Below are 72089 nucleotides of genomic sequence, written 5' to 3'. Positions count from 1 at the left end.
AAATCATCTTTAATAGAATAAGCAATACCACCAGGCAAACCTTGTTCCTTCCCTGGACTTCTGCTTTAAAGTTCTAATAAATTGTTCTCAAGCTTAAAACAAACAAATAAAACTGTTCCAAGGGTGGTAATTGTCAGGATCTAAAACAAAGCCAACCAACACACAAAACAAACAAAACAAAACAAACAAACTGCTACATGGAACCGGATAACAATAACAAACACCAGGGGTTGACATTATGGCTCAGTGGGTAGAGTTGCCTTCATAGCTGACAGCGTGGGTTTGGTTCCTAGAACCGCATGATAAAAGACAAAAACCAAATGCTCCAAGTTGACTGCTGATACAATTCTTCCACATATGTAGGGTTGTACATTCGTGTCCACATTTGCATGTGTACATGTATAATGACAACACACACACACAAGCACACACACAGAAATGTGAAAACTGATATAAAACTTTGCCAGTGATCACATTTTTAAATATACACAATCCCAGGCTACTTCCTAGAGCTGCTGAGTCAGAGTCCTCGAACAGTGACACATTCATACGATCATGGCAGAGGTTACGACTGGTCATTCTCAGTTGTAGCATCATGACTGTTAGCATTTCTTCTAGACCCCTCCCCACAGAGACTGGGCAAGAGCTAGGTGTGCCTGACTCAGGATAAGAGGGACTGTTTGCCCTTCTTATTCTCTTCTCTGGCTCTCTGGCTCTTTTACTCTCTTCCCACTCTGTCCCTTCCTTCAGCATTCCCCTCCCCCTCTCTTTCCTGTGCTCATGGCTGGCCTCTACTCTTCTACTCACTCACCCCCCCCCCAGTGCCTTTCTCTGTCTCTACTCCCTCAAATCCCCTCCCCCCACCTGGAACCATGCTGAGCCTCCACCAAACATATTCCTGATATTCCTGGCTTCTCATCCCTCTGTGGTAGATCCTGTCAAAATGGCTCCTGTTCAGCAAGTGCCGGAAATGCTCCCTGCTCTTTGGAAAGGACAGACTTTATGTTTCCATCAGTGGACAACAAGCAGAAGGTTATGCCCCACAGTCTTCTTTTACCACCCAGCTTCCTGCTTATAGGATTCCCCAAAAATAAAATTGAAGGAAGAGGAGACAAAGAAATTGTGATCAAGTCTGACAGACCGCATTAAAGAAAGAGACACTGGAACAAACCATATTGCTTCAGAATAGTGCTTTATCTCCACAAGTTGCAGGCCCCACTTGGCCCACCATGGGGGGCAGTCAGGGGTGTTGGTGTTAATTACACAATTGGAACACACCATTGGGTTAGCAGTTAGATGCTCTAACTACTCACGCAATCGGTCAGTGGCCAGGATACGCCTTCACACTCATAGACTGGACATATTTCTAGACAGTCCAGCCTATGAAATAAAATTGTTGTCTTATAAACTCAAAACTTTTAAGCAGACTCTGACCCTCAGAAAATCAAACATTTTTATGCATTGGATATATGTGCCCTGGTCTGTATAATTTAGTGGAGGAAGAATGTATAAAATGGAGTGAATGCTACATTTTGTGATCTTCCGTGCTGTGAAGTCACATCCCTGGTTTCTAGCTTCGGAGGAGAAGCTTAAGTGGAAATGAAAGGGAGATGATTTTCCTTTTTACTATGAAGTTCAAGTATTTTTTTTTTTATGTGAAGAAACAAAGAAACTGGATTTGTCTCTAGAGAGATTCTTTTTTCTTCTCCATTTTCTATTTAATTACCTAATATTTTAATGGAGATGCTCTTAGAAGCCAGGAAGTGAAACAAGATAAGAAAGATGTACCAAGGCTCTTGAGGTTCAAATGACCTGAGGCACTGATCAAAAAATGAGACCCATTATTGTCCTAAGAGACTGGAACAAGGCTTCTTAATTAGGTTAGAGCAGAAGAAATAAACTTTGCACTGCCATGCACACTCAGTATTATGATATGAAATCTCTTTCTAAAATGAACATATCATGAATCATGTCTAGTTATATAATTTCAAAACCCTACCATAAATAGAAAACAGTCAATAATCATTCCAAAAATAATTCAAAATCTATCAGGGGAGAGATATGTCCTCTATTTCTTTTGTTTTGTTCCCAGTGAGTTTTGCTAGTGAAATGTCTGTATTCGGCCTCTAAAAGAGTTCAATGTGCATTATATTTTGGAAGGATGAGAATACATCTCAAACAATGACCTCTAAAATATTTTATTTATTTTCTTACAATACCATCTTGTTTCAAGATCCATGCCTATTGAATAAATGTAGACGACATCTAGTGGGATCCAGTCACTCTGAGGTATTGTGTTACTCCCTAGTTACTTAGGTGTCTCTCTCTCTCTCTCTCACACACACACACACACACACACACTTAATAAAATGTGTGTGTTTGTATTTGTGTGTGTAATAGATAGATACAGTAATATATAATAATATATTTTATATATCAAACAAATATATACTAAATCTGTAGGTATGAAAAGTAATTCTGTTTGATGGGAACTATTCACCAATATGATTAATACCACAGCTGCAGAGACTCTGAATTGTGAGGAAGCCCAGGGCTGAAGCCAGTAAGAGTGCCTTGGTCCCTGAGTGCTCTTTCACAAACTTATCTTCAGCTTGATGTAGAGGTCTATTTCCCAAGCCAGCAAATTCCTTTTCTCTATTTTCCCCCTCTGGTTCTTATATACAGATATTTATCTTTTTTGCCCCCATCTCAGCTGCCTACTGTTGGTTCCTTTGCTCCTTTTGCAACTAGAGACACCAGCTTTAGAACAGTCTGCTTTACAGCTAAGATTCATTTAAACCTCAGCCACAGTTGGTTTTCTAAAACTTCACAAGACCCCATTGCTTGTGGACTGAGAATTGACCTTACAGACACAAATAATGACTCTAATAATAATCTGGTTGCTAAGGAATAATGGGTCTTGAAATCTTATCATGTTCATGGTCATAAGGACCAAGTCATATAGGCATCCTGTGAGGAGAAAGCAGATAAATAGCCTAACTAGTTGATTACCATGTTCTCACTTAGAGTAGACCTGTGTCCCAAGACTAAGAGTGATAGAAAATCTAATCTTACCAAGTTCTGTTGTCAGACTGTCAACCTTTAACAGAAACCTTTGAAATAGTCTTTTCATTAATGCGTATTTTATTTTTAATATTAATTTACTTTTAAAATAATTTAAAATTTTACTTTCATTTTAAATAACTATTTATTGAAGGAACTGTTTGTGCTGGGTACCTTTAAATAAGGGCCTATTTCATTTCGTCATATATTATGCCTAACTGTAACCATAAAGATAACTTAGACCAAAGCGCATTAAGTCAAATGTCACTGAGAAGCAAAATAAGGCTTTCTGACATCCACACATTATAGATAGAAATTCAGAGGCAAAAGCTGCAGTGGGTCTTTCAACAGCACTGTGTCTTCACTATACACAGAAGGGCATCACTGCTTCATGCTTTGGAGTTACTATGTCATGGACAGAGATGCTCAAATACATTCCCATGTTCTGTTGCCGAGGCTGTGTTTGAACATGGGAGAGAATTTGCCAAATTAAGCAGAAAAATTAAAGCCCATTTTCTATTACAAAAACTTGGCTAACTTTAAATTGTATGTTTTAGAAATTAAGATGTGTACACCATTCCTACCCTCTCTCTTGCATCCTACCCTGTCCCTGTCTATGGTTTCCCTCCCAGATTTACCATTCCCTCTTACTCAAATATTATTCTCTGAGTCTTTCTCTCTCTCTTTCTCTCTCTCTCTCTCTCTCTCTCTCTCTCTCTCTCTCTCTCTCTCTCTCTCTCTCTCTCTCTCTCTCTCTCTCTGTCTCTCTCCCTCCCCCCTCCCTCCTTTCCTTTCTCCCTCTCTCCCTCCTTCCCCCTCCCTCCCTCTCTCTCTCTCCCTCCCTCCCTCCCTTCCTCTCTCCCCCTCTCTCTCTCATACACACACACACACACACACACACACACACACACACACACACACACATACACACACTGTAATTTTCTCAGTCCTAGTAGAACATCAGTTTTACTCACTCCCTTTAATGATGAGGACAGGCACACTGGCTCATTGGCACATTCTTGGGAGGATGCATTGCTGAGCAGAAGTTCTGAAGACAAGAAATCGCTGTGGCTTTTCCTTGAGTAAAGGACAATGGTATTCCCCTTAATCCAAAGCTGTTACCCCTTTAGGAAAGAGCTCAGTGCTCTGAATGGAAGACAGTCATACAGATGTGAGTGATGCAGAGACACTCTGGGGAGCCTGCAGTGAAACCACCATTTGTTGGATTACAGGATGCTAAACTCTCTGAACACTTTGGTTTTCCTGGCTTCCTAAAAATGACATTAGCAAATGCAGCCTTTAGTATTTCTTACCAGGTAACAACTGTAATAATGTGTTTTGGAGTGTTCAGAAGCACACTGCAGTGAGCCAAAAATTCTTGATGTCTGAAAGCATGTGAGACTTTAATTAAATGACCAGATAAAAAGTAAACTATTTTCAAGATCTTGTGTGTGTGTGTGTGTGTGTGTGTGTGTGTGTGTTGTTGTTGTTGTTGTTGTTGTTGTTGTTTTCTGAATTTCCAGCTGAAGGGTCACAATACTGAATTTTGTTCTGGAATGGGAATTGACTGAGCTCCTGGTTCTTAGATAAAGGCGTGGAGTCAGCTCCCATGACTGTCTGTGAGGCAGATGGGGCCCCCCTGCATACCAAGCAACTGTGCTTCAGAAAGCAAAACAGAATGCCAGGTGCAGAATGTATTGCAAAAGTGCAGATGTGCCTTCAAGAGTGTCCACTGTTTACAATAACCAAGGATGGAGGTCTCATCACTGACTGTACACTCTTCCCGGCGATCCCTGTTCTCCTGCTGCTCTCTAAGAGTACCACCGCACAGGCACAAGCAGCCCCTGTGGATGACCTCTGCCCTTTCCCAGGGTGAAACTTGGTGGTGCTCTCACTGGGTCAAGATGTGTGCTCATTACTAAGCTCTGCGGCAGTGTTTCTATAGCCTGACCACCCCCTGGCCATATTGCCCACCTTCTCCTTCAATATATTCTCAGAAAAAGAACTATTTCCATCTGCTTCTTCTATTCAGGTTCCAGGCCTCATCATCTCTCTCCAGTGGTACGGAATCAGCTCCCAGGTGTGTCTGAGTCACCGAGAATGAGAGTCCATTGGGGAAGAGACTGGGCTGAAGGGAGAGGCCTCTGCAGGCCTGCCTGTGTCTTAGAGAGGTCTCAGATTTTACATGTGGGTTCATTTGATTGTTGCCATACCTGATTCATTGTTGGAAACTGAGGCCAAGGTAGGCTAGTGGTTTTTAAGACTTTCTGGGAGATTGGGGGTGGGGTGTTTTTATCCCAGCACTCAGAAGGAAAGACAGGAGGATCTCTGTGAGTCAGAGGCTGCCCAAGGCTACATCGCAAGACCCAGACTCAAACAAAGCAAAACAAAAGCCAAACTAAATCAAAAAATTTTAACACAGATTGTCCAATCCTGTCTCTCCACACATCACCTTTTACCCTATTCAACTAATCTTTAAGAAATATGGCCCTGATTATTCCATACTCCAGCACCTATCTCTTGACTAATAAATAAAGCACAAATGACCTCTCTGGATGTGGCTTCAGGAGGACCACTCAACCTTGTCGCAGGTCCTCAACTGATGTGTTTCTCTCCAGCAAAATCCCAGGTTTTACCCTCTCCTTGAGTACGTCTTCGGGTATCAGTTTGTCTTACTCTCTCTTCTTATTCTTCTCACGAGTGTATCTGACCACAGTTCACAGATGAGCACAAAGATTTTCTTCATCATAAAATTCTTTTATAACCATTTTACTATATATTAAACTCATTGAAACTTATTAAACTTCTGACACTTGCCTTCATTCAGTATATGTTCAAATTTAAAATCAATACCTATAATCTCCAAGACAGGGGCATCCAAAATCCCAGGCCACATAAGAAGACCGACCTAAAAACAACAACAGAGTCATAGTAATTACACCCATAAGATGCAGTATTAGGTACCATTTTATAAAGAATTCAAGAAGCAGACCTATTAAGACAAAAGCATCAAAGGGGAGAGAGCTCTTTAAAAATAAACCAAGTGAAAATAAATAAATTTAAATCTGACTTAAAAGCTACAAAATAGATATGAATGTTACGCTATGAAATTAAGTTTCCACAAAACAAATTATTAGACTTACAACAAGAAATATGAGGCTCAAATATTTTCATCAACATGCTCTGTAGTGATGGCTGAGGTAGGGGAAAATAAATACTGCCTTTTTACAATTAAAACATTCTATAAATAACTGTATTTATATATAATGTTCAGGGTGGCTCAGAACATGGACCAGATTCATCTCTGTAGGCTCTTGGGAAAGCTGTTCGCCAGACCAATAGTGCTGCACACAAGTCTCATCTTGGAGGTTGCTGTCTAGACTGAATCAGCAAGTTACTAAAAGGAGGAACATGCACACAGACAACCTCTGTCGCCTTGAGAGAGAGCAAAGAACAAAGAAATGGTCCTAGGGAAACGAGTTCTCAGTAGAAGGCTTCAGAAGAGGAGGAGGCTCAGGCAGAAATGATCAGGAACACGCGCAGGAAGGGAGAAGGCACTGCTTGCCTTCCAACACACCTGACTGAGCCTTGAGCCTTCTCTATGTAGAGAAACCTGCGATGTTTTCCTCTTAATCTAGCAGACAGTAAATTTCTCCTTGTTCTCCCAGTCTATACAATTCTCTTACTTTTCACCCTGCTCTGCTTTACCTTCCTTTGCTTCTCGTTTGGTTCTTTCTCTCTGCTTGTGTTATCTTACTGTTGACGAGGAGAAGGAAGAGAGTGGAGGGAAGGAAGAAAATAAATAAAGAGGAAAAAGAGAAAAAGAAAATAACAAATCCTGAGCCAGATTCTATTAATAGAAGGTAAAGGCGTCTGTCTTATAAGCCAAGAAAACACAACAGTCCCATTTACAGACTGGAATACAAAACTCATTTCTAAGACGTTCATGGCATTTCAGTTTTATTGAGTGTTCACAAACCAGAGATTGTAGCACAATTTTTAATTTTTTGTAAGTGATTGAACATAGGGCCTTTGTACATGCTAAGTAACCTCTCTGTCACTGAGACAAATCCAAAACTCAAAATGCAAGTTTTTATGTATATAACTCTCACATTCCACTATCTCTTTAAATGTCATTATTATTGTGTGACTATGCATGTGCATGATATGTGGGGTGGGGACAGGGAGTTTATATGTGCAGGTTGGAAGATAACTTTGTGGAGTTGGTTTCTCCTTCCTCCTTTGTCTGGGTTTCAGGAATGAAATTCAGCTCTCTATGTTTATCTGGCAAGTGCCATATCCAACAAGCCTCTTGCTGGTCCTTCAGATCCCAATATCTTAAAGAAGAACAGTGAGTATCGTGAAAAATAAAATAAGTGTATCTTCTTTGCTTCCATAGAGAATTCTTCCAGTGTATCACTTAACCCTGTTAATTTCAAACTCTGCTTCATAATTGAAAGAAACAATTAATACAAGTAACATTGCAAATCGGGTTTAATAGAAAACAGTTCTCGACAAAGAACAGGAAGCTTTTGCACTTAAATTTTAAAAAAAGTTATATGCTCGAGAGTCGCTTTGTGTCCTCGGGCTGTCTACAGTATTCCCTCGGGGAGAGCTGGCCCCTTTCCCATCCACCAGCACCCTCTTTGCGTGCCCCATTTGTCAAGTCATTTGTCAGCACACAGCCCCATCCAACAGGCCTGGAGTCTGTCAGGTTCTCATCTGGAGAGTAACACAGAGCGGTCTATAGCCACAGTTGTAACCACACAATGCACAGGAACCTCACAATGCACCCAACCTCAGGAACCTGCCACTGCTGAACGGTGCTCACCCAGCACCCCGCCTCTGAGTAGCTGCAGAGCTGAATCTACAGCACCATTTATAACACAGTGACAGGGACTTCGGGATGCAGAATGGACACCTGGCTCTGAGCGCCTCCAGGACTCCCCTTTTTTCATTTTTACACCAGACAAGATCTGAGCCAGATGGTCCTAAGGTCGTTTCCAGGTCAAAATCTCTATTGTGACTTACCCTCTTCACTGCAAAGATTCAGTGATTCAACAAGTATGATATCTTTGGGGTCAGTTATCCTAAACAAGAGAAAGCTTTGGAGTCTTACTTAGCTTAGAAATTCTTGGAGGCGGATATTATTTAAGAACAACAAGAAAAAGCTGTCTGGGCAGCAGGAAAGGGAGTTGACATCCACTGAGAATGCATTGTTTAGATGCAGTAAGTAAATTCCCAGAGGCAGGGCCTCCCATACTTGCTGCACGCTGAGAGGACAGCTCTGAGTGTTCTAACCAGAGCTCCCTGCTGGCTTTCAGGCACGGAGGCTGTAACTGACACATGAGGATCTTGCCCGTTCTCCCTAGAATAGATTTTAGTCTACCAACATTATTCCCATCTTATTAGATGAGAAAGCTGAACCTGAACCTCAAACACTGGGAAACTTCTCTAAAATCCTCATCACTTACAGATGTGGACCGTTTTTTAAATTGCAGTGTCTCAAATAATAAGGTTTATTTTACATGATATTCTAATACATAGTCTGGTCCCAAGACTACCTACATGAGAATCCTCCAGGGGACATGGCTGTGTTCATTCCTAGACTTCAAGCCATATTTTGGTAACACCCCTCTTGTGTGTGTGTGTGTGTGTGTGTGTGTGTTTGTGTGTGTGTGTGTGTGTGTGTGTGTGTGTGTGTGTGTGTGTTATGGGTGGAATAGGGAACAACAATCTAATTATTTTTTAAAAAAGGGTAGATTGCTGTATATATTCTAATTTGAGGTTTAACTGAACAGCACTTTGCCTGTCTAAGTAAATCTTATGAGCACTTGGTATAATCCCAAGATAATATAGAAAAAGATTATAAAACATGCAGACACTAAGAACATTGTAACACTTAGATAAAATGACTAGCCTATTCACTTTCAACACCAAACCTTCTGTGTAGAGGGTCTTGAGAGCAAAAAGGATCAGGTAGAAAGGACTTTGAATTGATTGAAGAGACCTTGAAATATATATATATCCACCATAGCTGACCTGACAAAGGAACTAGCTTACACAATGCCCTGTAAGTTGACCAGGTCTAAGTGAAAGCTGATAAATGCTTGTTCTCTGCCTCCTATGGTCAAACCAAATTCCCAAATAGTTCCCATTAATAAGCCACAGGGTAGAATAATCTACCTGTTATGGATCCCATTTTGCACACTGAAGGAACAATGTAGATGAGTTAGCATACCTGAAAATGATAGTCTCCTATTTGTGGATGGTCTGAGTGGCTGACATTTATCGACTCCATGTTCTCCGTGTTCTGAGAGTTTGGTTCGTGTTATTTGTGTGACTTTTCACTGCAGAATAGTGAGAAGAACATCATTCTGTGCCCTCGTGATGTAGATGCTGAAACTGAGACCCTGAGAAGTTAGTAAAGGACCATGCGTCTCCTCCCATCCTGCCCGAAATTCTAAAAAGGTTCCACACGCTTAGCTTTTCTATTTTGGGGTTTTGATAATGACAAGCCTATCTCTATGTTCAAGTGTCATTTTAAAGACAAACTTGGGTCTAAGTTAAAGCCTGATGTTAGAATTGATGTAATGGCTCACGCACACAGAACAGTGACATGGAAATACCAAATTGCTTTTAAGTATCTGGTTGTCATATTCACATAAGGATACAGTCCACTCTAATCCAGTGATGATTTCTAAATTACATAATACAAATCTTAAACACTGATGTCACTTGGGAAAATTAAATCAACGGAGTGAAACATGAGATGTAAGCATATCATTTCTCCCTGGTTGCTTCAACCCCCACCTGACATTTGCCTGATATTTTTTATAATAAATTACTTATGAACTTAAGCCAGCCTTCCTACTTAGTGAAATGTCCCCTTACCGCATTTCTGCTGACACTAGAGATGACTTCCAGCTAACACACTCATTTCCTTTGTTGTTGTTCTACTGTCTTTTTATTGGTCCTAACTGATAAATGGAACTTGTATGGACTCGTGGCACAGGATGTCATGCTAAACTAATCAATTATACTTGTAGTATTCCCTTGCCTTTCAAAACTCTGTTTCAATATAATTATCCTAAAAAAATACACTCATGTTATTTAATAGAATGCATCTAAATTTAACTTATCTTATAAAACTCTCTACCAGAATCAGTACATGGCTCACTACTTTCTTTTTAAAAAAATAAGTGAATAAATAAATACCTGTAATCTGGTTATTTTTATAAGTTACAGTTGTATAAAAGATCCTGCCCCAAATGCTGCTAAAGAAGATGGAAAATATCCTTAAAAAAATCTACCATTGCTTTGCCTCGGAGAAATAACACATTGTGATATAAATGTTTATAAGGTTGGCATAGCAAAACAGTGTTACAATGTCCGTTTGCATGATTCAGTAACTAATGAATATAGAAGAAGGGCAGAGGGTGTCTGAGCTTAAAGTGGAACTGGGAAAGCTGTCTGACCTAGTCAAGCTTTCATGTAGCTTGTGAACTGAAACAAACCAAGTCTCAAGTAATTTCTTAAATCTGAAATAACTCTATGAACTATCTAAATTTGTGTCCCAACTCGTCAATCCAAAACGACTAGTATATAGGACAGGTGTTCCTTCCAGTGTGAACTTATATTGGCTGACACCCAATGTGTTAACGGGCATTAACATTCATATGTAAAGCAGTCCTCAGAGTCAAGGTCCCAGAAAGGGCTTTGGGAATGAAAAGACTAGCAATTGGAGAGACATTCAGTCTTTGGCTTTTCTTCTTCTATTTCTTCTTCTTCTTCTATTTCTTCTTCTTCTTCTATTTCTTCTTCATCATCTCCTCCTCCTCCTCCTCCTTCTTTGGTTGTTTTGTCCTAGTCTGATTAGTTTTTTTTTTTTTTTTTGGGGGGGGGGGTTAGGTTGGTTGGTTGGTTAGTTTGTTGTTTGTTGTTTGTCTGTCTGATTTTATTATTCCTTGGATGCTTGTTTTTTTTTTTTTTTTCCCCCTGAGGAGAGACAGAAAGGGCCTGGATCCAGATGGGAGCAGAAGAGACTGGGAGCAATAGCAGGGAATTACAGAAGCTGCAATCAGAATATATGGTGTGAAAAACATCCATTTCCAACAAAAGAAAAGAATACAATTTGCTTTGGGAAAACAATTAAAAATAAACAAAATAAAAACCAAAATGGCCCCTTGGACACTAGGGCAAAATTTCCATCCATAACTATAAAGAATTTTGTCAAAACATGAATTATCCCTCAATGAGAAAAATAATATTTAGTCTCCAAATAATAAACAACCCCAATGAAAAGGGAAGAACCTATAATTCAAAATACATCAAAAAATGGTGTGGATAGAGAGACAAAAGACAAAGTTTACTTTTACTCAAGAGTAGTTAGGATTGGGCCAAGTAATGCATTCTACCATTCCCGCTTTGTACTTTTTACCTCATTTTATTTTTAAACTATGGCCTTGAAGATCTACTTCATCTGGAGGCCAGAGCTGCAAGGATGAAGAGAAGAGAGCTCTGCCTATTAAGTCTCCTCCTCTGTTGCAGCAAGGCCTTAAGCATAGCCCTAACTTTGCACACTGTTGCTCCCTGGTGTCACACTGGGTGCTGTGAGATGCAGACACAGTGTGTGTAAATTTTCCAAGGCACTGATTTAGGTTGCTGTGACATCAGTTAGCATTAGGAACTAGACAATGTTTCTTCTTGAAATGTTTGACTTAGCTTAATAAACAAACTAAAGGTACAAGAATTTCTCTTCTTCCCACCCTCGTCTCTCCCATTGCTTCCACTTAATGTTTGGTTTCTAAATGACAATCCAGTCTTCGATATTCCCCTTTCCATATGCCAATTGAAAAGTAAAATGTGTTGTAACATTGCCTCAAGCTTAAATTAAAGTTGATTATCTATATAGTGAAAATAATTTCAGACTTTCCGCTCTGCTAGATAACCAAGTACACAGTCAATCAACTAGTTTGTGCATCACTGGGAAATCAAATATACAGAAAAGGGGAAAAAAAATAAAGAAACGGGAATGATTGAATTGTGACTGAATGACTCACTGGACAATAGCAGCCCTTGAAAGAGAATATCAAACAAGACTCCTTTCTGAAGGAGTTTCTTACTCTGCGCCATTGCTACAAAATCCTTCACAGACTGCATAGTGTGTAAATAATTACATTGACTTCTCATAGGTTCGGTCCATGTCTGGTCAGGACTCAGTCTACTCCTGTGCACCTAATCCGCTAAGGAGAACACTTCACTCCATAGTCATTTTCCCAAAGCCCAATCTCTTATTACTATCATATCAGCATTGAGCTCTGAAGAACACAAATAATATTCAAAATACTCTATTCTGCTCATCACCTGAAATTACTTGTTGTCTCTTTGTGTTGCTACCAAAATATGTTTTGTTGGGCAAAATATGGATAGAATAAACTATCTTTTTTAATACTAGTGAGCCTTGTAAGAATATAGCATTTCAAAATAATCTGTCATAATTTAAACTTTAGAAGTAATCCTAAAATTCATTCATTCTAAAACATGACTATTTTCAATCTTGCTAACTATTTGAGGTAGAAGATATAATTTAATTCCAGGAGCCATAGTTTCTTTATCTGCAAAATTAAATTATTATCATGTATTATTCTTATTATTTTCTACTCCCTTGGTCAAAAATATCTTACATATATTTAGCATATATTAAGTTTCCAATAGACATTAAACTCTTAAAATTATTATATATAAACAAAATATTAGTCAGTTTAATTAAGCATTGGATAAGGTTTATATAGAGGTATCATATTTTCATTTAAAAAGTGGCTCTCAGAACTTAAAATTTATCTCTGGCCAACTATCTCCAATTTCACCAAACAATAGCTTTTTACAATATAAGAATGTGCAGTTTGTACTAGAGTTATGAATCTATAGGTATAATTTAACCATTTCTCAGATTTTCATTGTTTTTATCTTATAGTATATTGCATGGTGTTATATAATAAACTCTATTACAGAACAAAAAAGATGTTCTTTTCATATCCTTGACAATGCTGATATTTTCTTGTCTTAGTATCCCACTAAAGAAAAACTCTTCCCCACCCCTCTTCTCTCTCTCTCTCTCTCTCTCTCTCTCTCTCTCTCTCTCTTTCTCCTCCCTCCCTCTTTCTTTCTCTCTCTCTCTCCCCCCCATTCATTGTCAAATAACTGGAACTGCCAATCAGAGCAGGACCAAGCTTTACTATCACCCTTTTTGTTCCCCTATTATCTAACACTTTTAAAAAATTATATCTTTATATCTAATAAAAGACTAAGTAATAAAATGCCTCAACATATATTTGCTTAAGACACAAAATATTGTTATATGCAGCTTCCTCTGCCTTTCCATAGACAACAAAAATAGGTAGAATGATATAGAAAATAATCTATTGACAGGAAGACATGAGCCCAACAAATGAAAATCCATAATGGCTTGAAAATTTTATATTACAAATACAGTATTTATAAGGCCCTGAGTCTCACAAAAGCCAGTCCATGAGGGGAAGCAATGACTTAACATGTAAGAATCAACTGTGCAGAGCCAACACTGTGTCAACCTGTTGGGCAGGGTTGGAGGTACAAAATGATCCCCTAAGTCATTGCCGTGTTGTCTAACACAGTGTAGCCCAGTCATGCAGTCGATACTAAGCCTTACTCACAGCAAGTTCTGGGTCTGTTCTCCAGATGAATGGACAAATCAATGAACTGTATTGTGTAGTGTATGTATACAGAAACAGCAGGATAAATGGTGGGGTGTGCGCTTTGTTTGGGAGAAGAATGACAATCTTTCTGAACCTCTATTTCTTCCTTAGAAAAATAGTTATCAAAATAAAAAGGCAATCTTTCCTACTCCAAAGTGCCTTGTGATTTTTCATAGGAGATCTCTGAAGTACACAAACATATACATCATTTTTATTTTACTTCCTAAAAGAAACACACAACTATTTGGCCCAATTTTCTCCCACTAAATCTTGTTCATTTTCCCAGATGCAGGATGAAGTTAGAATCAGAATGGAAAAGGGTGTCTCGGGCACTGAGACACAGGAAGAAGCAAGCAAGTTTCCTCCCTCCTTCTCTGGAAGGACTGGAGCTCTCTGGAACAGGTGTGGAGTAAGGAGTCAGTGTTTCCTCCTGTAGGTCAAACACTGGATGTTTCACATGGAACAAGGTGTGATGGAACAGTTACCACCCCGAGCTGAAGTATAGTCATCACAGGGTCAAAGTGCAAGGAGCACACAGGTGTTAGTCAGGGCTGGTTGAACCTTCACATGCCCTCATAGCTGGGCTGACCCGCGCTAAACACATGGTCCTTTTCTGGAAGCTGAAGGATTTTCAGGGGTGGACAGACATGAAGCAGAACCAGAGCTTCCTAGGTTAAATATTCATTACATGTGGGTGGTATTTTATAAACATATCCAGGACTTGCTATTGAAATGCAGATGTGTATTTTCTGTCATGAGGGAGATCTTCTTTAAAAAAAAAAAAAAAAAAAAAAAACAAAAGGCAACAGGAAGAAAAAAAGAAAGAAAACAGACAATACTCAGAGCTGGAAATTGCCCCCTGGGCCAAGGGCAGATGTGAAGCCAGACCACAAGCATGCAGGGAAGACACGAAGAAGAGAGGGGAACAAGGAAGAAAAGGACAAAAAAAGAGGTATAAAAAGCCAGCAAGCTCATCCCAGGAGAGCTCATTAAAAAGTCACAGCTGAGCCCAGCTTTTTAGCATCCAGGAAAAAAAAAAATGTCTGAAGCTGTAATGGGCAGAGCAGTCAACAGTGGTGGATTGGGAGGCTCTGACCAATAGAAGCAAAAGTGACAGAGCAGAGCTTCACTGTGCCTGGGAAGAGAAGAGTCACCTGTAAGTGACGCAATCCTGAAGAAGCTAAGTCAGCAGCAGAACAGCAGCATCACTAGGGACACAACAGAAGAGAAATGGCCGACAGAGGCAACACACAGGAGAGTCTTCCTACAACTACATGGTGGTGGCAGATGAAAGTGAAGACTTACTAGCAATGTGTCTGGGGAAAAAATGGAAAGAGAAAAAAATGAATAACACTGCCATCCGACATCATTTCTCTGCTCCAAGGCTTTCTGAAATCTGAATAAAAGCCATAGCCAGGTCAGCTTATGAATCCAGAAACATTAGGCATCATTGCTGTTTCTTGAACATTCAATATATAAAGGCAAAAAGTCAAAACAGTTGGGTGGATGAAGATATAGATAGATAGATGGATGGAAAGATAGATAGATAGATAGATAGATAGATAGATAGATAGATAGATAGATAGATAGATAGACAGTATAATAGATGGATAGATAGAGCAATAGTTAGATGATAGAGGAATGATTGGAATGAAATCGAAATGCATATTGTTTCCTTATAGACACAGTGTTAATATGACAGTGTGTTTATAAGTATCACAGAATTAAATATTTTATGTATGAATTCTATTTAAATCAAACAGCAGTTAAAAACAAATTTACTCTTTGAAGTTGATTTATTCAGCTAAACATTACCCATAAACACTTACTAGGCTTTAGGCCAGGTTGAATCCTGACCATAGAGCACTGAGCAAATATGGACACAGTATCCACTTTGTCATTAGATCAGAACATCCCTGCCTATGCCCGATGTGCTGAGGTCCTTTTTCCTCACTGAGGTGGGCAATGAAAAGCATTCTGTGTGGCTTTTCTCTGAGTAAAGTCACCATCAGTTTATATTAGAGAGAGAGAACTGTGCTAGCTGCTAACAGACAGATAGGAGGGCACATGGAAAAACTGGACAAGTTTGAAGACAGCCATCTAAGATGCCTTTATTAACATGGCCCAAGGACAGAGAAATGGTCACTAGAGTTGTATTGAGGAATAAATATGCCAACAACAACAATAATAATAGGACCAGGTATTTGCTAAGCTGACAAGATTTATCAGCAGCTGGAGCATGGGACAAAGGAGGAAAGAAAGTAGAAAATGGAGAGAAATATTTAGTAGAAAATTCTACATAATAGGAAATAATTTCTTAGTTTAAATGAACAAATTGTTCTAAGAAGCAGAGAAAGTCAAAGAGAGAGTAAGCTTACTCAGCCTCTCTTCGTACAGTAACAGAAAAGGCAAACTAGAAGGGCCATAGCTTCCCAGCCCCTGATGTCAAGGGTGGGGCAGGAACTACTCACTCCGGACTCATTGGTGCTAAGGCAGAGCCATCTTCTTCCTGCAGAAATTCAAAGAGAAAAGCCACAGCTCTCAGACCAGCCCCTTATTTATTCTTCAGGATGTCCTTCCACAGAGCACATCTTTTCTGAACACAACTGGGCCTTAGGGATCAGAAACCTGACTTTAAAAGGCAAAAAGTAAAGTTTAAGTAATATCAGATAAGTAAAAAAACATAAATAAACAAAACAAACAAAAAGCAATTTTTTTTTATTTTTTGCTAGCCCTGTTCTGCTAACTACATGACTTAGGTGACAAAATGACACCACATGGTACTAAGTACAAAGCTACGACCTCAGACTCATTCATTCAACAAGAGTTCATAAGCATCCTCTGTAGGCTAAGCAATAGCTGTGACACTGTGGGGTCATAAACAAACAAACAGTGGAACCAGTGGAGCACAGTCCATGTAAGAATGTGGACCACATGATTAGGGAAGGCCTTAATTCCCTTCTCTGTTGTGGAAACTTCTTAGAAGCAAATCCAATCTTAGGCTCTCCACTTGAGCAGGAGTCAGCTTAGTTCATCTGCTGAGGTTGATGTCCCCATACAGTGATAATGGGAGAACTCATGGTCAGCACGAGGAATACATTGGCCTAGGGACAAAGCAGTTAAGGGTATCTGATGCTTCCTGTACCCTTATTATTGAACTAATCCACGTTCAATTTCCCAACACCCAATTAAAGCTTATTACAACTGTCTTTACCTACAGTGCCAATGAACTGAGGCATTCTTCTGGGCTTCACAGTCACCAGGCACATTTGATACACAGATATGCATACAGATGAATACTTATACATATAAAGAATAATCTTTCTAAAAAGTGTTGGATAGATAATTATCATATGAAAATGATCTTGTAAAGCTACAATTAAAAAATCTCTTTCCCAGCAAATAATATCTTAATTAATTTTCTTATTTTTATTTTATACATAAAGGTGGATTTCACTGCATGTATGTAGATACACCATGTGTGAGCCTGGTGCCTTTGGGGATCAGAAGAGTGTGTCTGGCATAGGAATTACAAGTCGTTGTGAGTCTTGGTGTGGGTGCTTGGTTTTACACCTAAGTTCTCTGGAAGAGCAGACAGTACTCTTTGTTTTTTGGTTTTGGGCTTTTTTGAGGGGGTTGGATATTTTCTTTATTTACATTTCAAATGTATCCCTTTTCCAGGTTTTTCCTCAGAAATCCTCCTATTCTACCCTTCCCCCCTCCCAGCCTCTATGAGATTGTTCCCCTACCCACTCACCCACCCACTCCCTCCCATCTCCCTACACTGGGGCATTGAGTCTTCACAGGGCCAAGTGCCTCTCCTCTCCTTTATGTCCAATAAGGCCACATGTGCAGCTAGAACCATGGGTTCCTCCATGTGTACTCTTTGGTTGGTGGTTAAGTCTCTGGGAGCTCTAAGGGCTCTGATTGGTTGGTATCGTTGTTCTTCCTGTGTGGTTGCAAATGCCTTCAGTTCCTTCAGTTCTTTCTCTAACTTCTCCATTGGGGACCTCGTTCTCAGTCCAACCCCAGACAGTACTCTTAACTACCTCAGCATCCTTCCAGTCTCTATGTCTTTTGAGAAGAGGGCAATAGAACTGAACAAGTCAAGAAATTATCCTCATATGGAAAATTTTGTTAAATGAAATTTATAAGGCATTTAAAGAATTAATTATCACATGGATTTCTGAGGAGAAACAGATGTAGAAAATTCTAAAGCAGTGTCCTATAAAATCAGGATTTCTTCCAGTGCCTAAATTCCTGTAGGATTTCTCAATGCTTCATTCATGTTTTTTCTTTTCAAAGGGTCTTGATGATCATCAGCTTTAAAATTCATTCTGTCATGTGTGCACATAGAAACTTAACTATTCATTTTATTCGTGGTTCATCCTTTGATGAGAAGAGCAGAAAGCACACTTGGGTGGGGTGGGCTGTGATTTCGTTATGTATCTCATTTCTCTGCACATCCGATGGAGAGTGTGTGCTCAATATTCTCCCACCCTCCCATTCCAATGGCATCTGTGATTTCTGTGGGAGAGTTACAACGTATATCATAAAGGTGCCTTTTCGGGATAGCAGAGGGAACACCATAGTAAGATCTGCACTAGGTGACCTCAAGATTTCAGTGGTATTGGAGTGTCAAAAGGCCAGCCAATGATCATTTACTGAGTTCTTACTTCTTCCAAAACACATTGTATTATGTTCATCTTTAGAAGGCTCACACAACATAAAGATGAATTATCATTTTTGAAGAAGTTTTCTTCTCTAAAGTCATGATACACATTGAGCTGGTATCTACTCAATCTTTGCCATACAGGGAGCCTCTGGTCATAATATTTTCATCAAGCAAATAGTATATGACTTGGTTTTACGTGGATTTCTGTTCAAAGGCTTCTTATCTAATATATACTGTTGAGTCATTACCACTGAACTCAACCAGAAGCTCTGTTCTTCATGCTTGAATGAAGTGTACCCAATGCCCCCTTTCTCTCTACAATACAGTGCAGTCTTCTCCGGCTCAGATCCATTGGCCAGCACTTTAATATTATACTTGGGGTTGTTCTAGACAGCAAAAGCATGTACAAGCAGCACAAAAGAAGACCAGGTGACAAAGGATAGCTGTTTACAGCACAGCTGAATAGAAAATAGAGGATTGCTCACATCCCTGTTAGACAGCTTTCAGTCCCACCCCTGTGTGCACACACAGGACCTCAGAAGAGTCCCATCCTTGGTCAAGTATACACAATTAATTTCAGCAAGTAGGTAAATTTACAGACACAGAATCGGTGAAAGATAAATATGCCACTGTAACTATCGTTCCTTTTGACAAAGAAATGAAAATTTAGAGAGCAAATGTAGTTTACTTCGGGACATCTGTCTAGGAAGAAATCAACTGAATAATAACTAAAGACTTTAACCTTTACCCCCTTTTACAAATTGTGTGACGTAAGGATTCTGAGCCCAGGTTTGGGGATCTCAGTGGCTGTGTTCAAAAGATAATCTTTACCTTATTTTCTTTCTGCCCTTAAAATATCAACTAAGTCCTCCAGGCCTGATTACCTCACTGGAAGAATGTGGACACCAAGGATTAAGACATGGTTAGTAGGTTCAACACTGAAATAAATAGCTTACGTGGTCAAGTGTTTGCAGACAATTGTCTAATCTCTCGATAGCCATCACATGATACATAAAAGCTGAATCCAACCATGAATAGAAACATAATATTCTCTGTACGTCCTTTCAAACTCAGGACAAGGTACACAGAAGGGAGAGCCAAGCAAGGTGCTCATCAGAGTACAAAGATACAAAATGAATCTACAGATAGAGACAGTCTGTACAAGATGAGTAAATCTGAAAGTTGGCTGTGTGTACGAAGATGCATTAATGAAAATACTGTGCTAAATAATTAAACTGACAGAGGATTGACTCTGTGTTAAATATTTATTTCAAACAAGGGTCAGAGAGAAAACTTCTTTCAGTGATGATCAAGTTATAGAACATAGATAGGGCACCACTTCCCGGAGTAGCTTCATGGGTTTATCCTCAAATGCATCAGTATGAATGATCCAATGTGCATAGTTTTCATGTTGGAGGTAGCATGCACATGTGTTCATAAGTGTGCAGATTGCCTGCATGCATGCAGAAGCCAGAAGTCATCACTGGGTGTCTTCAGTCTCCACCTTATCTTTAGAGATAGGGTCTCTGGATGAAACTGGTGCTCACCAATTAGATGGGCTCGTGGCTTGCAAACTCCAGATATCCTCATCTCCACCTCCCCAGTACGGGGATTACAGGCACTTGCTCTGTCTTGCTTTGGCTCAGGTGCTAGAGATGTGAACAGAGGTCCTCATGAATGTTCAGTGAGTGCCATCCTGGCTAACCCATCTCTCTAGTCCCTGCACATCTTTGTCTATAATTTTTTTCAGCTGTTTGTTTGTTTGGGATTTTTTTTGTTTGATTGATTGATTGATTTACACGGGGTTTCTCTGTGGACGTCTGGCTATCTGGCTGTCTTGCTCAGTAAACCAGGCTGGCCTTGATCTCACACACATCTGCCTGCCTCTGCGTCCTGAGAGCTGAGATTAAAGGCATATGCTACTATTACCTGTCTCTATGAACAATTTTAAAAAGAATTTTATTAAACACTTAAATGGCAATATCATGTATTAATAGAGTCTTTCAAATCACTGTGTAATTTAGTTATTTGAATATATATATACATATATACCTATTGAGAAAATAATTATTTTACATTTACACAGTACATAAAAAGCAACCCTCTTTTCACCTTCCATCAGCCTTGTACTTTTTATACAGTTTCGAATAAACTGGGCCCCATCTACTTGTATAGCAGCTATTCCAGTACCTGTAACTCACAATTCTACACAAAATGTATGGCTAGGCCTCATCTCCATATGTAAGGCACTAAAAAGACAACACTATAAATAACAACATTTTGTCCATTTTTCTTTTTGAAATATATTCTCATCCTTTTTTACATGACCATAGTGTTAGAGACTTTACATGTTTAAAAAGAAAGTTAAAGGACCGGTGTCAAGTGTCACATTAACTTTGCTTGGTCATTGTCCCTACTTGTTTTATCAAAACAAAGGCTAGATGCAGCTGTGACTGTGTTATATGAGATTAACATACAGAATTCACCATCTTTCAGTTGTGCAGATTACCCTGATTCTATCAGTGGATCCCATCTGACCGCTAAAGGTATTAAGAGCAGAGGCTGAGGTTTTCTGTCTCAAATCACAGAAGACACATCCTTCTCTAGCTTCTGTGCTACTGGCCTGCTTGCTGGCCTCACAGCCATGAGAGCCAAACCCTTATGAAAAAGAAAGAGGAAGAAAGAGAGAGAGAGAGAGAGAGAGAGACAGACAGACAGACAGACAGACAGACAGACAGACAGACAGACAACCAGAGAGACCACACAATAGAGGTGGTTATAGATAAAATAATAAACATTCCTATATAGATAAATGATATGTAGAGGCAGAGGGCTTGTCCCTTATATGAAGTGCTTGTGAGTAGACTTTTCTGGGATTTGGATTGTGAAACATTTGTATAGATCTCACCAGCTGATCATTCCCAATACAAAGCTGAAACTCTAAGCAGTGCAGGATCTGAAAGGATTTGGTGGTTGTTTTGTTTTATTTTTTATTTGGTTCGTGTTTGTTTGTTTTAACATCTTTTGGAACTCAAAAAGTTTTGGATTTGGGGAAAGCTTCTATTTTCAGACTAAATATGATCCGCTTTCCCCCCCCCCACCCCATCCCCACATCCCCTTCCCTTTTCTAGTTTTTTCTAATTCTTTAGAAAACCCCTAACTTATGCTGTGAAAAACCATCCTGGGTTGCATAAGGCATTGCTTGTGTAAGTCGTACTAAGACTGAACAAGTTCTTAAGCAAACTGGCCATGATCTTCTAAAATAGTGCCTTCTGCAGCATCTTGACTGTTGAAAAGGAACAATAGTGTTATATAGAGTCTTAGAATTCTTCTGATAATCTCTGCTACAAGTTATCAAGATAATTACAAATTAAATAATATTAACTTTGCACTGTATTAGTTTTGTGTGTGTGTGTGTGTGTGTGTGTGTGTGTGTGTGTGTGTGTGTGTTACACAGAAGACCGGCCCCTAAGGGAAGGTCAGTAAATTTGAAATAAGTACTCTCTCCATTAAATAAGAGATACTTGATTAAACTAATAATATCACATTTAGAATGGAAGAAATCCAAGGCTCAGATGTGACATCTAAGATTTATTCTTTCATACAAAATATGGCATGTATACATTAAACCAATAGCATTTTTAAGTAGAAAATCAGAGAAATAAATAAGAGGTACAATGCTCATGTGGGCGTGGTCACAGAGAGCCAGTAATTAAGCACACATATGTATCCCCCATATAACACCCTGAGTCAGAAAGACAACTGATAAATCAAATTCTGTGAGCTAAAGAAACACAGATTAGATGAAAGGAACAGGGGAAATAATTTCAGGTTGGAAATTATTTATCCATGCATTAAACATCCCTACTAAGCATTTGTTCTGCGTCAAAGGCTTTTCAAAGTCCTTGGATTGCTGTCAGAACCATAGGGCTGACATCAGAGGCGGAGTTACTTGTAACAAACAGATTAGATGAACTGAATCTATGGGAAAATGGAAAGGAAAACGAAGCTGACAGAGTAGACTGATAAATGCTCTCGAACTTTGGAATGAGAAGTTCAGATGTCAAATGTTGGTCCCTGGGGAATTGCTACGGATTCCTTAGTAAATACGGAGTGAGATGTCATCTTGGGTATTCTAGTCCCAGCTTTATGCTCAAAAACATACAATCAAGCAGTAAGCCTGGGCTGTCACAGATGTCAGTATGTCTCGCTGGTGGGAATGGAGATAGTGAAGCCTATAGAGAAAGAAAAGACAGACTTCTCACTTTTTCACAGGATTGAAAAATAAAAATTCCTCCTCACACTGACTTTGAGCTGGGCATGGCTCCACATTCGGATATTACTCATAGATAAGGAATGCCATAAAACACCTGTGCTGGGTAATAAACCCCAACAGCATCGCTTTTACACTAGGACCTAATCTATATCATCATTATTTAGTAGGACTTCTACCATGACCTGGTTACAGATACAAGCAGACCCAACTCTCTGCAGAATGCAGATAAAGCAATTCCACTATGTGGGGACATTCTATGGCTGCCTAATCCCGTTTACAGTCCTGTCATAAAACAAATAATAATACCTTGTACTTGTGAACTGCCTCACACCGAAAATCTCAAATGTTTTATAGGCCATAAATCCTCCCAACACCCTTCATGAGATAAAAAATAATTATGCTCTCCAATTAACAGGTAAACTAGGAACTAGCTGAGCTGAAGAACTCACTTGTCCAAGGCCACTGAGGGAAGACAGAGTTCACTTGTGCTGAGACCTTGAACAGGGCTAACCGGGACTCAAGAGTGTGGAAAGAACCAATCCGTGCCGGGCACTGTTCCTACTTCCCTTTCCTCCTAGCCACATATTCTTGGCAATGCTGGTAAGTTTCCTCTAAGGTGTTAACTGACACCAGCAGATAGTGCTCAAGGTGCTAGCCTTCCCAGAAATATCTCTGTTTTATTGGGGGGAGAGCTTTTGAAAGCTGGATGCTTGACAAGAGCCAAAGAAAAGGAACTGGTTGACTCTCTGACGTAAAAGTTGCTCCTGTCCCTAAAGCACAAAGTGTCCTACCCAGGGGCCCTGCAGCCCTGGACCTTCTCCACAGAAAAACTTCCTCCTATGTCCGTCAGAATGGGAGCCCTCATTTTATGTTAGAGAGAAAAGTGGAGACGATGGAGCCTCCATTATGGGATGCTGGGATGGTATGTATCTGACTGTGCCATCCTGACATGGAGGGAAGGTTTCTAACACTGTGGACCCAGCTTTTGTACCCACCTTTTGTTGCAAGTGAATCATTTTCTGCTATCTGGACACGCAACACAAACTCTGCCACTGCTGGTCTTTCCTTCATGGGACAGGACAGGCATTTTTCCATGGTATTTCCTAGGACATGGACAACATTTTAAAAAAATCCCTTCTTAGACAAAATTTGAAGCCACCAGGAACATTGTTAGTTGCCTCTGTCTTTATCTATGACTTGGATTAGATGTTCTTAATCTTTAAATAGAAAAGGCCTATGATTCAAGAGAAAGGTTGGCACTAGGAAGTTGGGGTCTGAGGACCACTTGCACATCCTTACGATACTCTTGACAGTGGTTTAGAGAAGAGTTTTGCATTATGAAGAACCAGTGAACCTAGAGGGAGAAATGCTGACAGCAGGCTTGAGTCACTGTGTTGATATAAAGGTGTTTCTTTCTTCTGAAGGAGATGTGAAATGGAATTTGGTTTTGCTAAAAGGGAATAAATGTCTGCTATCAACATGAAGCACAAAGTTACAACCAGGTAAAAAGAGAAGCAGAAAAGAGAGTTCTCTCTGTCTTTCCTTCTCTTGACCTGTGGGGAGGAGGAATCGTTTACTGTGCCCTGGTCCCTCTCAGTCACCCTTCAATGGTGATTCACCAAATGGGCAAAGAGCTTTCCTGGCACACGGAATGACTCCTCCAGAAGCCGGCTCTTGGGAGAGATGTGCATGCACTCAGTTGCCCATTCATGCCATTGCTAGCTCTCACATGCTTATACATCCCATCAGAGCATCTGGAGTCCTGCAGTAAGCCCTACAGAGCAAGCAGAGTCTGATGCTGGCTGCTGGGGACAAAGTTGGTAGTTCAGGTTGAACTCCACCCCTGAGTCTCATTCCAGGGAAATTTGCAGTAGGGTAGCTAAAGCAAGAAGAGCCAACCACAGGACAGACATGTGGGAAAGAATTCTTGCCAATGAATGGAACTGAAGAACCTGAAGTGTCAGAGTTCAAAAATATATACAGAACTAGTTACAAAGGTAAGGATTTGTTACATTTATCTGTACCGCTTTCAAAACAGACAACTCAGTTAAAACATGTTGCATGTCAAAGATAGTAAGATTACAGAGACAGTACAGCCTTTGTCCTGTGAACTCACTGTGTAGGTTTTTCCAACTTCCACACATTATAATTTCTGTCTGCTCAGCTCCCATTGAGTTCCCGAAGTGCCTTGCAGAACTTCTGCCCTGTTTACAACAATCATCGCCAGGATTGACAACATGGATACTTGAAATATTTATACAGCGTTTGTGCAATTACTCTTCATTGCCCCGGGGGTTGGGGGAGGGGACTTGTTTGCAGGGGCTGGCTCCTGGCCAGAGTTATCTTGATCTTAATTTTATAAGGCAAGAATTAACCTTAGAGTTCAAAAATTGAAAAACAGGGTGGGGGAGTTATGGGCAGACAATCATCTGTGGTCATGGAAAGTTGTTTGCCTTTCGGTGGGCAGATATCCAGGGGTAGCTTCAAATGACTTCCCTCAAGGAAGAAATGCCAGAGATGTACCTGGAAACTCTGAAGCAAAAGGAATGAATAAAATTGCCTACCTGCCCATTCATCTGTGTACCTAAAGTCACTGTCATCATACCTCAGCAACTTTAACTGGCCTTGTTAAGGTTTTACATGGGTCACCTGAGCAGCTATACCTGGGGTAAAGAGGGTGAGAAGCTACTGGATGGGTGGTGGATGAGATCACATCTCTCAGTGACTCAGCTCCAGATCCAGGAGGGTCAGTACCTTCTTCTATATCCCCTGTCCCACAGCAGCTACAGGTGGAGCAGGAGGTTGGGGGGTGAGTAAAAAGAATAGCATGGAGACAGTGAGGGTGAGAGAGAGCGAGCAGAAGGACTCATCCCTGGGAGAGAGTCCCCGGCCCCTCCCATGTGAGAGATACCACTGCAGAAATAAGAATGGAAATGATCCTTGAATCCTGTGCAACACAATTTTCATGTCTAAAACATGTATTATGTGTTCCTGTTTTGAAACTCATCTCAGAAAATAGTAATAAACAGAAAGCTGGTCTCTAAAACAGAAAGTCAGCTCACAAGGTAACCCTTCCAGACTCCTGCGTTACTGGAGCAAGCACGTAAGAAAAGGCTCTGTTTGATATGACTAAGGCTTCACTTGAAACATGTCATTGATGGGTACAAGCAATTGGTGCAAGTCAACGTTTAGCTTGATTTTGATGGATGTGGTGATAAATTCTTATAGTCCTGTTTTTAGGAGTAAGACTTAGAAAATGTAGAATTCAAAAACACAAAGGAAAGTACAGTCAAATATGTTGCTTAGTTATGAAACTGTGTGTGCACACTGTTCTGATTTGTTAATTAAAAAGGATAATGAAATACCGTAGAAAGAGATATGCTGCCCTAATTTCTATTTTTAATTAACTAGAAAAAATCAAAATACTATATGATTATAAAGATATAATCAACACACAGAAATATTCTACATCCTAGGCAAAGAAAACGTGTGAGTGGAAAGTATGTTCTAAAATGCTAATTTTGGTTTTGTTTGAGTCCTGTGACTATGGGTGATGGGAAAATATATAAAACACAGTGTGTGCCCTCAAGGAACTGACTAATTCTTCTTTCTTATTATATTTGTTTAGTCATCTTTAATTTTCATATCGTTTAATGCCTTAATTGAAAACAAGTTGAGTGAATTTTATGAAAAGAGAAAGTAAACAAATGGTAGATCAGATTGTTTTGTTTTATAAGAATATGAAAATGATTTTAATTCAATGCATTTTTTTCTAAGATAAACAGATGGGTTTGGCAGATTCAGTGGTGTGCCCATTCCAAGTGTCACCATTCAGGCCCACAGAGTCGGCAAATATCCCTATGGAATATATAAGTGTTCCTATAGAGGGCAATCCTGTAGAAGGAACCCTGGAGGAGACAGCAAGAGGATAAGCTAGACAACCAGTCCCTACATCAAAGACTAACAAAAGTGAGCTGACAGGAGGCGACAGCCAGCTCTCCCCACTGTGAAGACTGCCTCCAATTCTCATCTGATGGTGTTCTAGAAATTAGAGAAGAGATCTAGGATGACTAACATTTTTGTGCAAACCTTCAGAGTGGGAGACGGTCACTAGATGGTGCTTAGTAGGCAAAAGTGGGGACTGGGCACTGGGAAAAGCCTAGCAGTCCGTTCTTGCTCATCACTCTGCTTGTCTGGAGCAGATTTCTTGCAGAGCGCCTCATGCCTGCTCTTATATCATCCAAGTCTCCACTCAAATCCTGTCTTGACCTCAGTATCACAGAGCAGTGCTCTGCACCCCACACAGCTCTTAATCCTACAACTCTGATTTATTATCTTCACGGTGCATCTGTGACTTTTCTGCAAATTTTAGGGAACTTTTCCACATTTTAGGAACCTATGCTCAATGTAAGAAGTCTCTGGAAGCTTCTAGAACAATATATGTATGGTTCATAGCATGTAGTCAATGAAGATTTACAAACAAATGGAAGAGGAACATCTGCCTCTGAGTTTCTCTCTGTCTTACTCTCTTGACTCTAGACTTAAAATCCCATAAGTTTTCACCTTGTTCCCAGCTGCCCCACCAGAAGTTAACATGTCCTGCATCTGCAGATATTGCAAAACTGTTGAAAAGGCAGAGAGTGCAAAGAAAAATCCCCAAAGGCAAGAAACCAGAGCTGAAAAGATGGCTGGATGGATAAGAACACTTGTGCTTCTTCTGGAAGACACTAGTCCAAAGGAGACTGGATGCCTCTTATAAATTCCTCAGGCACCTGCACACACGCCATACATTCATAAGACACACAGACACACAGACACACAGACACACACACACACATACACACACACACAGACACACACACAGACACACACACACACACACACAGACACACACACACAGACACACACACACACAGACACATACACACACACACACACACACAATTTTTGTCATATTTTTAAAAGACAGAAACCCAGAGAGGAAATGTCATGTAAGACAGATTGTGTAGTTGTGTGTTTATTGCCATGATCCTTTAACAAATTTTATTTGCAAACTCCACTGTGTCAATGCTGTGACCAATAGGAAGTGAAGTATGTGTTAAGCTTGGGCCAGAATGAGTGGAAAGAACATAGCATAGTACCTCCCTGCAGAGAAGAACAAAGCCCAGTACCTCCATGCAAAGAAGAAGATAGCATAGTACCTCCCCGCACTCTGTGGACAGAGGAACCTACAATAAAACAGTGGAGAAGATGGGAATTCAGAGGTCAGATCCTGGTATCCCTCACTGAGAGGGAGCAGGGTATGTTTCATATTATTATTATTTTAAAGAATGGGTCTTGCTTTATAAAAGCAAATGAACAGTGTAAACAGACTCTTAAGTATTGTAAGAAAAACCTTAAGTATTATAAAGATGTGAGTGCTAACACATCCTCAGACAGAAAACACCTTGGACTACATAAAGGAACACCATTGAGAAAATCACATTTCAGACAGATGAAACCCCAGAGACTAAGCAGGCAAACGACACCAGCAAGTGAAGAAAGTTCAAATAAATCATCTACTGTGTCTGAGAGAATGGAAGTGTTTGAGATAAAAGAAATACTCAAAACTTAAGTCAAGAAAAAACCCAAAAGGCTCAAGTACCAACCTAAGGTTTCGATTATTTTATTTTATTTTTTAATGTAGCTGGTAACATACAGCTCCATGTTGCCTTTGGGAGAAAGCTTATAATAAGAATAGACTGTTTGGAGAGCATAAATCTACTAGTTGGTTACTTGGATACTATAGCAGTCAGCATTCTAAAATAGCTCTTAGTGACCTGCGATCTTTAAGGAACCCTCCATTTGAATGGGCAGCTGTGGATATGGGAGTATTTCACTGAAGTAAGTACCTTACATCAAATGCCAAAGCTATCCTTAAAAGATGGTGTCTTAGTCAGGGTTTCTATTCCTGCACAAAACATTATGACAATGAAGCAAGTTGGTTAGGAAAGGGTTTATTCAGCTTTCACTTCCACATTGTTATTCATCACCAAAGGAAGTCTGGACTGGAACTCAAGCAGGTCAGGAAGCAGGAGCTGATGCAGAGGACATGGAGGGATGTTACTACTTTCTGGCCTGCTTCCCATGGCTTGCTCAGCCTGCTTTCTTATAGAACCCAGGTCTACCAGCCCAGGAATGGCTCCACCCACAATGGGCTGGGCCCTCCCCCCTTGATCACTAGTTGAGAAAATGCTTTAAAGCTGGATCTCATGGAGGTATTTCCTCAACTGAGGCTCCTTTCTCTGTGAGAACTCCAGCTTGTGTCAAGTTGACACACAACCAGCCAGTATAGATGGGGATAATTGTTGGTGGGCCTAACCTCAGGTAAACTCTTTAAAAGAATTTTTTTAATCTGTTTTTGTTTTACTTTGGGTTTTTTGTTGTTGTTTTGTTTTGTTTTGATTTTGTTTTTTGTTTTTCTGTAGAAAGAGATTAGAAGTACCACAGTTAACATCCAAGAAACTCTTCACTGCTAGTTAAGGACAGAAGTAATTATACACTAGAAGTAGCTAGTGGCTTCCAGAATTGATACAACCCCTGGCAGACTGCTGGCTAGCTAGATGAGACTTTGCTCACACAACAGAAATGGTTGGAAAACGGAAGTTCAGAAAAAAGACTTATGTCCAGAACCCTCAAATGAAAACTCCAAACTGACCAAGTTTTGCTGTGAGGCCCAGAGCTGAGGACTGCCCTGCACCCACCTGCCTGTGCTCTAGCCCTGTGAGGTGACAAAGGGGCATTGGGTAAGCCTCTGTGTTTGTGGCAATTTCTTACAAAACAATAGAAACCAACACACTTTGAGTGAGATAAAAAAAAATAAAAACCCTCAAGTCCATTTCTGAGATTATAAAACTAATCTATTTTAAAGTAAATCAGTAGCTCAATGAAAGGGGTTGCAATAGCAATAAGGTGGATAGAAAAAAAATGTTTAAAACAGACGTACTCTGTGGACTCCATGTGATGATCTAAGAAATGTCGGATAAGAGACCAGGACATGGAACCTGGGTAACTTCATCACTCGTAAACATGTTTTTAAGCAAGACTATGCTTCCAGGGTGGAAATGAGGATGTTCCTTCTTCATATAACAAAATTCATGGCATCAACAGGTGCCCACACATTGGTTAAAAGTAGGTGCTGAAGCCCCATAGAGAAGCCAAAGGCAACTTTGTCATTTGTAGCTGTCCTGATAGCTAAGTAGGAGCTCACAGTTACTGTGACTTAACTGAGGAAATGTGGGGACCTTGGGCGAGGAGCAAAGGCAATCTGTAAGAATGGACTCTCTACCCCTATGTAGATGAGGTTCTTCCTCTGGTTGAATATGCTATTTAAAAATCACTTGGGAAATCTTAACTTTGAAACTGTTCAAATGTCACCCTTCCCTTAGTGTGTCTTCTATGGTTAACAGAAAAAGAAAATCACTCAATCAAAATCACATCAGTTTTTCCAAAGTTAGTTAATAACCTGTGTCTCTGGAAGAATCTTTTCCCAGGAAGAGACATCATTCTGATATCATCTTCTTATTCTAGACACTAAATTAAGTGTCACGATCAAAACAGATGCTAAATAGTTGCTGGAAGAATCAAACAAAGATGAAGACATTAAAAAAAGGGGGGAGGGGGGAGCCAGGCCTCACAGCTGCCAAGCAAACTCAGATGATGGGATGTTAACTCTCCTGGGGCTGTGGGAACAAATCAGGATCCACTCCAGGTACAGTGACGACAAACACAAACAACCCTGCCCAGTCCAGCTCATTTAACTGTGGTTATATATAGGAGCGCGGATAAGGGACTATCTACAAGAACTTGAGCAACTCACCAATGACTACATCGTTAAAGGAGAGCTCTTGCCCCCAAATCACTAACCATTCCCATGTTCACAGGGAGCGGGGTGAGGCCTCATGTGTGGTGCTCCTCAGAATGTACCACCTCCCTACACGGAGAGAAACGTTAGTGAAAATCTTATATTCCCAACTCTCTGGCTGTACCATAGTGAGTATTCAATAACCATTCTGACGGGAAGACTTTAGTACATTAGTGCACACAGTGCTTATGAATATGAATATATATAGCCAGTGCACATTCACACATAAAGATCTAGACTTTTGTAACCAAAAGTAGAGTCCAACTCTGTGAAGACCACTAAAATTCAAAATGTGTTTTGCTGTGGTTTGTAGTAACAAGAAAGCCTTTATTGAACTCTTTCATTTAAGGAAGAGAGGAGAGTGTGTTTCTGTCTCAGTAGTTGATTGAAACAGTAACACCAGCATAAAGCAGACATGACCTGTTATTAAGATTTAAAGATGACATGCTGGACATGGTGGTGGTCTCTTAACTCCAGCGCTCAGGAGGCAGAGACAGGCACCTCTCTGAGTCTGAGGCCAGCCTGGTCTACACTTCAAGTTCCAAGACAGCCAGGACAATACAAAGAAACCCTGTCTTGTAAAACCATCTAAACAAACCAAAATTAAGACAACCCAATCTGACACAATAGAGAAGTCAAATACAAGACCAGTGGTGTATTTGTGCCAGTGATGTATTGAACTCTGAAGTTCTCTCCATAAATGAAGAAATCCTAAATCAGAGGCTGACCAGATTTAGAAAAACCTATGGTCTAGTTCTTTATTGGAAGAGCAGGCATCAAAAGATGCCAAAGTCCTGAAACTATTTAGAGGACCAGCTCTGAGACTCTGGTCCTGATGGCAGAAATCAAGGACCTGCTGTCTTGAAATAGCCCACAGAAGCAACCTCAGGAGCACTGGTCGGGGAGCAGTTTATTTCCAGTGCAATTTGCTTTTCATATCAATTCCCCAAGAGTGCTTAGGTAGCCATACTGTTCCTGATTTCCCTGTTTCCTCTATGGCCCAGTCGTTTGCAGGGCTTGTGTGGATAGCCAATTATATCAGATGGTTTAGGATTTAGATTCTCCTAGCATCACCCACTTGATTCAATGGTTTCCATATCCACATTCTATTCTAGTCTTTGAGTTACAGCGGACAGTCCCTAAGAGGGATCACTCCACTCAGTTGAACCCCTCCCTGTCACTTTGCTTGTTTTGAATCTAATAGCTGGTCACTCAAATATAAAGACAGATATGGTTTGATAACTGAGACCAAACAGACAGGAACTTCTAGCTCTCAGCCAAAAATTCCTAAGCAATTAGTATAGTTTGGGAACTATGTTACTATTTTAACCCTCCTACTCCCCACCCCCACCAACATTCTTACCCCCTCCTTGCCTCCCTTGCTTCCTCCCTCCCTCTTCCTTCTCTTCTGGAAGTATCTTAGTCTTGCTATGTAGACTAGGGTGGCTTTGAACTCATATATAGCATTTTCTGGCTTTCAATGTACAACTCCCCAAATACTAGGCCTCCTGAGTCCTAGGATTGCAGAGGTTTATTCAGTTAAAAGGGGGTGAGGCACGCAGGCACGCAGCCATTTCCAGTACCCATGCTGTCACTCCCTGCAAATCAAAAGAACCATATAGATTACAAGGCACCAAATTGTGCTGTGAAAATTTGAACCAGAGTTGAAGACTATAGGAGACTTCCTTGGAGATACCAAGAGACAGAGCATAGACTATTCATACTGAGGGCTCTGGCTGCAGGAAACAATACTGTTGGGTCACAATGACCACCTTAAGCAGGAAGAATGGAAGGTTGTTTTTTTCCTCCATCTGGAGTTGCTTCAAGGCAAAGCATGAAGCTGTGAGAACATTTCACACAACTGTGAAAGAGCAGAAAGGGGCGGGAACACAAAGGCTCACAGGGGAAATCAAAGGGTTAGCTTCCAGTGCCTATTGAATTTTGCAATTAGGTTTTTATTATTAATCACAAAGGCTATTATGTGTTGTTATGTGCCAGGCGAAGCTCACCCACACGATCTCACTGGAGTCTCTCAACCACTCTAGAAGTACAGGGTGTGATCTTCAGAGCTGTGCTCCGGTGGCTAAGGGCAACATTCAGACAGCAGAGCAGTCGGTTGAGAAGTGACCGAGTGTGGAGACTGGTCTGCATATGGTATACATTTGGGATAAAGTGGGATAAAAATTGATCAAGTCTCTACAAGGTTAGACATGTGTCACTCACTAAGTACTGGTTCCTAGTACTATTCAGACAACTCTAGAAGGATTTATTATTATTCTCCAATATAAAGGACCTATGAACCTGTTTCTTTTCAAAAATGTCAGTACCCCAGAGATGGGACAGTTTTCTGAAAGAGACATTGATTGAGAGTGGTACTGCCAGGAACCATGGCAAAGTTCACGCCAATCTGGATGCTACTTCCAGTCTTAAGAATGTATCGATGCTAGTGGAAGTCATGCTCCCTGAGTTTGGAGTTGCTTGGTGTCACCTTTTCTCTCAGTCTACAACATGGGCTTTGTTTTGATGATTCCTCAGAAACAATGCCTTCGGGCCCATGATTTGAGATATATGCCTGTAATCCCAAATGCCGGGAGGGAGGCTGAAGCTATAGGAGTCTGAGTTCGAAGCCACCCTTTGGCTACTCAGTGAAACCACTTCTGAGCGTGGGGGTAGGGGGCAATAAGTACCTAGGATTCATTTGCAGCCACGGTGCTGACTAACAGGCTGCCAAGTACCCCTTTGACAGCCTAGGCTACTGGGATAACTTCGACAACAGAACTAGTTACATTCGAGTCTACACAGCGGGTTCTTCCTGAAGCCCCTGACTCACATAGGCTGTCAGCGAAACCTGTTGAGAGGGGGCCTGACAGCGCTGGAGCAGGCTTGTGATAGTTAACTTATCTTTTTAAAACGCGGGGTGCAGTTTCATTTTGATTATCTCCTCAGAAGAAGATGTGGATATATGTGAAAAAGAAAGGCTGTGACGGATAAGATCGAGGAGGACGGCACAGGTGTCTGGGTCCACAGTCCTCCCAAGTGTCCCAGGAAAGGAGCCAAGGGTGGTGTTCATACGGTGGTGATTTTATTTGGAATCGGAATACAGAGCGAACTACAACAGCAAAAACTTCGACAACAAAAAAGGAACAAATCTAAACCAAAACAAAACCGTGAAGAAACTCTTCTATTTGCCTAGGTCTTTTTGCTAATAGGAATGTAGCCACTGTGCTCAGGGTTTGTTTTTTTTTTTTTTTTTTTAAAGTCCCTCCTACTCTTCCTCCATCCTCCCCTAGCCAGCCACCTGCCCCTCCCTGCGCACACTCCCTCCTTCATCTCTCACTACCCTTCTGGTTCTGGTTCCTCAGTTACTTGCTCCAGGCTTCTCTCTCCTCCGGAGCTAGTCCTGTCCCATCTGCCTTAGGAGGACTAGCTAGAGGCTAGAGGGACAACTCGGCCACAGGCAGACCAGACAGAACGGATCAAAACCAGTCTGTCTCTCTGTTTGTCTCTGTCTCTCTCTTCTTACACTCACGCGCGCGCGCGCGCGCGCACACACACACACACACACACACACACACACACACACACACACACTCGTCCTCTGAGAACTCAGCTGGCTGCGACCGCGCACACCCCGCCCCGGCGCGCGTCCCAGGCTGGTGGAGCACAGATCCAGATCCCCATAGCGGCTGGGTGTTCCCGAAGTCTCAGGTGGCGCGGAGGGGAGAGCTGGCGCTTGACAACTGGGCTGCGCTCGCCCAGACCTTCCGTCCTCCGAGGGGAGCTGAACGGGCGCGGCTGCCACCCAGAGCGCCCACCTGCCGACCCTCGCTGCCCCGCTCCAACTGTGCCCGGCTCCCAGCGCCGGCTCCGCAGCCGGAGCACCACCCCGGCTCTGCCATCGTCCCCTTCGTCTCCGGAGGGTCCTGGTCGACGGGCGACCCGAAGTAGCGCGGCAACGACAGCGGGACTTCGCTATGGCTTGGGCGCGCGGGCTGCTGTGTCTGTGGCTAGGTTGCTTCTGCGTGAACCTGGCACAGGGACAGAGACCAAACGTGCATCTCCCGGGACTCCGCGGGACTGAGCCAAGCGACAGCACGACAGGTGGTGACCCTAGCCCGGACCTGCGGCCGCACGACAAGGTGTCCGAGCATATGCTGTGGCTCTATGACAGGTACAGCGGCAGCAGCAGAGTCCAGGCTGCCGGGACACCAGGCTCGCAGCCCCCGGGTTCCCAACCCCTGCGCGGTGGTAACACGGTCCGCAGCTTCAGAGCCGCAACCGCAGGTGAGTGGGGAGGAGAGGGAGCCCATCCCGCCCGCGGGTGCAGAGGGCAGCCCCTCCCGCAGTGCCACTCCGCTGTCTCCCATAGGGACCTTTCCTGGATGCTGCCCTCTGATCCCCTTCTTCCTTTCGGGATTCTCCAGGTGCAGTCAAGATAAGCCCAGTGTGAGCCCAGATGAGACGGGAAAGAGGAAGGAAAGCTGGGGCAGTGACAGGGTTTAGTTAGAGGTGCAGCAGGGACGACACCCAGTGTCTAGAAGCCCTCTTCCTGGGACCCTACGGAGATATTATACTGATGATTAAACTGCTCAGCGGAAATTCCCTCTGACCGGCTTTGGCAGCGTTTAGAGCGAAGTGAATGCCATTTTATGTCAACCCTGAGCCTAGGGAGAAAAGCACACTCAACAGGAACCTCTCCAATCACAGCACTAACTCTTAACTCCGCGACCTTTGTGTCGCTATATCTGACACTGTCTTTTTGATTGTCCCCTAGTGGCAAACAAACAAAACCAGGTGCACGAGTGTTTAGATTATTTCTAACCCATCTGGGCAAATAAGTCTTGCGTGGTCCAAGCTGGGAAGAGTTAGCGTGGGAAGAGACCGCTGTTGGAGAGTAAACACCTCTTAGTATCAGCAATGAAAATCTCATCTTCCCGGCCCCCTCCCGCACTTCAGAACACAGATCCTTGAGGCTAAAATTTGTGGCTTAATGCCCAACCTTGCCAGCTTCGGTGCTGAAGCGAACAGCTTGAGGGTACATTTTCTGGACACTCATGTCAGTGTTGTTTTAAGGATACACGAGGGTTTGTGTCCATTGCCTACAGGATTAAGGGAAAGGTGGTTGCAAAGTCTACCTTCCAGACTTGAGGCGAAGAACCGTCAAGGATGTTCAGGGATTGAGGCTGGGTCTCCAGCGCTCGCTCCATTCTGTCCAAATCGCTAGATGAATCGCTAGATGAATTTACTCCTGACCTCACTGGCCCGGACTGGTGTGGGAGGAGGGATCCATCAAGCAAAGTCCTTGCCAGCCTCTGTGAATTCACTCTGAAGCTCACAGGCATTATGTCACTTACAGTAAATCCGAGTTATGCTTTTAATGCAGAGAAGTAAGTCTTTAGCTAGAAGCAGGGCTAAGCCAGATTTCACTCGCTTCGTAGACCCACGGGCAGGACCTGAAAAGAGCTGTCTTCTACTGAGAACACAGAAACCTATCCTGTCTGGTGTTCAGCATCCTAGCGGCTAGAAGAGACCACTCTAATAATCCTGACACGGGTGACCCATCTCTTAACATCGCTGAAGGCAGAGCTGAGCAAAAGAGCCAGTGGGACTAAAAGGTTTAAAAGGAAGCTGGTGGGTGGGCAAGGCAGGTGTCAGTAGAGCAGATATTTAAACCATTCTGGCTTTAATATTTCTATTTGCTTATGTTCCCGGAGGATAGTTGAGATATCCAAGGACAAGCCATTTTATGTCAACAGATTTTATTTTCTTTACCGTGCATCATAATGATAGAAGGCAAAACTGAGTTTTTGTCTCTTTCACACATATTGTTTAGCTATTGATTTTAGACTGAGCGAGTCCCGTATATGAACATAATACTGTCTGGGTCCTGCTATTTCTACTCATTTCAATTCCAGTGTTCCTTATCAGCCTCTGTGTGTCTTATACCATCACATGACAAACACTATAGTCCAGACACTCCTGAAATGATGGACTGTCCCTTGTGAGTTATATACAAGGCTATGTGCCCTGATAAGAAAAGTAACCCTTTAGCGTCCTAAAAACTGTCTTAATGGCTTATTCATCAAAAGTACTGGGTTTTTGTTTTGTTTTGTTTTGTGGAAGCCGAAGTGTCAAATTACCTCCTTAGAGACTCCTGGAGAGGTGGTTCAGGCTGGACCCTTTCCGACTGTTGAGTTGCTCATGCAGTGAAAGGATTTTGCTAATAAGACCTGCCTGACTGTAGTGAGGCAGGACTCCAGAAAGGTGATGAAGCTGTGGTGCTTTCCTCTCCCTTCATCAGTACCAGTATCCCAGACACACCCTGCACTTGGTGGCCCAAGTTGATGTAGGCAAAAGATGCTGTCTGTGTTAATAAATGAGATAGGCTCTTCCAGTCCACCATGCTTCTATTCCACGTTATAAGCATGTGCTTCTCGATATGAAAGATCTTACAGGTTCAGTGGGAGGTAAGGTTCCTGTGCTGTGTATGGAGGGCCCACTGGTCTGCCAAGCTCCTCAAGTGAGCGCTTATTCAGGCTGAGCCATAACCATTTGCTCTTGAAACACACCTGATTAAAATCCTTTATTGTTCTAAACCAAGGCTGTCTGAAATTTCGCTGCTGTGGTCTCCCTCCGGTTACTTCCCTGATGGTGGGTGGCATTGGTCCCAAGCACACTTTCTGCTAACCTCCGTTCTCCTCACTCAGCTCCAGGAGGTTGGTGTGCCAAAACCATAAGCTGAGTCTTATAAACTTTTCTTCTGATATGTAAGAGTTTATGTAAAAAAAAATGAATTTTATCGTTCCCTTTGTAAAAAGTGACCCACAAAATCAGGGATGACAAGGAAGTCTGGGCTGACAGAAACACATCATCAGAGGACAAATGGGGTGTGAAATTGGCTTTTATTTTAATCATGGGTTAAGTTTATCCTTGGCTACCATGGGCTAACATAATAATTTGGTGAGGTTTTCTCCTGTCCTGATCCTTTCCGGTACATAATGTAGGCTTCTGGTTTCTCCAGTCACTTGGTCTTACTTGTCTTACTCATAACTTCTCTAGAAAAGTCGATGGAAGCTTTGTTTTCTCATTTTAAAACTACCACCACTTATGGCAAGCAACTAGAAAAATATTCTATCCCAGTGTATATTTACTATCTTTAAGAAAAAAATATTTGCCCCCAGGAATAAAAGAAGACATTGGAGTAACTCAGACTCCCAAGTGGATGTTTTGCCCCAGCAGAAAAGGACAGATGATTCTTATGTACTGTGAACGAAAACATTTCCAAAGAAAGAACTGTGGTTTGAACATATTTCCAAAGAGCAATGATAACCCGTAAGGTTTTAAGAAGGATGATATATAACCCAGGCCTGAAAATTCAGGACTTCGCTAGAGGCCAGTGCCCTGAATAAAATGGGGATCAGTGGGAGAATGCTTGTTGTTGTTGTTGTTGTTGTTGTTGTTGTGGTTCATGGCAATAGGATGCCATAATTAGGATACGGTCACCATGATTCCAGGCACCTAGAAACAAGCTTGAAGCCATTGAGTCCTTGGATTGTGTGATGTTTTTATTTAGAGGACAATGGAACATCTGGAAGAGAGGGGCTGGGATGTGCAGCTGCTTTGAATTACACACTACTTTGAATACATGATAGCCTCTAATAAAGTTTTACTGTAATAGGCAAGACCGCTTTACAATCCCTGACATTTAAAAATCCATAATACCATGAATTCTCCATTATTCATGCTGGGTAGAAAGGAAAAAGAGAATGAATTACATTTTTAAAAAAATCAAATGTAGCTTTGTAGTAGAGTTACACATACTTAAAGACCCAAGGAGACCAACAGAGGTCAGTGTGAAAAACTCCTAAGCTGATAATTTATTCAAGTATAAGATTTACTAAATTTTATGCACTAAAATCTATGCATAATAAGAAACTGAAGGGATGACATACCTTACCTGAGTCTTGAAAGTTCCTAAGTACTTGCTCAATTGTTTCAAATATTTTTAATTAGAAATATGAAGGCCAAATTTATCTTTAAGTATTTCTACATCATAAAATTTTGTATTGGAAAGATGTATTGAAGAGCGAAAGTCCTTTCCTGGAAGCAGAAATGAACATCAGAATATATCTGCTGTAACAAGTTTCAACATACAGAGCTAATTTTAAAACCCATTCTTTCTAGTGGCCCAATCTTTTTTTCATAAAAGAAAACTTCACAGAAAGAGGTCTCTGGAAGGTATTGTATAAAATCGGGTGCCAAGGTCAAATGAGTTGAAAAGAATGAACAGTGTGGAACCTATCAGAATCTTCAATGGGTGTTTCCCCCTTAAAAGAGCAATTTTTTTTTCCTTTTTCCTCAAAAGAACCTTCTGAGAAATGTGGTTCTAGGATGTCTAGTTGGAAAAATCACTGAGCTATAAGCATTCTAATTCACCATAAAAATGAATCTGCAAAATTCAGTGACTGTCACAGTGCAAGCGAGCTGGACTCCCACTTCACAGTGGTAGGGCTCAGGCTAAGTGACAGCACCATCACTTCCTAGATGTAGATCCATTGGGCACTGCCCTGTTTTCTTTCCTCCTCCACGTTATAAACTTCTGCGACTGTGGAGTCTCTGTCTTTTTGTTTCATCTCCTCTTCCTCTGGGTTAGTTTTCTTTCGTTGTTTTCTTCTCTGTGGTTGATTTGTGCTTGTCTGTTTTATAGCCAGCATAATAGCTTGAAAGGAAAAAAAAGGTATCTAATTTGTGGAGCCATACAGTAGTGGGAGCCTGGATCACCTCACTAGTATTTGGGTCAACATTCACAGCTTGATGAAAGAAACATTCACCCAAGACCTCTGTCAAGTCTTGTATTGTATTTAACAATATCCTGTATTTAACAGAAATGCTATCACATTCACTGTCTATGATCTTACCATATTTCTCTGCTACACAATGGGACAGAACTTTTATACCCAAAATTTGATGATTTTTTCCCTGTTGTTGAATTTGCAAATACTGGTAATTAGTATCCTCATCATTTCACTGTGGTAGTAGTATCAGAAAGTTTGAATTCTTATGATTATGTTATGAATTATGTCACTAAACATACACACACACACACACACACACAGAGAGAGAGAGAGAGAGAGAGAGAGAGAGAGAGAGAGAGAGAGAGAGAGATTGAGAGAGAATGAGAAGGCATGTATGTGTTGTTTGTGTGAGAGAATGTCATGGTATATCTAGGTGCTCTTGGAAGCCAGATGAGGGTGTCAAATCCCCTAGAGCTAGGTGGTGAGAAGATGGACCACCCACCCTCTGACTGACTGACCAGGTCTCTTTCCTTTCAATAAAACCATTAATCACAAACACCCTACAGGTGAGAAGGACAGGCATGCAATTTTCATAGCTTCCTCTACCAGGGAAAAGCATGCTATTATTAAAGCACAGCAGGCTTTCCAAAGAGTGGCTCGCCGTGCTACAAGCAACACAAAAGCTGAATAAGACACAAAATAGAATAGTAACCTGCATTTTAGTGAGAGTTTATTGTGTAAATTCCAAACATTCTGGGGCCACTCTAGAGCAGTGTTCCTCAGGGTCACAAGCTCCCACATGCCAGGCGACAACACAGACCCAAGCTCTACCCCTATAACTTGCTACAGAATGCCTTATGGGTTACAGAATTCTCACAAAATTGATGAGGTCCATGCTGTACTGTAAGATGAGTTCTCTGCATTGACAACATCCCACAATGTCCTGTGCTCACAAACACACACTTATTCCCAATGTTGGAGGTGCATTTATACCTTATGGGAAACCGGGATGAAAAAGCTTCTGACACATAGGAAGAATATCCTAGGATTCCAAACTCATACTGTATTGGCTTTTTCAATCGAGTTTCCCCTTCTCTTTCTGGGAGACAGACTCGGATGTGGTTTGCCAGTTTCACAGATGAGAAATGAAGACTAGCAGTGTTAGAGAGACTAGCAGGATAGCCAAAATTGGGGATTAAATCTAACTCTTCGTCTTAGCCAACAGAAAAAGAAAAGCACCGCTATAAGGAGCTGTGAAAGAGAAGTCAGTGATAGTATATCACACTCTAGCTGTTTAAAACACCAACAACAAATCTTCACACACACACACACACACACACACACACACACACACACATAAAACCACACATATACCATGCACACACACCACACACAACCACACACACACACACACACACACACACACACACACACACACCCCTCATTGGACAGTTCCTTACTTAGTGAAATAAAGAGAATTAGCTGAAGTTAGTGATACAGTGTGATAATTTTGCCCAAGCACTCCAAGTGATAGTATTCTTAGTCCAGCCAAGGCTACTGTAGCCATGAGAAGAGGCACATGAAGGCTACAGTAGCCATGAGGCTCCTGAGGCTATTTTAGATAGGTGAAAAGGAAATCTCTGCCTTGAAAAACAGCCCCCCCCCCCCCCCGGGAGGCTTCATCAGAAGTGTTGTATCCAAATTGCTTGCCTCTCTCTCACACCTACCCAGGAGTTTCTACCTAATTGGAGTGTTCAAGTGAGAGAGGAGGGAGCAAGGGCTGATTTACCTAGTCAGCCTTTGAAAGGCAGGGTCTCTATCTCATCTTCCCTTCACAATTTGGGGGACCTGCCACCATTTGCTAAATGGTTTGAACTCAATAAACATCTCAATTGAATTGAATGTGGTGTTTAAGTTTCTAGATAAGAGAGAGAGAGAGAGAGAGAGAGAGAGAGAGAGAGAGAGAGAGAGAGAGAGAGTAACAAAGCTACCGGCCAAGAACACCATCTTTTAAAAATAAATTAGCCTTAAAATAATTTCCAGCAGGGCATGTTATCATTAACATAGAAAATGAAAATATTCTACTTCATAACATATCTGCTTTAAAGAATTATTTTTGAGAATGAACAAGAAGGAAAAAGTAGAGGGTGCTCAGACCAAGAATGGTCTTTATCAGCTTTGGGGAATTTGAACTTACTTGACAAACTCTTCACTTTGGGATTAAGTAGAAAACACTTGAACTTGGTAAATTTAGCAGTTGTCTATTTACTGAATTGAACAAATGATCTTCAGTATATAGGTCATATAGATTGTAAATGTAAGCAATAGGTGTTCAAAGAGTGGCAGAACCTGTATGCCCCCTCCCTGGGGAGTTCACAGTCTAGGAATGCCCTTGGTTGGAGGCTCTGTGCACATAAACAATTAGTGGACATTTTTCCATTCTAGGAAAACATACATCATCTCAGCTTTGGCTGGTGTTTTGCTCTGGACATAGGGAATGCCTGTTCAGAGATCCCACAAAGCTTAATAATTTGACTGAGACTTCAAAACAACACAAAATGCCATGGTTTGTATATGTTTCGAAGCCTTTGTCAGAAAAATGAAGGCAACTTGGAGAACTGTGACCTAAGTTACCAGCAAAGGACAGTCAACCAAAGACTTCTGTGTACTGTCCCCACCTGAATCCTCCACCCGAGGCACTGAGCCTTTCTAAAGACTCAACTTCCTCTGGAGAAAGAAACAAAAGTGGGTGTGGAGCCCTGTGCCTAATTCCATATTTTCAGTATGATTTAAAGATTTTCCCCTCCTTCTTGGGGATTTAATTAATTGTCGAGCTTCTTTCTTATTTGTTGTAAAATCAGACTTTGCACAGAAGGCTTTTCATTGTATCTGAAAATTCCCTTTGAAGATGCTGTGTGGGGCAGTATGAACCAGAACTCCCTTTACTTAGCTCCTGAGATACTGTCTCAGCTGGTCACGGAGGGTGGCTGAACAAAAAGGAGACAAAATGGTCCCGAGACTCCCTAAATTAGAGCCTCAAATTAGAGTCCACTCCTTACGCTTATTTTTGGTTTTGTTCAGATAAAAACAAAAATGCATCTTCCACCTTTACTGAATGGCAAACCCTCAGCTTGATCACTGCAGGTAATGGGCAACCCCAGCTCCCCTTCCAGCTAAGAGACCAGCTGACACCCTGCTCTTCCATTTCATGGGCAGAGAGTAAAACTGGTATATTCCTCTTTCACAATAAAATGAAAAGCACTTACCGAATTCTACTGAAGGTTTAAGTCCTGCCCTAAAGTTTGAAAAGTGCAGAGCAAACCATGGCTCTGGTGGCAAAGAGCTCACCAGGTCAGGAAGGAATCAGGAAGTGATCCCAGCAACAGGGCTTTAGACAAGGGAATGGGTTGTCAAGATAAGCTTGCCTCTGCTCTCAAAGGAAAAACATCTCAGCACTAGGTGCAAGTTCAGTGGAGATTATCTGGCTTTCTCAAGACCCTAGGTTAAAGCTCCAGCCCAAAACCCCACCTTCCCGTTCTCAGATATGATTTAAAGTCAGAATACAAGGTTGTTTGCAACACTGACCCAAGGGCAGTGGGGAGGAAAATTGAACTTGGTGTGAGTTGCCACCAAATACAATGAAAATGGCGCCACCTGTTGGCAGGTATATTTTGTATTTAAAAAAACAAAACAGCCACCACATTCTCCTTAGAAAGAAACCTGCTGTGTTTTTGCTGTATTTTGCAAGAGTACTAAGACATTCTCTGTTTCCTGAGCACCCCCTGCCACGGTATGAGGAGTCTCCAACAGCAGTAGACTTGTGACTGTCTCCCTGAATGTCCCATAGACACTTCACAGTTTAGTCAATCACGACTTACATGACTCTGGAACCAGCCTCCAATCAGCTGTGACTCTTAGACGCCAGTCTCACCTACAGTACTGGAAAGGCACATCTTAATCTTTCTGAAGCCTCTCATAACCAAAAAATAATAATTCTTGGGGTTGGGGAGATGGCTTAGAGACTGAAAAGTGCATCCTGCTCTTGGATAGGTTTAGAGTTTGCTTCCTAGCACATCCCTACCCTCCAACCTGGTGCCTCACAACGCCTAGCTCCAGGGGGATCTGATGCCTCTTAAAAGACGTAGTTATCACTCCTCAGCAACGGAGCTTTTCTCTACAGCAAACAGAGACCACTGCTGAACTACAACTAGACACGGTGGGGAGATCGCTGTGGACCGTGAGATTCCGATGCCAGTGGATAAGTATGTCGTATGGCTCCTGCATCCATTTCTCAGGAAACATTGTGGGAAAGGAGGAAGAACCTTTATAGAAGCCAGGAGGCTAGTAGGTCTTCTTCTGTTAGAGGTAGATGGGCTGCACACACAAAGTCTAAGTAATAACACTGTCAATATATATGCTCACACTGAGAAAAACATGTCACGGGGTCCACCCAGAGACAAGAACTGTAGGGGACTAAAGATTGCCAAGAGAGGGGAATAAATTGCTTCCAGGGATTTGCTCCCTAATCATCTATCCAACACTACATGGTCAGCTCAGAAAACACTTCACACACGCACACCATAGATGGACTCCGCAGGTTGTAGTTATATATTTGTGTGTGAGAGTTAGTGTGTGTTTGTGTGTGTGTGACAGAGAGAATGTGTGTGTGTTTGTGTGTGTGTGTGTGAGTCAGTGTATTATGTGTGTGTGTTTGTGTGTGCATGAGGCCATGATCAAAGGAAAGGAGTCTATCATTTTGAAAGTTAGGAGGTGTCTTAGTTATGGTCACTATTGCTGTGGTGAATTATTTTGCTCAAAGCAACTTGGGAAGGAAAGAGTTTATTTGGCTCCATCTTTAAGAATGTCAGGGCAGGAACTCAATCAAAGCAGGAACCTGGAGGAAGGAGCTGATGCGGGGGCCGTGGAGGGGTGCTGCTCACTGATTTGATCCCATGGCTTGCTCAGCCTGCTTTCTTATAGAACTCAGGAACACCAGCCTTGGAATGGTGCCACCCACATGGGCTGGGCCCTCTCCTGTCACTGAATAAGAAAGTGCCTTGCAACACTACCTGCAGCCCAATCTTATGGAGACATTTTCTTAATTAATATTACTTCCTCTAGCCCGTGTCAAGTTGGCACAAACCTATTCAGCATAAGAGGACACGAGAGGACCTGGAAGGCAGGGAGATTGAAGGGGTTGGAGAAAGGAAGTCAGGGCGAAGAGATACAGTTTTCTTTTAATCTAACATATATTTAATGGAGAGGTGCCCCGCGGTTAAGAAAACTGGGTTCTCTTCCAGAGGACCTGGAATTACTTACAATTGCCTGTAATTCTATGTCTAGGGGATCTGAAGCCCTCTTCTGACCTCGCAGGCAGCAGGCACACAAAGTGGTGCAAAGGCATAGCACAGACAAAATACCCATGCACATAAACCAAAATTAAATAAACGTTAACATTTGACAAGATAGTTAATTAAAACTTAAAAGACCGAAAACAATCCTTGAATCCTTGAGTAATTACCAGTCCTTTTGTTCTTTCTCCCTGTCGGATATTCTTATTTATTTAACCTGAAGCCCCCCAAACCCGTCATCGCCATTACTTTCTGTCACTTTTCTCCGTATCAGGATTACGCATGCTGCTGCCCGTGGATTTGTTAGGTGCAGCATCCTAGTGGTATTTGCCACTAGGCAACTGAAAGTGTGTGAGCTAATTTTGTAAGCTATTAAAGTCTGTCTTTTTTATTCATATTACCATGTTATTGACCCTTAGGAAAGTTGAATCCATGTGTCTGCTTACATAAGAGCATAAAAGTAAATATTAAAACATTTTTCTCTCACTGATATTTAAAATTAGACACGTAAGTGTGTAAGTAAAGTTGTGCAAGAAATGTCGATAAATACAAACACATGCAAAACTATTTTTTTTATTTCCAAAAAAACAATTATTTGAAGATTAGCTGGGGTGGCTTATGCCTATGGTCCTAGAATTTCAGAGGCTGAGACAGGAGACCTACTGTCTGAGTTCAGTGCAAAACTGAGTTTCGGTCTAGCCTGAGCTGTAGTTTGAGATCCTATTGAAATAAAGATGTTTGGAAAGTTAAATTGCTTTAAGATCTAAAAGTGGAAGGAGTCAGATAGTAAATGCTCAGTGACTGCCCTAAACTTCTCATAGGCATAAGCTTTAAAATTTTTACTCTTACAGTTTCATAACATATATAATAAATTTTAGTCATTTTTACCCTAAGTTACTTTGTCTTGTCTCCTTTCTTTCTCCCACTGAACGCCTTCTTCTTATGAGCTTTCAAGAGTTCCCCCCCATGGCCACGGTGGGAGGTGTCTTACCAGTATTTCTATGACACTTAACTATTGCTATATAATCATTTGTTTGACCCTGTGAAACTCTTCAGTATATGTATGTGTATAATCTGCTGCATTCTTTCATCTATGAGGTCTTTGAAATTCGGGGAGGGGAGTATGATATCCTTCCAGCACGTATCAATTAGACACAACCATCCCAGTTCTGGTTAGCTGATATTTAATGAGTCTATATACTGTGTGCTTTACAGGAGTTCTTTCACTGAACTCTCACAATAGTTCTGTAATTAGTACTACTACATTTGCTTTGCATTTGTTTGAAGAGTCCAATATGGTGGGAGCTTTGGTATTGGCTACAGTGCGTCTGGGTCTTGGTCATGAGGTTGTGACTTGGATTGAAATGAGGAAGATGGGAATAGGCAATCTGACAGAATTCCGACGGCCAATAGAGACTGAAGAATGGAGATGGGTGGTGGCGCCGAAATGCCAGCAGGTTACAAGGCAAGGAGAAATGTGCTTGAAAGAAAGAAAGCATTTGGACACGGGATGTGGTGGAAGGACACAAGATGGGTTTACCAAGCAGGACAATGACACCCCATCCTGGAGCGTTCGTCCATGCCCCACCACTGTGTTTGTGGGTAACAGGGTGTGCGCTCTTTCTTGCATTTGAAATGCCTCTTAGCTCACTGGAGTTTGGGTGAAAGTGTATGTTGTGGAGGCTGGTCTGAATTAAGGGCAGAGCCCCTGGACGGCTTGATGCCATGGCTTTGTTACAAGGTCTGTAAGGTATCACTCCAGTGTCATGGATCATACAAATGTGTACAAATGGCAGATTTCTCCTTTTGCTTCGCACAATGTTAAAAATGAACACAACATGTTTCCCATTGCACTTCCCCCGCGCTTGGGGACCTGATGAACTCATTTTAAGTTTCCACGTCTTTATAAAAATGTTTTGTGTTTGTTGAAACGTGTTTTTGATCAAGAACATAATTTCGTGATTGCATGTGTTTCCGAAATAAGTGTGTATATGGAACAAGTGCATGTGGGCGGGCTCTCTGAGGCAGACCCCAGGGGCGGGATTCTGCTGTCCAGCCTCAGCCTCACCCTAGCCAGAACTCACTAGGTGATCTTGGGAGAACTGGTTTCTGCCCTAACTAGCTCCCCGCTCTTTCTGTTACATATTTCTCACTTATTAAGAATGAGAAATGTGCTTTAGCAACTTCATTTTTCTCCAACTGTTCATGTTTAGAGTGTGAATTCAATGCTGAACTTGAGACAATAACACTATGTTGTTACATTTTTTTTAAGGCATGGCTAATTTGTATCCAAATTCTAAGATCTTCCTCACCTAGTCCATGTTCTATAAAGTAGATAGGAGCCAAAATTCCTATACTAATGACAGTACAGGCTCAGATCATAGTATTAATTTATATTTAGGAAACAGGACACATATGTCATTCATTCTAATGAGACTGGAGATAGACACTGTTTCCAAAGACTAGCTTGGAGGCTTCCAACAAATTAGATGTGGCTCCTTAAACATAAAAAAATCCTGATGGAAAAGTAATAATGGTAAAGTAGGAAAGTGATTTTTGATATAACAGACATCTCAGTTCATCTTCAGGATAATGGCGTGAGCTTCGGGTCTCCAGAGAGGAAAATTTGGTGCAGAACACAAAGGGTATGCACAAGTAAGCAGTCCTGGACAAACTGGTCTGACTGTGTGCGCTGTCTCAGTTGTAGTGACTCTGGGTGGGATTTTTATCCTTTGCAGGGACATTATGTTTCTCAAACTTATTTCTCCTAAGGAGTATAGGGACGTTTTCAGCATCCACCACAATGAGTGATCATTCCATTTTAGGTGATAATCCCGTCATAAGGTTCAACTGACCTGTAAGGTTTCTCTGTCAATGGAATTCAATGTGACTGCATATCTAGGATTCTGACTGGAGACCTGCAAGGCCCCTTTGCAGAAGGGGTCAAGAATGTATCGCTGGAAATGCTGACAGTGAAACACACTATTTGTTCTTTTCTTTATGCCTTCATATTCGAAGGGGGATGAGACAGGTTACATTTGGGCTTTGTCAGCTGCACCACCAGATTCCAGGCAGACAGTCTTCAGCCAGTAGCAGGTCTGAGTCCCTGGAATCTGGTCCAGACTTAAGGAGAGACAAAACATGGATGCACAGAAGCCAGGCTTAAATAATGCTCTCAGTGGTCTTGTGACCCCCACATGGGGAGCTCACGTTCTTTATCCAAAACAGTTTAAAGTGTCTTTTCATTTTTATGAATGAGAACATTAGCTCGCCCAGAGTTGCAAAGCTAATAAGGGACCGAGTCCATAATTAAATCCAGTTCAAATTCAGAGCCCTGTGCTTGAGCTAGAAGGGTAAGTGGGTCACAGGGCAAGTGGTGAGGCGCAGTCTGTACACACCCATCTTGGTATTTGCCAGAGCTCACACGCCACCCACTACCATGCACACACTAAGTATAGTAGTGTACTATAGTTTCCACACATTTATGGTGCGTCAGCAAAGAGCAAACAAACTAGAAAAGCCGATCCATCTTTGCTCTATTCCTTTCCATCTTTTAAATTAACTCCTGTCAGCTTGGAGTGTTTTTCCTTAACAGAACCCCCTTCCCCCAAGAGAATGAAACTACAAGGAATGCGTTGTTTCCTCCCTCCAAACACTACTATATACCTTCCTTGCTCTTTTTCAGTGAAGGAAAATTTACATACCACGGAATTAACTGTTTTAAAGGGAATGGATGATAAAGCAGGAACTAATGTCTTCAGGACGTCACAGTGTTGCAAACTCTGACCTGCTTCCCAGTATCTTCACCAACCTGAAATAAAGCCTTAAAATAGTTAAGGGCTTTCTTTGGTCATTCTCACTTGCCTTTTTACACTCAGTGAGCCCCTATGCTCCTATTGGTTTAGGTTTAACTATTTTGGATAGCATGTGCAAATGAAATTAAACGGTGAGTGAGCTTTGACATGTGCTCTCTTTAGCTTGCTTAACTTTTCCAGGCCCATCCATGTTTTTAACACATATTAGTATTCCTTTTTCACAGTAACAGTGTTCTGTTTCATAAGTACCACAAGTTGCTATCTGCTCACCCACTAGGCCAGCTCTCGGGTCATCTGTGTGCAGATGTGGTCAAACCATATAGCGGCAGCATGTCCTGGCTGTCAAACAACATCACTCAGCTCTAAATGAAGGTCAGGAGCCTTGTATCTTGATATACACCATCACTGCTGCCGTTTCTGAGCGAGAGAGCATGGTATATACCTCAGAGAAGTCATAGAACTCTGTGATGACCAGGTGGACCATTACTACTTTTCGCCTCTATGTGCACACTTATTTGTGTGCTTACCTGTCTCCAGTTCCTGAGGAACTTTCTTTTTGTCATATGTTAATTTTCTGTTGTTGTTGTTTTTTTTTTTTTTTTTTTTTTTTTTTTTTTTGGAGAAAATACCAAGGTGTTTTCAACAACAACTGAATCAATTTATATCTACTCTGATAATTAGAAGGAGTTCCAGTTTCTTTCCATAGTCTTTCTGGTATTTGGGGCTCTTTGTTGTTATTTGTGATATCCATGCTACTATAGCAAGAGTCACATGATTGAGGTTTTATTTTTATTTCCCTGATGATTTTCTGCATGCTTTCACATCCAAACCAGTCACTTGTGCGTGTGTGTGTGTGTGTGTGTGTGTGTGTGTGTGTGTGTGTATTTAAGATATGCATATATATTTGAGATATACTTATTGATTGATTGATTGATTGATTGATTGATTGAAGAGATATCTTTTCATGTCTCCTGCACATTTGGGTATCTCTATTGATGAATTAAAACTGTTACTTGGGTATTGTATTCTGGCTACTAAACATTTAGATTCACAGACAGCAAGTATTTTATAGCAAACATTTTTATGACAGTTGGTAGCTCATCCTTCCATTTTCTTGGTACATACCTTTGATGTACAAACATTCTAACTTTGATAAAATCTGTTTTACTTTAAAATATTTATTTATTAATCTATTTTCCATTTTGCTGAATGCATTTGGTGGCATATGCATGAATCTGTTACCAAGTCTAAAGTCATGAAGATCCCCCCCCCCCCCCGTGTTTCCTTCTGCAGATTTCATGGCTTTAGTTGTTGCATTTCATGCACTGATTTATGTTGAGTTGAATTTTGAATGCTGTATAAGATAGTAGTTCCTATTACTTTTGTTTCTCTCCTTTTTTTCCCTAGGAAATCTTCAAAGAAAGGGCTTGCACACTTTTAATCTGACTTCTCTAACCAAGTCTGAAAACATTTTGTCAGCCACGCTGTATTTCTACATTGGAGAATTAGTGAACATCAGCTTGAGCTGCCCAGAATCCCAAGAATGCTCCCATCATGCTCAGAGACAACATGTTCAGATAGATCTCTCTGCATGGATCCTCAAATCCAACCAAAGCCAACTCTTGGGTCACTTATCTGTAGATGTGGTCAAACCTTATAGAGACAGTGTGTCTTGGCTGTCAAAAGACATCACTCAGCTGTTGAGGAAGGTCAAACAAAACGAGGAGTTTCTAATAGGATTTAACATTACTTCCAGAGCAAATGAGCTTCCCAAGAGGATGCTGCTTTTCCCGGAACCTTATATCTTGGTATATGCCAACGATGCTGCCATTTCTGAGCCAGAAAGTGTGGTATCTAGCCTACAGAGACACAGAGATTTCACAGCAGGAACCGTGCCCAGACTGGATAGCCAAGTCAGAGAAGCCCTCTCCCTTGAGAGGAGGAAGAAGCGCTCTGCTGGGATCCTGTTGCCATTGCAGAACAATGAGTTACCTGGGGCAGAATATCAATACAAGGAGGGTGGAGTGTGGGAGGAGAGAAAGCCTTATAAGAGCCTTCAGACTCAGCCCCCTGAAAAGAGCAGGAACAAAAAGAAACAGAGGAAAGGGCCTCATCAGAAGGGACAGACACTGCAGTTTGATGAGCAGACCCTGAAGAAGGCGAGGCGGAAGCAGTGGCTCGAACCTCGGAACTGTGCCAGGAGGTACCTTAAAGTGGACTTTGCTGATATTGGCTGGAGTGAATGGATTATCTCCCCCAAGTCATTTGATGCCTACTATTGCTCTGGAGCCTGCCAGTTCCCCATGCCAAAGGTAACCACTCTCCTTTACCTTGGGCTTATTTTATTTTTGCATGGGGGTAGAAGAGTATGCGAAGTGTATGTTCTCATTTAAAAACCTCTATTCAGACCTTTATTTATAACATTCTAAAGTTTGATGAAATGGGCAATGTGGCTATGCTTGCGTTTTCTTTGATGATTATTAAACGTAATACAAGGTGTGAAGACTGTAAACAGCATTGGTGCACAATACGCAATTTTTGTTTCCAAACATGGCGTATATCCAACTGTGTGACACCAAGAAGCAGGAATATAATCCAAAGCTGACTGCAGATCAGAGTGATTGATTTTAGGAAGGTCTTAGGGTTTGTCCAAGTAGCCACCTTCCCTTAGTCTCATAAGATAAATTTCTTCTAGGTAACTTAAACAAAAATGTCTTCTGTTTCTTCCTCGCTCCAATCTCTAAGCTCCAGAAGCCACACAAATGTAGATGCCCGAGCCTTTTGCTTCTTATCCCCAACTCTGGATGTTTCCTTCTCTTTCTAGTCTTCCCCAACTTGTGCCCCTTGGCTTTGTTGTACTTCCTTTTGCTGCTTATGAACCCACTGTCTCTTTAGAAGAACTTTACTGTGGTTCCTAGTGATAAAACAAAATCATCCCTTGATGTTGCCAGGGGTTAAGTTGATAACCATGGAGATAAATTTAAGGCAAGAAGTACGTCCAAGCATCTGCAGAATCAACTAATCATGCTTGGTCGTATCGGGAGCCAAACTGCTTAGAATCGTGTCAATACATAGAATCTACTGCCATGCATGTGATGTGGTAGCTACGGTGGATTCTGCACATCCAGCTCACAGAAGTCTCTGGAACAGCAGCCTTGGAGGCCCTTTTGACTTGGATGTTGGTTCCACATGACTAAACAATAATGGCCTCTTAGATAAGTCGATAAAACTTTCTACATGTGGATCTTTCTTCAACACGGGAAAGAAATGGAATGCTAGAGAAGCCTCCACTGAATGAGCACTCTGTACCTACCTGCCGTTGACCTAGTAGACACAGTTCTGCTGGTGTCTCAGGGAGCTCTGTGTAGGGAAGGCAACTGTGCAAAGGAAAACCCTCTGGGTTCAACAGCCCATGAGCTTTTCCAGGGAGCTTCTTCCTGGGGGTGCCGGGGAATGAAAAGAGAACCTGTTGTAGTAAAAGGACTCATCATATTTGTTGAAACTTGGAATGGTGGCATGGGGCAGGGATACATGTGGAGGTCTTTTCTCTGAGGTTGAGAGTGGAAGTTTGGTGTCACCTTGTATAGAATTGCTGGACTTTTAATGTGTAAGGGCTTCCCTTTAAGCTCTCCTGACTTTGTATCTTTCAGTCAGTACAGTAACAAAGGCAGGATGGGAAGTACAATGGAGAGTGTTAGTATGTGCCACTGTCTGCTTTGCCTCCATATGTCCGATGGAGGTGGTTAATCTACCACTGTCTGATTTGGCATCCAGGATGGAATATTTAAATAGAAATAAAATAAAATCTGAGGAGCAGAGGAACATGAAGGTCTCTCCTCAGATCAGCACAGCACATGGGGGCTGACTGAAGTGCCACAGACTCTCTGACGTTAGATATACACTTTGTCTCAGAGGGAAGCTCTCCCAGGTCAGATTCCTCTGTTTAGGGGCCTCCTGTTTTTGGCCTCCTGGGCAAAAGTCTGGCCTATATGGCGGGGTTCTTTGTCTGCAAAAGTCGACAACCTGCTCTATAATTCAGAACAGCTGCGTTCTGCCTTTCCCAAATTCCAGGCTTTGCCCTTCCACTGATTCCAATTAGATAGTTTCTGGGCCATCACACCCATGTGGGCTACACTGGAATAGTGTAGAGGAAACCTCATGGCCCAGGTCAGGAATGAAGGTCTCCGCAGATGACACACTCTCTCCTCCTAATGTACTGTGATCAGATTTAACTAGACAGCATCCTCAGCTTGGCAGGTGCAGGCCTGACCACTGTAGATTTCATTCACAGACACAACACTTTGGATCTTTCCCCCTGATTTCCAGCTCTCACAGCCAATCTGTTCTCGATGAGAAGAACTCTCGGAAAGATGCCATACAATGAAAAAATACCCGGAGAAGCAGAGCCAAGTTCTATGCCTCTGCCTCCCTCACCGCCTTAGCAGCAATGGAAAACAGAAATTTCAAATGAAAACGACCGAGCTATTGTTCCCGACAGAGATCCAAGAAAGCAGCAAGGGTTAGAGGGCTGAAGTTATTTGTGCAAGGAACTGTGCAAACGCTTGATACAGCAAAGATGCAGAGTCAGGCAACACATCACTGAAATACTTTGAACTGAGCATTCCATATAAAGAGATTCACATTTAATAAATTCAAAATGATAGGCTCCTAAAGATCTTCCAGTTGTAGTCTCGGGCATAAAGATAAACACCACAAACTTGAAATCTGACAGACCTCAACAGAATCACACCTGAATGGTGGTGAAGGTGCACCCCGTTGTGTGAAAGCCTGATGGGTGCAGGGGGGAGCTCAGATTTACACTTGTGGCTGGTATCAGCTCCAAGCTTAGAAGACAGAGTCATGAGAAACATGATCCTAGCTCGAAAACAACAGCACTTACTGGCAGCATGCTTCCCACCAGCGAATGACAGCATGGATTACTTATGCATGATGTGACTGTTCTGGTAACCTCTGTCAGGGGGTTCCATAGCAAGAAAATAGGGATACTCCCTGGTCATCTGAGAGGTCCCTGATACAAAACACCAAGACTAAGGGCTTGGGCCTGATTCTAGTGAACCCACTGGAGATTACTCAGATATTCATTTCTGACTGAGAGAGGGGGAGATGAAGAGGGAGAGAGGGATTTTTTCTAGGTAACACCCATGAATATTTTCCATATCTACACCAAGTCACTTGCATGGAATCTTTTATTTTTGTTGATAGGAGTTGTCCCACTCATAAATGGGTAAAAGGAAGAGTGAACTATTTCTTCTAAGCATTTCAGCCATTTAACAGTACTGCTGCGGTGTCTAGATACGCCATGCTAGCGCCACCTAGGGAGGTGATGCACAGCCGTCTGGATTGCTCAAGTTCACCTGTAATTAAGGCCACGCACCACGTGACACCCAGGCATTAAACATTAAGCATTAAGAATAACAACAGAAAAACTGGCTTTAACAGCCTCTAATACTGTAGCACCAAGCCATCTAAAAGGCTGAATCTTTCTGGTAGCTTGGGGTCAATAGAAGAAATGGGAACAAACAATATTAAAGGCAGCATGTGCCCCGCTGTGTCACACAGCTGAGGGCAGTTCCTGCGAACTTCACAGACTCACGGAGGCCTTTTGTTTTTATTTGTAAATATTAATTATGTGAAAAAACAGAAGCCGTGGTGACATTTTCATAGACACTTGAACCCTCTTTTGATCCCCATTAGTTGTTTTCTAATAATTTTCACTCAGTAAAGCAAACTCATTTTATTTATTTATTTTTTGTTTTGTTTTTTTTTTTTTTTTTGCAAACTCATTTTAATAGAGGGCAAACACTAGCTTGAAAGCACAAATGCTATGAGTTTTTAAAAACACCAGGTGAGAAAAACCTTGTTTTGTAACCAATCAGAACTTATTAACCATTTAACTAGCCAACTAAAGCTATTTTTTAAAAGTCATTTTTCAAGTTACTAGGAACCAAGAGTGAAAACAGTCTTGTACTGTTGACAGTAGTTTTTTAAAAGGTCTTTCACAAAAATCGAAGTGTAGTGTATTGAATTGTTTTTTACTGAAATTAAAAGATGGGGTGGTACAGATAACACTCCCCTTCTTCTGTTGGCACCTGTCCTTTCTTTGGCTTGCTTTGGTTTTCTGACAGGACCTCAGCTTTCTATATCACGTTCTTTCCATTTGGCCTGGATGCACCCTTACCCCTCAGTTCTCCATGCTCCCATTCCTGGTGTTCTTCACAGGCTGGGTATTCGAGGCCCAGCTCATGGATCCAAAAGCCTCCGAGTTTTAGCTGAAATAATATTGTTTACTTTTGGCAAATTATCCTTCCCCGTTTTTTTTTTTTTTTTTTTTTTTTTTTTTTTTTTTTTAGCAAAGAATCTCATGTAAACTCGAGGAGCTTCAGCTACCTGCATAACTGAGGCTGGCCTTGAACTCCTGAGTTAGGATTGCAGGATTGTACCACATGGTCAGCCTTCTCTCACCCTCTCCCTCTCCTTCCCCCTCTCTCTTCCTCTCCCTTCCCTCCCTCCCTCTCCCTCTCCCTTCCTCCTCTCTCTTTTTCTTGAGGGGCAGCTGAGGATAGTGGGCAAGTGTTTTTGATCCAAAACCTCAGTCCTCAGATTTCTGTTTCTAAAACAAAACTATTTACATCCACCTAGGAGAAGTTACACTAGGAGTGTTGGGTTTCCAGGCACTGTGGCTTCTCTTCTGGAGTTCTTCTGACCACCTTGAGCTTGAGATGAGGGCTACTTTCAATACTTCTAGGGAGGGCACATGGCTTTCTGAGTAAAATATATTCTATTTCCTCAGGAAGGAGATTTAATCAAGGCTTCCTTGATCAAACTTCTGTCATCCACGTGAAAGGCTTAGACCCCTCCCCACTTCATTCCCAAAGGACTTGGTCTACTTTAGACTCCCAAGCCACCCATGGCGCAACAGTGACCCCCAGTGGTCAATAGTGTGGTCTTGTCAACCCCAATCTGTAGTCTGAGCTGGATAATTATATATGAATGTAATAGTAACCACAGATTAATCCCTTTGACAACTAAAACATAAATAAATAAATAGCCTTTATCCCACCTAGCTCAATTTTAGTAACAGTGAACAAGTTCCCTTTGGTAGTTGATGATGGTTAGTGTTGGTGTGTTTATTGAAGTTCTTTATAGGTCTGTAGAGGGTCAGGGACATTTTTTGTTGTTGTTGTTATTGTTGTTGTTTTAATTAAAAACATGGAGAATACATTAATTCCATGGTTGAGGGCTAAGTTGTTTCTAATTAAACAATTCCTGCTGACAGAATAGAGTTCAAAGTTTCATTGTATTTATCCGTTGTCCTACTTCAGACATGTCATTGAGCTTTCCGAGTCTCTGAAGAAAAAAAAATGTGACCAATTTGTTGTGAAGATTAAAGGCACCACCTACAAACTTTCCAGACCATAGCAGGCCCCTTATAGATGATACATCCTTGGAGGCAGACGAGTTCGGCTGGATATTCAGAGTTGGGGGCCTTTGTAGGACTGTTCAAACAATTCCACTGCATGTGACGAGACCGGAGGAGAGCGGATTCACCTAACATGTTGCTCTTATTTCTCTTTCCAGTCTTTGAAGCCATCAAATCACGCGACCATCCAAAGCATAGTGAGAGCGGTGGGGGTCGTCTCCGGCATCCCCGAGCCTTGCTGTGTGCCAGAAAAGATGTCCTCACTCAGCATCTTGTTCTTTGATGAAAACAAGAATGTAGTGCTCAAAGTCTATCCTAACATGACTGTGGACTCTTGTGCTTGCAGATAACCCAGCAGAGAACTCACTCAAATTGTTTTCCCTCCAACTGTTAGTTGACTTTTATGGACTTCGGGTTTTTGCACTGCCAATGCATATTTTGTCCTGGAAGATGTTTTGTAGCATAAAGAAAATGAACAAATAGATTGAAGATTTCCACGGAAAACAACCGGACTGTATTTCCCTTTGAATGTAACAAAAAAAAAAAAAAAAAAAAAAAAAAAAAAAAAAAAAAAAAGTAAGACTCTGGTAAATGTGGGCATCCTACTTTGTTTTTTCTTAATCATGAAACAAAAAAAAAAGTGTTACTCAAACTGTTTTTAGGAATGTTAGAGGACACATTGGCTTATTTTTGTATTGGCTTTAAGACTAGGTGGGAAATGACAGCAATAACTGCTCATTTGCTTTACTCATGGCAAGACTAAAGGGAAGTGGATAGAAATTTTGTGATGTTTTCTTAGGTTTCTTGACTAAGGTTCCTGGGCACACAGCAAGTGCTAAAACCCCATCTGACTCTGATGCTCATCAGATGACATCAGATATTCTGAAACTGGCTTAACCTCTAGTTTTCTGCAGTCTTGGTGTGAGTCGAGCTAGCGTTGGCAGAGTGTTGGATTGGTGTGTGTGCCAGCTCACTGTGCCTCTTGGAGAAAAAAAAAAAGTTTCCTTAATGTGGTTCTATAGCTCCACATCTCCGTGGTGTTCCTTCATTTTTGTCAGTATCACAGTCTGGCGACCACCATCCACTAATGATTGTGTGACCCAGGAGCCTGTGCCAAGAGCCACATGTCACTGATCTGAAATATAGATGTTTTCCCTGCCTTGGCTTTCAGTAAAAGAGAGCCAGAGGCTTCATTTTGGAAACCCCAGTTGTAGTTTTTCTGTATCTCCTTATTTTTTTCCCCTACACATATCGTCGTTTGTTTTAGGCTAATTTAGGAAGTGCTTCCTGAAGTTGTTGGCTTTCTAGTTTTCTTACTATTATGCTCTGTCTGTGTGACATTGTTCTTAGACATTGAGACTTATCAGCTATTGTTAGAAATGCCCGAGTGAATTACTATCTTGTGGTGAACATCATGTCCCACACCTATTTCTAAGTTCTTCTGCACAGAGATCAAGACACTGTCCTCAGTCATGGACCCTATATGCCATCAAAGCTTGCAAAAAAAATGCTTACTGGGAAAGAGAATCAACACAGACACAGTTTATTTCCATATTTCCATTTGTCATAAGTACATCATCTTTGATTTCTGCCTTTGAAAGTTGTTTTATCCTTCACTCATAGACTGGTAAGGTATTTCGGAGGGTAATGGTGTTTGCAACCAAACCATTCCTGGAACCTACATGGTGGAAGGAGAGAACCAGTTTCCACAAGTTGTTCTTTGACCTACACACACACACACACACACACACACACAGAGAGAGAGAGAGAGAGAGAGAGAGAGAGAGAGAGAGAGAGAAACAGACAGACAGACAGACAGACAGACAAAGACAGACAGAGACAGAGACAGAGAGAGACAGAAAAAATTTAAAGATCTCTGCTAACTGGATTGTTGGTGGCATTGTCTCTCAGGACACTCCTGATCTTAGATCACTCTTATATGACAATTGGATATAAATACTCCATTTCAGAGCCTTATGAGATCAGAATATATGGCTTTTTTTCCCCTCATCTCTGCCTGAAGCTATTGACAGCTGTCCAGTCATATGCAATGTTTGAATGATACAGCAACCCCCTATGGGTGAAGCAAGAGCTTGATCGGTTCAGCAGGATATGCTGAGAGCTTGGTTTCGAAGATGAACTGTTCCATGCATCATCTTTTAAGAGTGACGATAAGCAGATACAGGAATACTGCAAATATCTCTGTTCATAAATCCCATGAAGCAACACAGTGTACAGTATCCTAAATGAAAGCTTTGACATAAGACAGCCAGGCAAAACTCGTTCCGCCTTGAAGGGCCCTAACATAGCGTGGGATTGTCCTAACTCAGTGAGACACGCATGGTTTGAAAGCCTATGTGCAAGGACCCAGGTTGCCCAGATTCCTCAAGTTCATTCCTTTTAACATAAAGTTATAGACATCCAAACTCCAGTGGGGAATAAAATTACGTTTTAGCCAAATTCCTGACAAATTTAAAAGCAAAATATGTGGCAGAAACACCAAGCTACATATTTGTGGGTCTTTCATCAAATAAAATTTATTTCCTTGAGTAGATTTAATGAGACTCTTAATTTTGCTTTTCCTAAAGAAAACCCCAAACCCAACATCAATGTGTATCAATTCTCAAGTTTTATATTGAAATTTTAGTTGCCTTTTAAAACTCAAACCAATTCCTACTTTTTGTGTACTAAACCCTACAGTGTGATCAAGTCTTCTTGATGATAAAAGTTGTCAAGTACTGACTAATTAATATTTCATTTTGATTAGTGGCTAGCATGCTGAAAGCACGCACATTGAGCTTTGAAATTTTCTCAGCAATGTGGCTAAGAGAGGTCACTGACCTGTTCTAAACAGCTGCTGGCCATCCACTCCGCATGTTCTAAGTTAAAGGCACAACAACATGTACATGGGAAAAATGACTCCTAGCAGAGGGAATTAAAGTGAATTGGCTGGCGTTTTAATTAATAAGATGTTATTTAAGTGCAATATTAAATAAATGCCTAGTTTACAATGGGTTGGGTACAAATTTTCATACAAAATTTTGAGAGCTCTCCTACACAAGTTCGGGGTTGATGGGGAAAAGCACTACATTTTGAAATGCTACTTTCTAAATAAGATCTGCTTGCCTTATCTCTCCCTCCTCGGCATCATTCTTACTCTATTCTCTCTCAAACTGTGTCCTAGGTATTCTTACACACACACACACACACACATACACACACACACACACACACACACACACATGGGGGATGGTGGTGAGGACAGGCAGACACAGAGAGACAGACAGGTAAAGTGGGAGACAAAGAGAGAGAGAGAATGAGACAGAAACTGTGACTAAGATACAGACAGACAGACATTTAAGAATATAATTCTTTTTTATTTAAATGTCTACAAAAATACCGTAAGGTTGGTATGTTTGGACCATTTATTCCTGGGCATAGGCTTACCATGAATGTAGTTCATATGCTCAGTGACACTCCATTGGAGAAAACTATTTTTTTTTTTTGTTGTTCTTTGCAAATGGGTTAGGGGTGGAGCCTGTGTCTACTTCCTGTTTGCAGTGCTGGGACTCAAACTGGCTCAAATCTATGCATTGTTTTTTCTGATAACTGTTTTCCTAAAATTCCAGCTAAGGGATTTCCCCATATCCATGCAGTGTTTTGGGAATTATTCATTGTAACCTGTGTGAATAATATATAATTTAAGGAATTTAATGCTGTAGAATGGAGCCGGAAGATTGGATGCCTTGACCTCAGGGCTGCAGTATTCCAGGGCTGCAGTATTCCAGAGTTGCAGTTTTCCAGGGCTGCAGTATTCCAGGATAAACCTTACCCTCCGTAGCTACGTAATAACCAATGGTCATTTATTCACTAACACAATGTTTTATTATCTCTGTATAAAACTTGTATTACCCATTTAATAATTCATAAAAAATCATGAGTAACAGTATCATCAGTCTGACTTCTACGATGTTTATGTGACTAGACCACTCAGTTAATCTTGAAGCTTTACCTTGTCTCTGTGCTACCAAGTAGCAAATGTCTAAACATGTTGATTCAAGGTTGAGTTAGAGAGTAGCTATGCATTCCTGACAAGTAAGGAAGAAAAAGCAGCTGAGTGAGAAGTCTTTCGTAAATCTGATTCCACAGTATTTTAATGCAGCTTTTGGGTGACGAAATGATCTCCCTTTCTAAAGACGAAGCTTACCCTTCAGCCTTTCACACTAGTTTCTGTGAATGTTTAGTTGACAATTTAATGCATGTACAGTCAATGGTAATGGGATGTATATTATATGTATATGGAAAAAGTTTTAAGATGCTTTTAATTTATTTAATGACTGTTGCCTTCTATATTGGTAATGATTTTATTCCTTACTAGGTGAGACAAACATCTTTTTTTTTTCTATAGTTCCTAGAGAGGACATGACATTTAGTTCCTCAGTCAGTTTTGTCCCAAGGGTGTGGCAGTGTAGCTGTGAAGGGTACTTCAATACTGATGTGTTAAGCTTTACTTGTATCATTTTCCTCCATTGACAAAGACCTTTCATCCCATATTGCAAAAATAAAAACAGCTTACTTGGAACTGTTTTCCATTCTTTGCTTTTTCCTGAGAAAGGTTTTTTAAAATGTTTCTCACTGTGTTGCATTTGAAAAAAAAAAAAAAAAAGGAAATATGCTAAGATACAAAGTTAAATCTTTCAAAGGAATCAAGTTTACAATGAACAAAGCATCCCTAACTTCTATTCAATAAAACATGATCAGCATCTTAGAATATCCAGAAACAAACCCAAAGGGGGAATATCTTGAGCCTTTGCAAGTAGAAACCTTTAACTTGATTCATTTAAAGATTTCGTCCCTCTTTAAACAATAAGTTCTACATCTAGTGGTACAGATTTAGGTTTTTAATTCTTTCCTCTAATTGTCTGGCTTACTATCTCAATGCTAATTTTGTTTCTGCATCCGTGATTAGCACTTATGTCCATGGGAGAATGTTAAGATCTAAAAAAAAAAAAAAAAAAAAAAAAAAAAAAAAAAAAAAAAGCTCTTTGATTAAACATTGGCCTGAGGTTGTAGAGTAAAACATGAGCTCTGAGTAAGTAAAACCCCTTCAGTCTGAGCCTCTGCAACTGAAATGTGTTGAGTCCCAGGTCAGCTGAGACTACAGGCACTGATGGTCTTCCTAAGCAAGACCCTTGATCCCACAGAGCTCAATTTATCTTTCACGTAAATACCCCCTCTCTACCAGCCTTCTAATGAAGGTTAGAATTGAGATTATACAAAGAACTTGAAAATTTAAACAGAGAGATGGGGAGATGGAGGGAGAGAGGGAGGGAGGGAGGGAGGGAGGGAGGGAGAGAAAGAGAGAGAGAGAGAGAGAGAGAGAGAGCAGCCAATTAAATAATCCAAATAATTAGGAGGCACTCAAAAGATAAAATAAAAATGGCTGAGAAATTCTTTTCAAAGATATGATTGAACTTAGACCTTAGTTTACCATAGAAATGCAAATTAAAAATACTTTGAGGTTTTCTTACCCTAGTCAGAATGAATAAAATTTTTTAAAAAGACAATTAACAGTGAAGAGGTGGGGAAAGAGGAGACAGTGGGTTTGCAAAATGGTACAGTCACTGTGAATCTTGGTGTGTAGGTTTCCCAGGTGGATAGAAATGGGTACCCCAGGATCCAGCTATTCCATGTTGGGCCTACACCCAAGGGGATGCTACACCCTACTTCATGGGCACTTGTTCATCCATGCGCACTACTGCTCTATTCATGGTATCTGTAATGGAGACAATCTTGATGTCCATCAGCTGATGAAGGGACAATGAAACCATAATATATCTTTGCAAGGAAACATTCATCTGTTAAGAAAAATTAAATTTGCAGGCAGATAGATAGAGCTGGACATAATCATCCTGAATAAGGCAACTCAGAGACATAAAGATGATATGTTTTCTTTCACACATGGATAATAGCTTTGACTCTTTAGATGGGTGTGTCTTTATGTGAAAAGCTCATAGATATCAGAAAACTGGAAAGGGATTATGGAGAACGAAAATAGAATGCATTGATATAAAAGGAGAGGGTGAAACAATGGGGCAGGAAAGGTTAAATGAGGTGGGGGGTGGAAGGCCAGAGTTGAGAACAGAGCATAAGGAAAGAAAACTAACTCTAAATTCCTTGGTAAATTTTTATATGAAGGGTAGAGAGATAAATCAGTGGTCAAGAGCACTGGCTGCTCTTCCAAAGGTCCTGAGTTCAATTCCTAGCATCCACATGGTGGCTCACAACCATCTACAATGGGACCCAATGTCTTGTTCTAGTGTGTCTGAAGAGAGCAACAGTGTCGTCATATATAGAAAATAAATAAGTCTTAAAAAATTCATATGAAAGCCTAATGTTGTAAAAGCATTCTAAACTATATAATGTGTTCTGTGAAATGCACATGTAAAAGTACACAAAAGTAATGGAGAGCAGTGTTCTATAGCAGAGACCACAAAAGACATAAAAACACAGGACATTTGGGAGAAAAGACCTGGCCTTCCTTCTGTAAAAGACATGTAAAATATATAAATAAAATTAAATAGTTACAATAATAACAGAAGCATAATACCATCACCAGAAACTACAGCCTAGTGCTAGTAACGGATTACCTTTTTTTGGTAACAATTGTCGGCCCCTGGGGACTCATAAATGCCCCTAAATTACACTGTATTGCTCTTGGTTGGCCTCCAGAACTTGATGGTAAGACCCCATTACTGATGACATCAAATACTTGACTCATAAACCATGGAGAAATAATTCCAGCTTTCATGGTGTTCAAAGGTGCTATGCACACATCCAGAGTTAAAAAACAAAACAAAACAACTATTCATCAGTCTAATCCAGCTGTGGGCCCTGTGATCTACAATAAAGGCTAGCCTGGCAAAATAGGCCACCCGGACAATAGTGGTACAAATATTATGGGAGTCTCCAAACACTTTGTGATTGGACTGAAGGCCTGATCCACAAAGGAGAGCCCTTACCTGGCATCACTGTCAGGACCAAGAATCTGAGCCAAAATGGGCCATGAGTGTTAGGAAAGAGCCTAATATCATCCTTCTGATAAATGGACATAGTGTGAGCCCAACTCCTAATGGCTTACCACTATACCTGTAGATTCGTGCACCTCTCACGCCTCATCAGAGAAACTTCATCTTGCAATAGCTGGTGATTAACAGAAGGGACACACAACTGAGCACTGTGTACAGAATAGGGGACTTTAGACTGCTCAGCCCTAAATGAGACGTTTATATCCTACCCTACTCCTCAGGAATCATCACAGAAGATGGAAAGAAAGATGCTGGGAGCCACAGGTGGTAGCCGACTACAGTGAAACAATGTTGTCAGGTCACAACAGGACAATTGTATATACACACTTACAATAGTAAGGATAGCATGTACAAGACCAATGCAAGCTAAAAGCAGACTAAATCAACATGGGCCAAAGGTGGGACAGGCATGAAGTTCCATTTCTAGCTGAGGAGTTACTGACAGTCAGTTTTTTCTGGAAGAGCCAGAGTTGGTTTTCTAATAACTGGTAGGTTGGTTATGTATGTGACTGAAGTGCATGGGTGAGGAGGGAGAGTGACTGCTATCAAAATATAGCATGTGGAATTCTCAAAGAATTGATCAAAATGTTATTTTAAGTTCCTGCTTCACGTGCTTTGGATGAGGTTTAATGTGATGGTGTATGCAGGTGACTTAGTCGGTTTCCTAAAACAGAATGAAAACATCCTACCATCAATTTCTGTCATTTGTCTTCTCCAGCTCCTTATTGAATGAGTTCTCAGACATTTCCTTTGACTCCCATTTGCTTCATGTGCTATTTTGTTTCATACATCCATGGACTCTGGTACTGGCAGTGTTGCATTCTGGGCTTTTGCCGCTGCTGAGCTCCTCCAGCTCTGAACTCTTCACTTAGATCATCTTCAAACTCCCCGTTCTCGGCCATACCTGATCCTGACCCAAACATCTAACTAAGCCACAGCTTGGAAGCATTTTTTTCCTAACCACACTTTAAAGGACAAGCAACTATAACACAAGTCATGATAGAAGGACAAGCATGAGCCAGGACGGGGAGAACGGACCACCCTCCTCTCACCCGAGATCAGTCATTTCACTGCTGCTGCATTAAGAGACTTGAGGGACTCTTCTACTTTGCCTGATTATCTCAACTGTCATCTGTCACCCTTTCATCTTAATAGTCAGATAGATCTCCTTTAAAAAAGGAAAGAGAGAGATTTCACATAAGAGAATATATTCTGGGTCCTCAGACGTGGATATACATAGTTCTGAAATTCCAACTATGCCATTTAATAACTATGTGATCTTGAGCAAATTGTGACAACTCATCCCCTTCCCCTGCCTAATGTGTAAAATGAGAATGAAACACTTTTCTACTTAATAATGTCACAAGGACTCCCTGAGCCACTAGACAGGAAGCACATTCATTTGGCTTTTGGATCCATTGATTGTACTTATATCTCTGAGATTGTGTCACTGCTCAAACCAGAGCAATGGTGGTAGTGTCTTCATGATGCTTATGAAGCTAAGCAAGTGTCTCACCTTACATCTGAGTCTTGATTGCAGTCCAACTAGCAGTAAACCTGTACAAATTTTCCTATTCCTTCCAAATGTAACTCAGCAAGATTATACCTCTCTCTCTCCCTCCCCCCTTTCCCCACCATCTCCCTTGCCTTCCTCTCTCTCTCTCCCTCTCTCTCTCTCTCTCTCTCTGACTTCCTGTCTTACAGTGATCTCTCTTACACATTGCATTATTGTTTAATGGCATCTTCTGTTGTGTAACACAGCAGGGCTAAACCTTACCAGAGCCATCAGTGTTTTCTTGGAACCTTCAGCTTCTTACACCCTGAGCCAAATGCACCACTTTTTTTTTCTAGATTACCCGAGGTAATAGAATGTATAAAAGCATACCTTTAAATCCTTCCATACAGGAAATTCTGATCATCTCTGCATATCACTAAGCACGAGATCATCAGCATAAGAACACATTATCATCAGATAATGTGGGCTGATGGTGGAGTGGGCAGTTTTCATTTCCTAAGCTGCTCCTCCTCCCCTGAGGAAAAGCCATGAACAAAGGGAGAAATAAACCAGAAGCACCTATCACACTTGTCGGCTCTTAGCGGGTGAGCCCGTGTCACTCTTCCACCAGCTTTCGGGATAGGAACTGACTCATTCACTCTGAACTCAGCATAGCCATCAATTATAATCCTAATATGAACAAGTGATATATAGGGTAATAGTTTTCCATAACTTTTGGATTCCCACCTTTCTGTCTCCATTCATCTGTGTATGAGTGGTTTCTAAACCCTCTTTACTATGCCCCTTTTCTCTACAGTCTATAGAGAAAGAAAGCTCTAGTCTAAGAGACAATTGGAAACTTTTGATAATCACGGTACCCGAGTGAGAATGTGAGGTATCGTAGGTTAGCCCACTCTTCAGTGTTGGCTGGTTTAATTAGCAATAGTTTGGCATTCATTTAGTCCTCACTATCTTTTGAAGCATGGAAGCACTTCCTTGGTGGTAATAAAGAATCAAATCCCAAAGTTATATCAGATTAGGGCAGATGCGCCCTCCCCCCCCCCCCCCCCCGTTGCAAAAAATACCAGTTAGATATGTTGTCCTGCTTTATAGAAGTCTTTCATCAGCATGAGAACAGATCCATGAATATATGAACACACCCAGTTTTTCTTTAATGAGTTCATCTTTTGTAATTTCATTAACTGACCTTACTGTTACAAATGGAAGACATTAATGACACAAAATCTACATGCTGGTGATTGTGACAATCATGTAGACTGATGACAAATGGTCACTGGAACCCATACACTGTTCCAGTCACAATTATGAGCAGAAAATTTCAGAGTTGTAGCAGTCTTTGGATGACTATGATGCAGAAAGAGATGGCATGCCTGGGTTGAGTGTACTGAGGGCATCTGCACCAAGACATACAGAGGCCCTCTAAGCTGTACTTCCTACTTTGGTTTGGAGCTTGCCATCTACTGATAAACTCTTGAGTGATAACTGTGTAGCACAGGCAGACATTATAAGCTGAGATGAGAGCTCTCTGGAGTTTTCTTTTTCTCTCAATGTCACCAGCTCTCCCCTTTCCTTCAGCAGAATAGTAGGGTGTTTGTTGTTAAGTTCACTGCAGTAGAATCTAGATCTAAAAGGAACATGGAGCATCTGTCATCACATTTTTGTCAGGTAGCAGAGAGAGGACTAATTTTGAACGACCTAGTAGACAGAGTGTGCTTGAGAACAGAAGAAAAATAACTTAAACACGAGTACATAATTTGGCTCAATTAAAATTACTATTTTAATATAAAACTTCAGAGGAACTTGGCCTTTGCTATTATTCTTTCTCTTGTAATTTTGTAGAATAAACTTTGAGTTTGAGATAGGAATCCACTATGGGAAAGTAGTTATTAGATGGCCTGTGGCTGGAATGGGTAATGGAACCAACCACTCACCTCATGAGTGGGAGGCCAAAGCCACATGCTGAATAGACCAGGGTCATTTTGAATGCCAGATCTCAGTGATGTAAGAATTCAACATTTAATGTAACATCTAAGCTTCCCCTCACCTTACTGTAGCACCATTCTAGGAACTACTCCTTTGAGAACCATTCACAACCATCCAAACCACAACATCACTGAAGATTTACTTACAGAAAAGAGTCGTCAGTGTATTGGATGTATGGAGGGAAATGACAGAGCCATGCCTTGAACTTTAATAATTAAAGTAAAAATAAATACTTTTGGCTATGAGGTTTCCCACTCAAAGAAAGAAAAGAGAAATATCTGCTTTGAACCACCGACCATTTAAGGAGTGTTACCATGATTGCCACCAGAGGGAAAAGATTGGGAGAGCAATTTATCCACTAATGGACAAGATGGCAGTGGCTGAAGGGAGAAGGGTGCAAATAAATGTTTGAGAGTACAGCCTAAGATTAATTTTGATGTAGGGTTTTGTTGTTTTAAAAATGACTTGGGAGCCAGGCACTGGACTGAAAGCCTGCAAGCTCAGAGAGGCAGAGAAAGCACCCAGCTGACTTTCCTGTTCCATGGACATCCCAGAAGGAAAAACATCTCTTTCTCCTCCTTAAGTACTCATCAACTCCCAAGACTCTCCTTTCTGTTTACTTATGTTCACTCCCTGCTAGCTGGTTTCTTGCTCCTCCTTTTGATGTATGGTTGACTTTAGTTAGCTCTTGGATCAAAGATATATGCTGGGGCTGAGCCACACCACAAGTACTTGTTTACAGTACACAATATTGCTAGGATCAAAGGCTGAGGCACAATCATAAAAAAGATTTTTAAAAATTTATTTATTCACTTTTGAACCCAATATTAGCCCTTCCTCACTTCCCAGTAACCCCCACACAAGTCTTGTCCCCATTCCAGTTCCCCCACTAACACCCGTCACCCCTTCACAAACCTCATCTCTCACCTCCATTATAATTTCTACTTAATTGCAGTGCAGTGATAAATACAGTAATTAACAAAGCTAATTCTACTCATTCTAGCATTATATGACCAAGAAAGTTCCCTATAAGGCTTTCTTCTGACATAAGAACTTATTGGATAGCATTGGATCTCCTGAAGTTATTCCTAATTTAATCAGGCATGTCCACTTGGGCATGAAGCTGCTTTTTTTAACCTGAGGAAAGCTCAGCATACTCGTATTTACATATGTGTCTTCACATATATGTAATCGCAGGACTAGGGGGACCAAGGCAGGAAGACTGCTGTGAGTTCAAGTTCATCTGGTTCACATCGAGAGTTTACAGACAATCAGAGCCACAAAACAATGGCCTGTGTCAAAACAACAAAAAGAAATATAACAACATGAAAATATGTATAATGTGTTGGCCAGACTCTTTAATCTTAGCCCCCTGGGGCTAGTGACAGACAGTTCTAGGTCATGCTTCATTCTATAGAGTTTGAAGCCATCCTAGGCTACTTGAGATATTGTCTTAAAAATGATATGTGGAGATAAATAGGCAGAAAGATAGATAGTTAAAGAAACAATTTAAGTCACTTTGCTCTGGTTTGCATCAGCAGTTATTTCAATCCATTTTTGATAATATCTCAACTTAATTAGTTACCCAGGCAAATGATTGGACAACACAAGGGTGCTAGCCACACTGTGTAAAAGATTGTATACGAAAACCATATTATATACATGCATATGTATGTAAAATATTATATAAAATACAATTTCAGTGTATATCTTACAAAACTGGGATATGTTTCCCCAATTTTTCATCTACTTCTTTGAAGACATCAAAACACATAATAAAAACTTAGAAATAGTTTGGTCAGAGAGGTAGCTATTTTTCAAGGCTGAAATAGGACATCGTGAGTCTAAACTAAACAAAGACAGTTCATTTTAGACTCTCCAGCTGGTTCTACATGCATGGTTGAATATTTGCCCAGAACGCCCCAGACTTACAAGAGGAGTCTTGAGCTTTAGTTACCCAGAGATAGAGTTGCTTTCTGCTCTTTGAGGACCTACATTCCTCTATACTCTTAAAAAAATAACAACCTTGGTTTTTGTTGTTGTTGTTGTTGTTGTTGTTTTTGAGGCACAAAACATCCAAGACAACTGATTGAATCTGTTTTTGTATCTGGCACTTGAAATGAAACTCAAAGACTTCTTATACCATGGACTAGATCTTAGTTGTTTTCACAATATGTAGAATACTATAAGATTCATTTATCAGTATTCCTACTAGAGTCTTGAGCAAAAATTCAGAAACATAAATACGATGTTTGAAATAGAAATACTGAGCAATGACTTTAACTAGATATATTTCTACATGTAAAATGTCAAAGTTGAGAAGTCTTCATAAAGTGTGCTTGGGGAGAGAAGTGGGGAGAAGACATTTCTGTGTCTTGTTCTTTATTATTTTTATTGACTAGTTGGTTGATCCTCTGATAAGGCAAGACCTGTGATTGGAAAGAGAAAAAGAAAGGCAGGCACAGAGTTTTTGAGAGGTACAAGGGATAGGAGAAGAGAGAGGAGAAAAAAACATGAAACAAAAAAATACATGGGTTTGTGGATGTTAACTGTGAGATGTGTGGTTGTTACATGGGGCTGGCATGGCAGCAATCTGCCATGTGGCTAGCCATAGAGGCAGCTCTGGGGTCAAAGAGTAGCTGGTGGTAACATGGCATGGTGCCTTTCTCCATTTTTTAAATATTTAAATACCACTACAGTTGGCAATCCAATGTGTTAGGCAAAAATGGACTAGAAATTTAAGATTTTTCATCCTGAGAGTTAGAGTTTTATGTTCTAAGTGAGAGAAAGTTGGTACCAGGATGAGAATCATGTGACTCAAGTGCTGGAACCTTGAAACAAAGAAACATGGGGGGGGATTTGAGGGGTCATCTGCTCAAAAACTCTAGGTCCTAATAGGTAAAAAGTGCCAGCTGCTATGGGTTAGGGAGCCAAGAGTGGGGGCTGCTTGCTTCCTGGCAGATGTTGATTGGAGTGTGGTTTGGTTCAGGGACTGGTTTGTTTGCTTGGGGGGTGAATTTGTTTATGGAGTTTGTCTGAATTACATGGGGGAATTTCACCCACAGTTCAGAACTAAGGTAGAAAATTTGAAAGCTTCAGGCAGTGAGTTTAACAAATAGATTATAGTCTGTGAGAAACTCATATTGTCTAACATGGGCTCCACAGGATTTTGGGGTTAATTTCCTGACATGAAAAATTAGAAAAGCCTAAGAATAGGCTCATACAGTATTTTATTTTACTTCATTTGTTTTGGATTGTTTTAATTTTCAAAATTGATGGGATTTTGAGCTTTGTGTTTATATTATGTCTCTGGGAGAGAATGAAAGACACAAGCTTTTCTGGTTGCAGATTAAAGTATATAATTATTTGGAGGAAAAGGTTTTGTCTTTAAGCTGTTAGAAAAGGTGATTAGACTCTGGACACCTTTCAGAGTTATATGGATCAGATTTGATAGAGGGTTACCTTCTAAAGAACTAGATTCAAGAGAATAAAACAAAACAAAACAAGAACAAAATTTTAGCCTAACAAGTCTGTACACCCTGCACAGACTGATACAAACCACACATATATCTTGATGATACTTAAACTTTGTTTTGAGAGTTATATTTTATAGAATGTACAGCTTTGGTGAGTTTCATCATCAGATATGCTGAACTGATCCACGTAAACTCCTGATCTCAAGACTTTCAGCCAGATCGAGTCAGGACAGATGTCAGAGACTACAACAATCAGTGGTGTGGTCTTCTTGTGGCCAAACAGCTCCCCCATTTTCCCTCCTCACCCCTAAAAGATAACTCAACGCTCAAATACAGTTTGAAGAAGTTATTGAAGAGTCATCGCCCCAGTTCCCTGAGCTTTGAGAGGCTGGAGGTGGTTGTCTTTCTGGAGAATTTACAAAAGGTCATAATTTAACAGGGAGGAATTAATTAGTTAAAATTTTACAATTGTAATCTCATTTTATAGAAATCCTTATATTTGTTACTAACTTGAAGCTCTAATCTCTTACATTGGTACAGAATTTATTTGATACAAATTTAAGGTTTTCGTTGGTATAAATTTCTCATTGTTATAAAATTGAGATTAATATTGTTACTGTCAAATATACATTATGCCTATACAACAAATTTAAAAATACACTGTTTAGGCTCAGTCCTATAACTGCTATTATAAAGTGTTTTTAGATGATTAAGCAATACGAGTTAAGAGGAAGATAGCAAACTCATGGTTCTGTGTTAATTAAGATATCCTAATTAGAAATGTCTGAGAGAAGTCAAGGCTTAACAGTTCATAAATTACATAGATAGTTTTCAAAAACATCAGAAATCCACAAAATATGATATTTAATATTATTTATTATTTTGCTGTTAAAACATATCTTCTCTGAGCAGCTTCCATTTTGTGGATTAAAAGAAGAAATCGAGTGTCTCTATCTCCAGGTGAGGTAATACATAGTGGCTAGGTAGCCACTAGGCAGAAATTGCCTATTTCATTTACAGACAAAATATTGTCAAGAAAAAGAACACAATATGTAGGATAGTCTACTGATAATCCATGCCAAGTCAGAATCATCAGTCTTTCAAACCCCTGTGTTACAAAGGTCTGTCAGATGATCCCAAGTCAGAAGGCTGAAGCCTGATGCTCCTACATGTTGCTAACAGGGGATTGTATGTGTGGACACCTGAGACTTGTCTCAGTTCTGGAAGCCATATTAAGCTTCCTGTATTTCAGAAAGTATTGGTTGTTCTCAGATTTCTGACAGGGTTAAAGGTTAATTATAGTCTCATAGCCTACCTAGACTATTTAACAATGAGAAAATAGTTTAATTGGATAGTTTCAGATAGTATATAAACTAATCAAGAAATAACATAGATTTAAACCTTTCTTAAGCTAGAATAGATAACAGAATGCTCTTATTTAATGGACAAAAATGATGGATTGGGTGTTTGGTATATTTTGTACTTTGTAAATCACAGAATAGTCATAGCTGTGCTCAGCTTACATTTGAGAGAAAAGGTCTTTTTTATTAGACAGAAAGAGTGAAAGGTGGGTTGATTTCTATATGCAGGTGAGGGCAGGCACAAGATAAAGCAAGGCCTGTGATTGGGCACTGAAAAAGAAAGGCAGGAGCAGAGTTTTTGAGAGGCAAGAGAGATAGGAGGAAGAAGGAAAAACCAAGATAGAGAAAGAGAAGCACAATCTGGATCTGAGCGGCCTTAAATAGTCACAGGTAGCTCTGAATATCTTATAAAGGATGGATTATTACAGGACAATTTGTCTTATCTAGGTAAGCAGTTAATATCAATATCAATTGGCTCTGAGTGTGGACATTCTGTGGGTTGAGAATTCACTGATATAAGTCTGGTTGATAAATTACAAGCCTCTAGAGTTTTGATTTTACTGGGTTACTGGGAATTAAGACAAAAACCACAGGGGGTGGGTGATGGGAA

At 40.9% G+C, this 72089-nt stretch overlaps 1 protein-coding gene across 1 annotated transcript; it reads left to right on the top strand.

The window, feature by feature from the left end:
* Positions 1-34627: 34627 nt before the first annotated feature.
* Positions 34628-56405, top strand: BMP3 (bone morphogenetic protein 3; the record flags this gene model as incomplete). The annotated part of the gene is made up of 3 exons (XM_080924818.1): positions 34628-34937; positions 50022-50926; positions 56214-56405. The coding sequence occupies 3 exons, from the start codon at positions 34628-34630 to the stop codon at positions 56403-56405; spliced, it is 1407 nt and encodes a 468-aa protein (XP_080780944.1).
* Between the last annotated feature and the right edge of the window lie 15684 nt (positions 56406-72089).

The sequence above is a fragment of the Micromys minutus genome (assembly GCF_963924665.1).
Source record: "Micromys minutus genome assembly, chromosome: 11".
NCBI classification, from domain to species: Eukaryota; Metazoa; Chordata; class Mammalia; order Rodentia; family Muridae; genus Micromys; species Micromys minutus.
The sequence above is the reverse complement of the archived record's forward strand: the minus strand, read 5'-3'. Positions and strand labels throughout refer to the sequence as shown.